This window comes from Suricata suricatta, chromosome 4, assembly GCF_006229205.1.
Source record: "Suricata suricatta isolate VVHF042 chromosome 4, meerkat_22Aug2017_6uvM2_HiC, whole genome shotgun sequence".
NCBI classification, from domain to species: domain Eukaryota; kingdom Metazoa; phylum Chordata; class Mammalia; order Carnivora; family Herpestidae; genus Suricata; species Suricata suricatta.
The window spans coordinates 56,893,402-56,965,490 of record NC_043703.1 but is presented as its reverse complement, the minus strand read 5'-3'; the positions used below and the strand labels follow the sequence as shown (position 1 = coordinate 56,965,490).

The 72,089-nt window shown below is 40.6% G+C and overlaps 1 protein-coding gene, 1 long non-coding RNA gene and 1 pseudogene across 8 annotated transcripts; 2 read left to right on the top strand and 1 right to left on the bottom strand.

The window, feature by feature from the left end:
* Positions 1-23,706: 23,706 nt before the first annotated feature.
* On the bottom strand, positions 23,707-63,200 carry CYSLTR2 (cysteinyl leukotriene receptor 2). Of its 6 annotated transcripts, none has more exons than XM_029936765.1 (6): positions 62,977-63,200; positions 61,590-61,709; positions 52,840-52,916; positions 38,140-38,331; positions 32,514-32,584; positions 23,707-27,293 (listed from the first exon to the last, which is right to left on the bottom strand). In XM_029936765.1, exon 6 carries the CDS (start codon positions 27,243-27,245, stop codon positions 26,256-26,258), a length of 990 nt encoding a protein of 329 aa, XP_029792625.1. In that variant the 5' UTR covers positions 27,246-27,293; positions 32,514-32,584; positions 38,140-38,331; positions 52,840-52,916; positions 61,590-61,709; positions 62,977-63,200; the 3' UTR covers positions 23,707-26,255. The 6 variants fall into 6 exon arrangements, with proteins under 6 accessions (XP_029792625.1, XP_029792626.1, XP_029792628.1 ...); XM_029936766.1 differs by lacking the exons at positions 61,590-61,709; positions 62,977-63,200 and adding exons at positions 46,718-46,822; positions 48,155-48,280 and having other exon boundaries at positions 52,840-53,128; XM_029936768.1 differs by lacking the exon at positions 61,590-61,709.
* Positions 56,094-56,403, top strand: LOC115289506 (annotated as a pseudogene).
* Positions 62,734-64,653, top strand: LOC115289507. Of its 2 annotated transcripts, XR_003907660.1 has the most exons (4): positions 62,734-62,823; positions 63,139-63,219; positions 64,089-64,232; positions 64,567-64,653. It is a non-coding gene; the product is annotated as an uncharacterized LOC115289507 (long non-coding RNA). The 2 variants fall into 2 exon arrangements; XR_003907659.1 differs by having other exon boundaries at positions 64,089-64,651.
* Positions 64,654-72,089: the final 7,436 nt, after the last annotated feature.

The following is a 72,089-nucleotide window of genomic DNA, read 5'->3' as shown; positions in this document are numbered from 1 at the left end:
TGCTGGGAAGCTCTGAGAAACCTGGCAATGATGCTCTCAACCCTGGACTTAACCATGGTGGAACTGGTGGACAGGCCAATGTTGTGTCGTCCAGACATGACAGTGCCATATGTTATATATACCATGGTGCAATCCCAAAGCCAAAATTGAGGAAGAGGAATCTTGTTTTCCTATTAAACATAACTGCAGAGAAGAAGGACACCTCTGTAATGGAATGACCGAAGAGAAGGCTCCCTGTTGTGTGCTGCTAGCACCTTCCACAGATGGTATGAAGGAATCATAGGCTCTTCTCTAAAGGTTGAGACCTTGGGAAGGCCACTCTTCCCTTTGTTTCTCCATGGAATTGCCCTCCTTATGATCTTCAGAACAACTATGTTAGTTGTATACTTATCAGGCAAAGCCATTTTACTAAGTTACTAGTAAACCATGAAGAAGGTAATTTATAGGCTTGTAAATGTATTTAGTCAATAGAGTTTGGCTTCACACAATGATTGGGCTGTTGTCTGGTCACTTCTGTCTCTTCTGTTTACTATCTGCATACTTGCATGGGCCCATGGTGACATTTTCCACTTTTTGTTAGACATTCCAGTCTTAACTCTTTGGTTCAGGTTGAAATGGTTGTTCCATAGCATCCTGAATCCCAGTCTGGTGTTTGTTTCACATTTTTCTGTGTCTCTTAATCCAATCTCCTCTCCCAGGCCCTTTCTTTCCTCATAGAGAAATTCTCCCTCAGAGATCACATTCCTTTATTAAATTCTTTTTAGCACCAATAGGGGGGTCTTCCATATCAGTGAAAATCAACTACAGAGGCCATATTGCAGGTCCAATATAGGGGAAACAGCTGTGGCACCTTGCTGTAGAACGTGGGAGGACCCAGCACCAACTTCCCTATTCCTGACTCATGTTTAGCCTCCTGCTGAACCACTCTCACGGTGTGATGGCTAACACCATGGACTCTAGTTCTGCCATTGTCTTAGTTCCTTAATAATCCTAGTTGCTTAGCCTTCTTTGTGCCTCATTTTCTTGATCTGTAAACTGGTATCCTTAATGGTACTTGGGTCTTGGGTGTGTTCTGAAAACTGGCGGGCTGTAACTGTACAGCTCTGAGGCAGTGCCTGGCCCAGAGTAAGCCCTGCTGAGGGTTTGCTTTCTTCTGGCCAACTACAGTTCTCTTGTCTGACTACTTCCTGTGGCTCCTTCGACCATGATCAAATCATCCTTTATGTCCTCCATGTTTTACTTAGATTATGTTTCTGTACAGAAATGATTGCCAAGGGGTTCATGGTGTTCATCTGGGAGGTGGCAGTCCTTCACATTGACTTCGCCATCACTCTAGAAAGTCTGTAGGACAGTAGGAAAGACCGTGTGTGTACCGGCTCCCAAATCACTCCACCTTCCTCACAAAGTTACCCGCCTGCTTTCTCTGGGGCTGCCTTCCAAAGACCCCACTGAAGACTGTTCTGGTTATTCTGTCTTTTCCTCTTTAGTGTTCGGTCTGAGCCCTCCTGAGTAAACTTGAGAAGTATCTAATTTATATTAGATAGCTTTCTATTAAAATGTGTAATTTATGCTCATGGAGACCAATATTCTATTATGCGCTATTTTAAACTTTTTGGTCTTGCAGTCTGCCGCATTCGTTTGTGGGTTTCTGAATTGAATGGGGGTAGATGTCTCTGTTGGTGCTTTCAATATATTCGATAAAACTGAACAAAAGCCTGACATGGCACTGTACACCCATCATTTCCTTCTCTTCAAGAATGACTGTTCAATAATAAAATGCTATTGTTTCTTAGTGATTTATTTGTGACAAAAGAGCCCCAAATTATAACCTGCTGGAGAAAGATCATATTTGCCTTTAAAAACATAATTCTATTTCTTTCAGATATAATATAGTTTCTTTGTCATTTTCTTTCTGGATATTACATTTTCATCTTTGTTTTTCTGAATTCTAATATTCTGGTTCTCTCTGTTTATCGTGGAGAAGGTGAGAATTTAAGGCAAAATCCTACAATACTTGAGCTCAGCTTTACTTCTATCTTTGCAAAAGTTTAAGAGATAAAATGGCTTGTTTCTGACGCTAGTGGCTTTGTCCTGTCCAAGGGACCACAATAGACTGAACTGGAATCCATGTTCTAGTAATTTTGCAGCTGAGAAATGGTAAGAGTACATAATGGCATCTTTGTTCACTGCCACATCTGTTTGGCAACAAGGAGAAACACTCCGAGCTGTTAAGAAGAGTCCATTAACCCCTAGATTTGACATCTGAGCAGGCTGCTCAGTGCACTTTCTAGAACTGAGTCCCCTCCTTGTGGGTGATTTCAGATTCATAATATTCTCTTTTCCATCACTGGGAAACTAGGGAATCTCATATAGGGCCTCCTCGGCAAAAGGGCTCATGTGTCTCCTGCTTGTGAGATGTGAAGTTCTTAGATGTGATACCAAAAAGCACAATTCATAAAAGAAAGAAGTCAATGCATCAGACTTCATCAAAATGAAAAACTTTTACACTGCAAAAGACTCTATTAAAATGATGAAAACAGAAGATCCAGACTGGAAGGAAATATTTGCAAACCACATATCTGACAAAAGATTTACATATAGAATACATAATCTCAAAACTCAAGAATTTTAAAAAATACAAAAAATCCAATTAGAAAATGAGCAAAAGGCGTGAACAGACATCTCACCAGAGAAGCTGTACAGATGGCAAACAAGAACATGAAAATATATTCACCATAATTAACCACAGGGTAATGTGAATTGGGTATCACTACACACCTGTTAGAACAGCTAAAAAGAAAAAATAGTGATAATATCAAATGTCGGCAAGGATGCCGAGTAATTGGACTACTTGTACCTTGCTGATAGGAATGCAAATGGTACAGTCACTCTGGAGACAAGTTTGACAGTTTCTTGTAAAATTAAACATATACTCACCTTATAACCCAGCAATCCCAAACCTGGGCATCAATCCCAGAGAAATGAAAAATTATGTCCATGCAAATGTTCACAGAAACTTCATTTGTGATAATCCTAAACTGGAAATGATCCATGTATCCTTCAATGGGCGAATGGTTAAACAAACGGTGGCTCATCCATGCCAGGGAATCCTACTCAGCACAAAAAAGGAATGAACCACTGGAACATGCAACACCTTGAATGAATCTTGAGGGTTTTGCTGAAGGAATAAAAGCCCGTCTCAAGAAGTTATATATCGTATGGTTCCATTTATATAACATTCTTGAAATGACAAAATTCTATAAAGTGGAGAACACATTACTGGTTGCCAGGTACCAAGCTATGGGAGGAGGGACAGGAAATGGGTGTGGCCATAAAGGGGTAGCATGAGGGATCTTTGTGGTGATGGGATTATGGTGTGAATTTATTTATTTTGAGAGAGAGCACACATGTGCACAAGCACTTGAGTGGGGAGAGGCAAAGAAGACAAAGAGAGAGAGAATCCTAAGCAGGCTCAGCATTGTTGGCTCATAAGGCTGGAACTCACCAACCAGGAGATCATGACCTGAGCCAAAATCAAGAGTTGGAAGCTTAACCAACTGAGTCATCCAGGTGCCCCTGGTATATCTTAATTGTGGTTGGTGATTACACAAATCTACACATGCGAGAAAATTGCATAGAACTATATATATATATATATATATATATGCACACACATATACACTAGTTTTATATATAAAACTAGTGAGAACTGAATATTGTTAAGGATTGTACCAGTGTCAATTTCCTGGCTTTGGTATTGTACTATCATTACAAAAGATGTTACTATAGGGGAAAGTAGATGAAGGGAACATAGGATTCTCTGTACTATTTTTTCAAATTCTGGTGAATCTATAGTTATTTTCAAATAAGTATAAAAGGAAAAATACTAGTTAAGAGTAACCACTTACACAATATAAAAGTATCTCTTTAAAAGGTGATAATTTACTACCTCCTTTCAATTCCAGCTTCTGAAGAAACCAAAGTCTATTGTGTAAAACTTTGTTATCCTTCATATCAACACAAACAAAAAGTATATGTTTCTGTTTCTTTGGATTTGAGGGGATAGGTGTTTTCTCTCTCTCTCTCTCTCTCTTTTTAATTTGTTTACAAGTATACATACCCTATTCATTATTCTGAAACTTGTTTCTAACCTTTAACAACATACCTCGGACATCACCCCGATGTTAGGTCAATTTATACACATAGGTCTAGCTGATGATGTTTAATGGCTACAGAGTTTCTGGCACAATAGCTGTGCCACCATTTATTCAATTGTTCTTTTGTTGATGGACTTGCATGTCATTTTAAGTGTTTTTGTCACTACTAATAGTAATGCCTCTGCTTTTATTTCTGGTAGGCCATATCCCCCACCAGTGATTTTCAAACTTTATTTTAGTAGTGGAACTTTTTTCAAATGAAATCCCATCATAAAACCCAAAAAAATAAAACACAGAGACCTGCTCAGGTTGAATGCCATTCACTCCATGCAAGTGCCACCTAAATCATGTTTGCAGCCTGGAGTTCCTTTCAGTAACTGGAGTTATCTTCAGTAACTTGCTGGCCATTTTCACCTTTCACTTGCTAGTTGTGTCATCAGACCTAAAATTTAACCAGGTTAAGGAGACAATATGTTGCCTGCAAAGAAGGTCCAGTTTTCTACCTTCACCCTATGATGCCATTGCTTCTCCTGTCGTCTCTTTAAGCCCATATCTCCTTGCCTTACAAGTTACATATAACTTGTCTTTTAATCCTCTTTGCCTCCACGGGTATCCTAGCTCAGGTTCTTACGATTTCGTATCAGCTCTTTGCAATAGTTCTCACATTACTCTCCCATCCAGGTCTCCTCTTTTGCTCCTAGATGACACCCCCTCCACATACCACCGCCAATATCACTTTCCCAAAACACCACTTTGCATATGCTACTTGTCTGCTGAACACTTTCAATGACTTCACTACCTAAAGTAATAAGCCCAAACTCCCCAGCTTAGAACTCAACTTCCTTTTCATTGACCCCAATTTACAAACTTGATTCCCACTGTTCTAAAAGATACGAAGCAAACGCATTGGTATACTCTCCATGTCCTAACACACTGGGAAAATCTCACTGATGTGCCTTCATGTGGCTCTTGCTTCCACCCAGAATGCTTCTCCATGTTGACGTGCGTTTTCTCAGGTCCTGTAATATCCCTCACTTAATCCTTAGTTTCTAGATACTGTCCAAGAACCTGTACCTGCGTTGGTTTATCTCTCATTGTCATACTGCAAACACTGATCCGATTTACCTTCTCTATTTCAGCATGCTATGTCTGTGTCCACACCTTATTATAGATTCCGAAGGGCAGGAGCCACACCATACAGATATGTATTCCAATTTGGCTCGCACAGCCCTCTGCATGTAACCAGAGCTCAGAACATAGCTCTGGCTCACTATGTGCCTGAATGATAGACATTATCTCAGGACAAATTGCTTCATCCTGTTTCATCTTTCCTTAACCTTGAGGCCAAAGTCATACAGGCTGTAATGAGACCACCGAAAATTGTATATGAAGTGATTAACACTCATGCAGCTTCCCAGAAATTACTTAAACACTGTTTCTCAAAAAGTGCCATGCCAAATGGGGTATATTATATGTCCATCCAGCCTGAGAAATGGCAGCCAGTGTTCACACAGCGTAGGCAAGGGGAAGCAAAGCCTTTTACAGAAATCAGTTCGATGAGCATGTAGGACTTAAACTACACTTTCAGCAATTTTGTAAACAAAGTCAGTATTACCAGCTTTGAAAGGGGAAGTAGACACTTCAAACATTTCCGCGGGGACCTCTCTATGGCCTCTGACACACCAGGGCAGTTCCCCAGTCCTGCGTATAAACTGGAGTTAGACACCAGAATCCAGTAGGGGCCGCTATACAGCTGTGTCTGAATATTGTTCTTTTTAGTACGGAGAGGGTCGTCCATTTTTGGCAAATCGCTTTGTCATCTTCATAAATTGTCCGGTCTGGGTGAAATATCTGAACAGAGTGGGCTCAGATGATTCTTCCAGAGTGGAGAGAGCCCAGGAGGGAGCCTCTCCCACAGCCCTTTTTCATCCATCCGCTGCATTCTTGCCCTTGAATCTGTTACAGATTACCCACGTGTAAATGTGGGGGTGAGGAAGAGAGGGTGGAAAGGGATTTTAGACAACGTTTACTGAATACCTATTATATACCAGGCTTTTTGTTAGGCAGTTCATTCACATTATTTGCAATCCCTACAGGGGTCCTGAAAGGTGACAACTGTTAACTTAATTATGTAAATAAGGACACTGAGACTTTCCAGAGGTGAAGCCAACAAGGCTGATATTCCAGCTGGGACACTCCTCCCACCTCTGAAGCTCACATGGTGGCCCCCTGTCCCTGGGGTCCTGAAAATCTACAGGCAGCCTGCCTTCTCCCTATCATTGGGGCCTGTAGAAACGGAACTGTCCCTGAAACTAGCAAAGTCATTTCTTAACACAAACAACAGCTATTTCATGTAAGGTAGCCTCTTGGTGAAGAGGTTTGGAAACTCCAGCGGGAAATGATGCATGTATTTCACAGCTCTCCAGAAAGCAGCATGAGAACGCTGCTCACTGTCTGGCTGCCAGCCTGTCATCACTGTGGCCTTCAGAGTGCTCACTCCCAGAGAGCAAAGGGAGTCATCAGGTTCCCTTTGGATTTCACTAGAAGGGAGTCATAACAATAGTTTCCCTTGCAACCTACTCCTCCCCCCCACCCCCGCCCGCCAACATTATCTAATTTAATCCCTGTTTTTCCAAGGAAGGGAACAGAGTTCCCATGAGGGTAAGGAGGGTGTCGAGGCCACACAGCTCCTAATGAACAGGGCCACTCCGACTCCTACTCTGTGGTTCTGCCTCTAGAACTCATGGTTTTCCTGCTACGGGAAAGATGTAACACTTTCCAGAAGAGCCTCTTCCTCCTCCCAGAGCTGCAGTTATGCCCCCAGCAGCCTCAGGCTGGCCAGCAATCTGGTGTGATTCAGAGACACTAAGGCAGCTGTCCACTGACCCCTAGACTCTCCATCCTACCTACATCCTGAGACTTGGAGGTGTTTTTTGGATTGGTTTTTTTTGTGTATGTGTGTGTGTTTTTAAAATAGGGAACAAGTCCTATCATTCCGTACCTAGACATGCTGCAAAATGCAAATACTGGTACAAAAGGTAGTATTTAAATTTGTCCTGACATGCAGATAGGTTACATAGTCAAAAGGGAAGAACATGAGCTTTGGAGTCAGAACAGAACTCAATTTTGGCTCTATTAGATGTGAGCTGTGTGGCCTCAGGCTTGTTGGTTCACTTCTCTGAGCCTGAGATGCCTCATCCATAAAGTGGGCAGGAAGATCACTTGGGAAGTGCACGGAAGTGCCCAGTGCAGAGCCTGGTGGATGGTATGTACTAAGTCAGTGATAATCATTCTCTTCATGGCCGTCGTAACCTCTTGATGGTTTAAAGTTCGCTAAAGGTGTAACCGTACAGAAGAAATAGCAAATGTTTTTGCTGACTTGAACTCCACCACTGGTATGTCTATAATCTCAGGCACATTACTTATCCCCTTACCCTTAGGTTCCTCACTTTAAAAGCAGACTATTGTGAGGATCAAATGAAACAATGCATATGAAAATGCCTTGTAATGTGGGAAAGCCTGCACCAATATGCAGCTGTGGAGGATATTCAAAAGTGCAGAGTGAATCCAGAGGTCATATGAGTTTACAGTTATAATGCTATTGATCAGAATACTAATCACAGGTTATAGAATGTGGGTGGCAGAATCTTGCTGGAGCTGTAAAGAAATTTCTCCTTAAATTCCCTGTATATCTATTAGTATGTATATCTGTAAAGAGACACATACATTGTATAGGTAAGTGTAATAATATGTAATATGATGATGTCAGTCTAATTATACATCGCGTAAATCCAGCGATGGCCTTGTCCTTTTGTTTTGAAGCACTTGCAAGCGCTACCTTCAGGCCAATCTGGGAATAAGTCCTGCTGTCTATGCTGATTTCACAAAAATAAAACATGATCCTGTAGGCTGGGTCACCAGACACCCAGATGGAGCCCGAGGTCAGAGCTAGCCTCAAAGGCAGCGTGCCCCTGAACAGATCTGAAATGGCCAGGATTGGTATAAAAGCATTCACAGGCATGAGCTTCCTCTGAGGTAACTGGAAAACAAATCTGAAAAAAACATTTGCAACTTCCCCAGGCAAATAAGGTCAGGAAAAGGCTCCTCTGCAGAGTGGAAAGCACCTTGGAAGTTGTTGGCAGCTGCTGGGGACTACTGTTTCTGCTCTGCTGTCCCGCAGCCTAGCTGCATCTGGGAAGCTCTCAGAGTCTCAAGGCGAAGCCACTGTCCCCTTCTGAAATGCCTTCTCTCTTCCACCCTTTTCCATCAGCCGGAACAGTGTTCTTACTGTTCATCTGCTTGCCACACGTTCTTGATCTGTGTTTTACTAGAGGATTCTTTTCCCACCAGAGAATTTGCCACTACGGCCCGGCACGCACAGCAGTTTTGCTCCAGAGAAGTAAATATAGCCTTTTAAGGGTGCAAACAAATGCAAGAAGGGAAAACGCAGATTGTTTTATGGAGCTATTGGCCCAGTGATGTAGTTAGCAGCTATCAGGCCCTTGAAATATGAAAATTAATTAAATTTAACGTGATGGATGACAATAATCACTTCAAATAGGATAATGTGATAAATAACCCCTTTCATATGGAAAGGAACCATTTTAGTGCTATAGAGGCCTTGTTTTGAGGATGGCTGAAATGCAAAAAATATGAGCTTATGGTGTGAATGGTATTTATGATAATAAAGTGCTGCCCTGTAGGCTCCACCAGCAAGATTCCTGCTTCTCTATACTTGGTTTGTTCTCACATTCCAGCCAACCAGGGTGTTCTGATCCCCAGAGGTAAATACTCCTCTGAGTATTCAATTCCTATTGCTGCTGTAACAAATTACCACAAACCTAGTGGTTTAAATAAAGTCCTGATATGGGTCTCACTGGGCTGACATGAAAGCAAGACTGTGTTCCTTTTGGAGACATTAAGGGAGAATTATTTCTTTGCCCTTTCCAGCTTCTTGAAGCCATCTACATTTCTGGCTCGTGGCCTCCTCCTCCTTCTTCAAAGCCACCAATGTAACGGCTTCAAATTTCTCTCTCACTCTGACCCCCACTTCCAGTTTAGTATACATTTGCATATAGTGCAAATGTGTACACACATTTGTCAAGACCCATAGAAAGTACAACAGTAAAAGTGAGCTTTAAGGTAAACTGTGGACTTCGGGTGATTGCGATGTAGGCCCATCAATAACAATTGTGCAGGATGTCGACAGTGGGGAAGCCATGCGAATCTGAGGGAAGGGAGTAAATGGGAAATCCTTGTACTTTCTGCTCAATTTTGCTGTGAACCTAATGATACTTTAGAAAAAATTAAGTCTTTTTAGGAAAGAATCATGTGAGCAATGTTCTTGTAAGGGTTTACTGCACTAGACTGTAAGCTCCTTGGGAGAGGAGACTTAACATTTCACCTTTATATCCTGAGCCCCACAAATGCCTGCTCATGTGGCAGCTAAATCTGTGAGTGAAGGCCGGAGGGTGATCAGGTTGTGGTGAAGTTGCATGCAGCCCTCGGCCACCCTCAGGGACAGCGACTCCTTTTGCAGAGTGATGGCTCTTCCTGCAGCCCAGAGCGGAAGTGGTGAACCAGAAACGAGCACCGATCATTCAGCCCTGGGCCAATACCTTTAATTGTCCCCCATCAGGCTCGAAATAACCCTACAAGCTAAATATGAATATGACTACCTTTAAAATGAAAAGAGTGGGGCTCCAAAAAACAAGTGTAGAGAAAGCAATCCTTTGTGTGTATTGAGCTCCAGATGTAGGGGAATGGTGCAGCAAAATGGATCTGCAAACCAGGAGAGGTTCCAAGGAAGGATTCACTGTTGAAGGCAGCTTCATTTAGTCACATAAAAGACTGGTTGCCATTGGAGGAACTCACAACACTTTTAAGATGACAGCAGTACCTGTGGGCTCCCCACTTTAGTGGGAACCAGACCAAGCAGTGCTGGAGCAGAGAGGGGCCAGCAGAGGGCGCTGTGCAGATGTGGTGGTCCAGGTCTTTCCTGGGCAGGTGCCCAGGGCTAAGCCAGGGAAGGAGAAATGTCTTTTTGAGCTAAGCTGGTTTCCTTCCCTTGAGACAAAGTAATCCAGAGAATATTTTTCAGAAAGCGTTGGAGAGTGAAGTTTGCCTCTTGCAGATAGTAATTGTGGTTTTCTTTCTCTGACGCAAAATGTCCTTTTGCTACAGTAGATGTCAGGAAGCAGTGCAGAAAAGTGAGTATAGCAGAGAGAGTGAGCATGTGCAGTCCCAGATCTGCCTCCTATTAGAGGTGTGGGTTCTGTTTTTTCTGAGGCTCCTTTTTGTTTTCTCTTTTAAAAATGTTTATTGGGGGAGCGCCTGGGTGGCTCAGTCGATTAAGCTTCCGACTTCGGCTCAGGTCATGATTTCACGGTTCGTGGGTTTGAGCCCCATATCAGGCTCTGTGCTGACAGCTAGCTCAGAGCCTGGAGCCTGTCTTTGGATTCTGTGTCTCCCTCTCTCTCTGACCCTCCCCTACTCATGCTATCTCTCTCTCTCTCTCTCTCTCTCAAATAAATAAAACTAGTAAAAAAAAAAAAAAGAAAAGTTTATTGACGCGCCAGGGTGGCTCAGTCTGTTAAGCGTCTGACTTCCGCTTAGGTCATGATCTCACAGTTTGTGAGTTTGAGACCCGCCTCGGGTTCTGTGCTGACAGCTCAGAGTTTAGAGCCTTCTTTGGATTCTGTGTCTCCTCTCTCTGCCCCTCCTCTACTCACACTCTGTGTCTCTCTTCCTCAAAATAAATAAACATTAAAAAAATAATTTAAAAAGTAAAAATATTTATTTATTTTGAGAGAGAGAGAGTGAGTGTGTGTGTGTGTGTGTGTGTGTGTGTGTGTATGAAAGAGGGCAGAGAGAAGGAGAGAGAGAATCCCAAGCAAGCTGGGTGCTGTCAACACAGCTGGACATGGGGCTTGAACCCACCAACTGTGAGATCATGACCTGAGCAGAAATGAAACCAAGAGTCCGATGCTTAACTGACTGAACCACCCAGGCTCCCCCTCCTTTTTGTCTTCTGTATGCTGGAAATCAAAAGCTTTAGCTGAGGGGTCTCTTTTTAAGACTAAAGATGATGTACAGAAAAGGTAGGCACATGATCTCATGTACTTTGCAATCATTTTGGTCTTACAATCTCTTTACACTCTTACAAGTTATTGAAGACTCAAAAAGCTTTTGTTTATGCACATTCTATCAATCACTATTTACCACATTAAAAACTAAAATTTACTTTTCAATTAAATTTCTTGTTAAAATATTTATTTCAGTGGAAAAATAACAGTAGTGAACCCATCACATGCTAACTTTAAAAGAACATGTTCTTATGAAAAATAACTATATTTTCAAAATAAAAAAACTAGAAGAGTGACAGTGTTCTCTGTTTTTGCAAATCTCTTTTAATACCTGGCATTCACATATATGTTCTCATTCAGACTGTTGTGATATCACACATTATGTAGCCTCTAGAAAACTCTTCTTTAAAAATTTTTTAAAATACTTATTTATTTTTGAGAGACAGAGAGACAGCACGAGCCAGAGAGAGACAGAGAGAGACACACCGAATTCAAAGCAGGCTCCAGGATCTGAGCTGTCGGCTTAGAGCCCGATGCTTAGCTTGAACCCATGAATAGTGAGATCATGACCTGAGCTGAAGTCAGACGCTTCACCAACTGAGTCACACAGGCACCCCTCTAGAAAACTCTTCTGTACAGTCACTGAAGAGAGTGAAGAATGCAAATAACATCTTCGTGTTCTATGAAAATAGTTTTGATGTAGGCACTCAATAAAGTGATAGTGAGTTCATTCCAAACTTCTGGGTAGCAACTCCTGAGCTCACAGATCTTCTAATGAGTGCCAAGGTGAAGTCTATCATGAACATACAAAATCAAGAAGTCACTCAGAGAGCAACTGGTTAACGAGACGCTTTATTTCAAATTTACATAAAATCTACCTTTCAGTGACTTCCAAAATGTTTTGTTTCCTTCCTGCTTTTGATGATGAGATGCATTTACTGTGTTTCCATCTCCTCCCCAGCAGGCATCCAAGCCTGATGAATCCTTGTTAACGAACTTCTGCTTCCTGCAGAGACCTTCGAGACTTCCGTAGGCCTTAATTGCCTTGCGTCTGCCCAGGTGAGCACAGGGCTTCCCCAGGCGCCTTCTGCAGGGGGAGGGCCACACCAGCCAGAGGGGTCAACACTTCAGCAACGAGGTGAAAGTTTCCTTTGTCCATCCTACCCAAATCCTTCCTCCTGACCCACTGCTCTCTCTTTCCGGTGCCACCTCTTCATTTAGCCCCTTCCTCTTCCCTCCTCTTTCCTCCAGGCATTGCAATAGAACACCTTCATGTGCCTGGGCCATGGTGGGCTCTGTTGCATGTAATTCAGATACAATCTACACAGTAAATGGCATTTGCACTCACTTTCCCAGGTGAGAAATACAAGACACAAGAAATTAAGTGGCCACCCGGGTTCCCATAGCTAGTTACTGCTCGGACCACAGAGTGACTGTGTGGCTGCCTGGCTTTCCATCTCATCACTGATGAATTTTTAAAGTAGCTTCTTCATTTGAAGCTGCCTGTGTTCACTGTCCATCTCACATGCCACCTTTGCTACGTCTCACCACACATATCCCTACAATGTGCCCTCTGGATGCAACTTCAAATAAACTACAAATTCACCAGTCACCTGTGATGCACCAGGAGCTGCTCTAGTCCACAGGGAGAGGGCAGTGAGCAGGACTTGTCTCATGGCACGTTCACTCTCTTCCTTTTTGCACTGGTGGTTGTGCCTGTTGAGGTTCCTTTGCTTCATCTGTCTTCTGCCATTAGCCTAGAAACACTTTTATCTCGGGCACAAAATTTTGCTTTGTGCTTTGGCTTTAGCAAACCCCTCCCAACCTTTCTTCTTGCAAGATCACTCTCATGCAATTTCCCATTTTGTTCCCAGCCTTTAAGGTGTTATCTGGCCCTGAGCAACTCTGCTCCTCTTCACCCGTACCCTCTGTACCATCTCAGGGTAGACGTCCTTCCTGAAACCTCTCATGTCCTCCTGGCAGCCTGCCCCCCCACCTCACTGTCTGCTGAAAGCTGAAAGCTGGCATGGCTATAGGATCTGCAGGGTAATGGCACTTTGGGGTCCACTGAGATAACAGTGCCCATGAGGCCAAGGACAGGACAGAGGCCTCTGAGGGCCAGGCTTGAGTAAGGAAGAACCAAGTTAGGGAAGCAAAAACTAAGGTTAAGTGCTCATTGATTCATAGTCATTCATTCAAAATCTATATTGAGTCGCTTCTTGGTTTCAGGGGCTAATTGTGGCATGGGCTGTAGCAGTGAATGAAACTAATGAACCTGCCCCAGTGGAATTTGCAGTATATCAGGAGAGACAAACCACAGACAAATAAATATACATAGTAATGTCAGATGATGATAAATATTAAAAAGAGAAATAAAGCAGGATCTAGGGGTAGACCTGATGGAAGAGAGGAGTAGGAGCCATTTTAGATAGTATGATCAGAGGAGAATTTTCTGGGAGGGGCAGAATTTAAGTAAAGTAATAAATGAAGTAAGAGGATGGGCCATGTCAATACCTGAGGGAGAGATTTCCAGACAGAGGAAACAGCTGCTGCAAAGGCCCTGAGGTGGAAGCATGCTTGTTGGTTTTGAGTAGAAGCAGGAAGTCAGTATTGCTGGAGGGAGTAAGAGAGAAGGGAGTAAGGGGTGAGGTGGGGAGAGCCAGAGCTTTAATCATGAGGCAGCTTATAGGTCGTGATAAGCTCTTGGGATTTGAACCCAGGACTTCTGATTCCAGCTAAAATGCTCTTTATGTTACACCACACTGCCTCTTGAAGGAGTTTTCTTAAGAAATAAGTCCAGTTTTATAGGTCAACAAAAGTGATGGTTTGGACTCCCTTGACATTTACTTTCCTTCAGTTCACTTGTAAGCCAACTAACAATCAGAGGGAATGTCGTATACAAGATCAAGAATACAAAGGACGAAGCTTCCTAACACCTCCCTTATTTTCCCCGGAGTGTACCCCAGCTCCTAAGTTCCTACAGTCTGTGAGGTGAGAGGAATCTACCCTAAGGAAGAGGCCAGAACCATTGGGGCCAGGAGGGTCATGCTGTCTCAGATGTATTGTATTCTTCTGTGAACCAGACTGGGTCACTCCCAACATTTATGTTGAGGCCCCAACCCCCATGAGACTATATTTGGAGATGGGGGCCTTTAGGAAGATAATTAAGGTGATAATTAGGTGATTAGGATCAGATTATCTTAATCTGATAGGACTGGTGCCTTAAGAAGAGGCACCAAAGAGAGTTCTCTGTCTCTGTTTCTGTCTCTTTGTCTCTCTCTTTGTGCTCACAGAGAAAAGGCAAGGTGAGGACACAGGGAGATGGTAGCTCCAAAACTGTAAGAAAATAAATATCTGTGTTTTAAGCTGCACAGTCTGTGGTATTTCGTTATGGCAGTCTGAGCAGACCAGTATACAGTCTAATGAGTTACTTCTGTTTTCTGTTCTTTATTGCATCACTGGGTCGCTAGCAGGCCTGGTCAGGGCCTGTGTCATTTGGAGAGAAACATTGCCTCTGACTTCTGGGAAACACAGTTTTGCTTGCAGAAGGGCTGGGAGGGGATAATTCAGAATCCAAGATGCCTTAACTTGTTTATGACTCTGTTTCTTCATCTGTAAAATGGAGAGGATCGTATGAGTGCTCTGGGGGAAATCTTAAGTATAAAGGTAAATTTAATAAATAGTTGCTGACATTAGCTATGCATAAGGCATTGTGCTGGCAAGGATATAAGGGCACGTGTGTGTGATCTCTCATGAGAAATTTTCCTCCATCATAATGTGCAAAGATAAAACAGTTGTGAAAGCATTTGGGGAGTGTCACATTTTGAGTATTTTTTAAAAACTTTTTACTGTTTATTTATTTTTGAGAGAGAGAGACAGACAGACAGAGTGAGCAAGGGAAAGGCAGAGAGAAAGGGAGAACAGAATCCAAAGCAGGATCCAGGCTCTGAGCTGTCAGCATAGAGCCCGAGTGGGGCTCGAACCCACATGAGATCATGATCTGAGCTGAAGTCAGAAAATAAAAACATCTGAGCCACTCAGTTGCCCTGGGAGTATCACATTTTTAAATAAGGAAGGTTATTTTCCTTATGTTAATAATCTTACTTGCTTAATGTAAATGCACTGATTTTTGTAATCATTATAATCTTCTAAGTATTGTCTCTTAAGGTATTAAAATAGTCACAAGACTCTAATGTATTTGGGAATTTAATTAAACATTTGGAAGTAGTGGATTCGGTTTGCAATGTTTAAATATTTAGAAAAAATAATTTAATTTACATATTTTGATTTATTAGTTATATACCTTGTCTAAGAATATCTGGAGGGTTGTTGATTATTTAATGTTCAAAGAAATGCTAATTATCTAATAAATGTATACATAAGATTACAGCACTATTATGCACCACTCCAAGGTAACAAAAAAATGGAGGACATAGGGGCTGTTAAGAATGCAGAGTAGGGTGATGTAGAGAGACTTGGGAGCTGCTGCCAGGTGTTTGAGAGATCATGACAAAGAGAAGGATTGGGTAGAGGGAATGGATTTCTGTATGCTAAGAAAACAAATCCTCTTGGGCATTTTCTAGAAAGGAAGTATTAAAGATTCTAATTGCTATAACTCCTTGGTTGCCAGGCTGTTTTTCTTTGAATATTCCTCCATGCTATAACTGGACCCCACAAGTACCTGACTTCACACAGATTACAGGAACATATGTGCAAGGTAAATGCACAGTATTATTAAAATGAAGCCATTTTCTCTGCAGTATCATTCAAATAGACCCAAAGTCTTCCCTCCTGGGAAGTCCAAACAGACAAGTGTAAACTTTCTATAAATTGACTTGTCCAAGTTGGCTTATGGATGAAAGATGGTGGTATTTAGGCGAGAGCATCTCAGGGAGGTCTACTCTACCCAGTACTTTGCTCGTTGCTTTTACATATGTTGTCATGTAATCTTCACAGCACTATGAGGTAGATCTTAATAGTTTCAGGCTTACTGATTAGAAGATTGAAATTTTGAGATTGCCTCTTTTGCCTGGGAATTCTAGAGCCAGAGTTCAGACACAGGACTCCCAGACTGTGAACCCATGGCTGTCCTGTTGCATGAAACTGCCTCCCAGAACCTTAGCCTTGAGTCTTGTATGTCACCTGTGGTCCAGTCCTCACCATGTTGTGAGTTTCTCTTTCTTGCAGCCTTGTGACAAAATGAAAACAAACCAATACAAAAGAAAACCCCTAACTTATAGTTTAAGCTTGTGAATTTCAACCATTTCTAAACGACAGGTGGTCAGGACTGAGCTCAACCAGGTTTGGGATAATCTTGATTTCTAGTACACATCTTTGATAGTTTATCCTTTAACTTTTGAGTTTATGGCTTTGTTCCCATATTTCTGGATAAAACAAAATATATTTATGTAAGGAGCTCTATGGATATCTCATTTTAGAGGTTAAGGAGACCCAGAGTTGCTTTGAGTCATGACGAGTTTGGCTTCCATGACATCAATGCTTAAGCAGAGGATTAAAGTCCTTTGTTCCAACAGCCACTAGGCAGTTACATAGAGCAGTTCCAGGGTGCTTGCTTTTCCCTCATCTCTGGTCTCCTCTCTGTCCAGCGCTACATTATGCTCAACATAATCACTGCAGTTTTTTAATTTTTTTAAAATGTTTATTTATTTTTGAGAGAGAGAGAGGATGCACATGCGAGTCGGGGAGGGGCAGAGAGATAGGGAGACACAGAATCCCAAGCAGGCTCCAGGCTCTGAGCTGTCAGCACAGAGCCTGATGTGGGGCTTGAACCCACAGACCATGAGATCATGACTTGAGCTGAAGTTGGACCCTCAAACTATCGAGGTGCCCCAATGCATTCTTGTAAGTAGTAATATGAGTATGTCATTTTCAGAAGACTCAAAATAGCAAGATTCAAACATAAAGAACAAATTACGGACCAACTCATAATTAACAAATACTAAATAATTAATAAAACTCCATTTAGACAAAATGGTAGTAGTATCTAGTAGCACATGATAGTTTGCATTTCTGTAGAGTTTTATAGATTCCAAAAGGATTGACATATGTTTTCATATTTTATTTTGTCCTCATGATTACTTTGCAAAATGTGACAAGTACATCATTTCCATTGTTACAGATGAGAAAAAACAGGGCAAAGACAGCTACATCCTTTGTCCAAGGTCACATACCTGGGAAGTGTTAAGAGCTGAGGCTAGGTCTCAGCTCATTTGACTCAGTGTTAAAACACTCTTTCCCTTATAAACATGCTTCTTTTTCAGATTTATGTTTTCCTTGCAATAGAACTCATATACTCAAGAGCTATTTTGACATTTATTCAAATCTGAAATGGAGAACTGTTTGTAAAAAATTATTTGACTTTTTCCAAAGAGGGTAGTGGGAGGTCTGAAATATTCTGAAAAGAATATCTGAAAATATGTACCATCAGAAGAACTAGTGAAGCTTTTAAAAAACACAGACAATCAAGCCTGACTAAAAATATATTCAATAAGAACTTCCAGGTCTGGGTTTGCTTGTTTGTTTGTTTGTTTGTTTGTTTGTTTGTTTGTTTTAAAAGCTAAAGAGTTGATTCAGCCCAAATTAAAGAGCACAAGCTCAAATGTGGCCAACATGAGGCAATATGAGGACTGGTGAAGAGTCACCAATATTCAAAGTGAATGGTTCCCGGGATCAAAGACTTATGCCATTTTATTGCAGGCAAACCTAATAAAATAATATGTACTTATTTCCTACACCAGAGAAGACAGAGTGAATCATGTGCAGTTGAAGATAATCAAGAGTAAATTCCATTTGGCTACAGGACATTGTTCTATGTTTATATTGAAGATCTAGTCTGCCTTTTCCTTCTAGAGTAATGTTCTTCAGACACAAATGACTCCAGTCATTATGTAGTCTTCTTCAGGAGTCTCTCATGACTTCCCAGTGCCTCTTGAATCATGATCACAATCCTCCATGATCTCACCCAACCTGCTTCCTCAGCCTTTATGCACTACGACCCCCTCCAGGGAACTGAATGCCCACCAGGCCACATCAGAGTGTCACTATTTTCAAAAAGCACTAGATTTGGTTGGGTCTTTATCCATATCCCTCAGCTGCAATGCTCTTCCCATTTTCCTTCCTCATTGTCTGTCTGCTAAACTCTGTTCTTTCTTTAAGGGTTAAGGTAAATGGCCCATTTTGCATAAAACCATCATTTGAACTAGAATTCTTTCTTCTTTGTGTTCTCTTGGTGGTTCATCTGTCTGTTCCTTTTTGTAACAACCATCAGTTTCTGACTTATGTTTTGGTGTTATGTGGCATAAAAAAATCAAGTAGTGAATTTAATTTAATGTAGTCTCAAGCTTGGAATGCATTCAAGAACCTGGCAGACATAAACATAAAACCTTTCTAGAGGAGAGCCAACATAAGCTTCAAAATATTCCCACTGATAAAGTTCCAAAAAACAAAGGTCCAGGGTCAAAAATCACAAAACATATCAAATCACCATGGATGAGAGGCAGCAAAGATGATATATATCACAGTAATATTTCAGAATACAAAAGATAGATGATCTCAAGACCAACCAGGAAGAAAATCAACTCATTTTGAAGCAGTATCACACTACAGTTTAGTGTATAGTACATAAGAAAATAAGGTATAAGTGGCAAGTGTAATAGCTAAGAGCATGAGCTCTGAAACCACATTGAGTGGTGGTTCTATCATTTGTAAGTACATTTTGGCAAGTGACTTTTCCTCTCTATGACTTAACTTTTCATCTGTAAAACACAATTAATAACATTTTCAATTTCTTCTATTTCATGAAAAATGCATATGTATTTTTTAGGAAAGTATCTAACATTAATAAATTGTTGCTATTTTTAAATTATTTATTTATTTATTTATTTATTTTTAATACTTGACAATAGTATTTTACCTTTATTTTTACAAATAACAGAAACTTTCTCCTGTTTCTTTGGAGAAAAGGAAATATATAAAATATAGGTTATACAGTTTACTTCATATATTCCATATTTATTTTTTTTGAAAGAGAGAGAGATCACAAGTGGGAGAGGGGCAGAGAGAGAGAGAGAGAGAGAGAGAGAGAGAGGGAGAGGGAGAATCTCAAACAGGCTCTATGATGTTAGTGCAGAGCCCAATTTGAGGTTCAAACTCAGGAACTGTGAGATCATGACCTGAGCCGAAACCAAGAGTCAGATGCTTAAATGATTGAGCCACCCTGGCGCCTCTGGTAGCTGTTATTAAAGGAACTAGACAGCTGACTTCTCATTAGCAACAACAAAAAGGAGAAGATAGTCAACCTAGCTATCAATCTAGAACTACTGATTTACCCATATATTTATCTACTTCTTTTTTCACTATTCCTTCTTGCATTTCAGAGTGTCCATCATTTATCATTTTTCTTTTGCCAAAGATAAAAATTTTAAGATTCCTTTTGTGAGGGTTGATTTCTTATTAACTCCTTAAGTGTAAATAATATATGAAAATCACAGTGAATATGAACACCACAGCGGAAGTCACTTGAAACTCACCAGGTTTCAACAGGTTAAAAATCTAACCATCTCAAATGCTTCCAAGGAGGTAGATACATGGAAGTTCTCATACCCTGCCAGGGGGCTGAACAGGAAAGCCGATTTGGAAGGAAGTTGGGTATTACATAGAATGGTTGATCATGAACACATTCCTAAGTATATTATCTAGAGAAGCTTTGACATGTGTGCACTGAAAGATACATATGAGAATATTTGTAGGAGTGTTCTTCCTGATAGCCAAAATCTGACATTAATCTAACTCTCCATTAACAGAAGTATAGATAATGAAATGTTACATTCATACCAGCAGCAGTATCATGATTGAAGTTCAAAAAGATAACGCTGAATGGTAAAAAAAATCGTTACTAGATTATTCCATTTATAGAAAGTACAAAATCATGCAAAACTAAATTTAGTTGACCCTTGAACAATGTTGAGTATTAAGGGTGCTGACCTCTCACACTGCTGAAAATTCACTTATAACTTTCGACTCCCTCAAAACCTTGCTAATAGCCTACTCTTGACCAGAAGTCTTACTGATAATATTAAACAGTTTATTAAAACATATTTTGTATGTTACATGTATTACATACTATATTCTCACAATAAGGTAAGCCAGAGAAAAGAAACTCTTATTAAGAAAATTTTAAGGAAGAGAAAATACATTTATGGTACTGTATTGTACATAGAAAAAAATCTGCATTTAAGTGGACGCATGGGATTCAAGCCTGTGTTGTTCAAGAGTTTACTATAATATTTTGCTTGGAAATACATTTATATGGTAAAAGAGTTATCAACACAAAATTCAGAATAATGGTTACCTTCAAGATCAAGGGTACATAAAGACATGTGGTGGTACTAATAAGATTCTATTTCTTAGGCTAGGTAAGGAGTAAGAAGAGAGGCAACAATTTTGTTCTTTAATTCAAACATTTTTATTTGTATGAAAGATCTTGTGAATAAAGAGTCATGCTTAGTTTTAAGAAAATTGATTTACATCAGACTCTAAGCACCTATCACACAAGGCTAATAGGAAATTCAGTCTTGGCCATTATAAGGGTTCTCTAATTTAAGAGTTACACAAGAGATCGTTTTTCATTAACTTGGGGGTTATGCAAAGGTTCTGATGTTCTACAGGAGACAACACATCAGGGAGGCCCCTCTGGACCAGTAACCCAGGCTCTAGCTTCCTTTTATGTCACATGGACCCTATTACAACCACTCCACACTTGGAATGCAGAAATTTTTGGGGACAAGAGCAGGAGAGCAGGGAGGGGCCAGAGATCCCTAGGCTTAGAATTCAGCCTCCTCAGGTGGCACCTGGGTGGCTCAGTTGGTTAAGCATCTGACTCTTGATTTTGGCTCAGGTCATGATCTCATCGTTTGTGGGTTTGAACCCCGTGTCCCACTATCTGCTTGGGATACTCTTTCTCTCTCTCCCTCTGTTCCTCCTCCACTTGTGCTCTCACTCTCTCTCTCAAAAACAAATAAACTTAAAAAAAAGAAAAGAGCAAAGAACTTAGCTTCCTCAGAATATCATACAGCCAATCCTGCTGAGACATTTCCAACTCCCATGTAAACTAGCTCCATTCTGAACTGTGTACCTTTGAACTCTCTGTGGATGCTTATATCAGTGCCATAGTCTTTATTTATTAAAGCTTTACATACACACTAATTTTTTTTTAGCAAGTTCTCCTTTGTTATAATTCTCCTTGTGGCTTTTATTAGCACTAAGTAGCTGCCTCTGTCTTCTTGAGGACAGAATGTTTCAGAGGAAACATCTCTTATCACCATATCCCCTGCATTACCCCCTCACCACCTCATCCCCATTCTCCCTGGACAGGATCTCTATTTTCAAGCTCTTTTCCAGGAAGAAAAATGAATTCTTTATAGAAAGCTCTTGTCAATCTCCCCGGCAACCTGTTTTTGGCCAGTTTGATATTATCTCTGCTTCAGAATAAACTGCAAGTCATCCTAATTAAATCCAAAACAGAAAATTGGTCATTTAAAATACTTACAAAATATAATGGCATTTGTTCTTAGGTCTTCACTGAAACAGCATGGTGTCAGTATCATAATTCCACTAAAGTTGACACAACAAAAATCCTTTCCCCAGTTGAACAATTTATGCACTTGCTTGAGGGGATATCTAATCTCTCAAACAAAAAAGAACTGTATCTAAAACCTCAGGACATTCTTGGCTTTCACTTTGGTAAATAGAGAGTTCCATTTTGTTTTCTTTCTCGAGGACAACATTCTTTAACAGATGAGATGCTTCACCCTGACTAGAAAAAGGATAACTCTTGGAAAAGAAAATGTAAGTCATTAAGCATGTGCGCACTCTCTCTCTCCCTCTTTCTCTCTCTCTCTCTCTCTCACACATGCACATCCACCAAAGATTCAAAGATACGAAGAACTCACAACCCTTCCATGACTGTTCATCCCAAGGACCTTGGGTGCTCTCAGTTATCACCGCTTGCTCTGGGCTAGCTTAACCTTGGAGAGTTGTTGAGATTTCCAATCACCGTTTTAAAATCCCTATGACTTTACAACATAAACTCCTATTTTAGCTTTCATTCTTCTTCACCAGCTTATCTTTCCATCATCCTCCTCAGCTGGTTGGGCTGCTGCCTAGGTACTGGCCACGCTGGGCTTGGATGGCTGGCAGTTCTTTTCCACTTCACTTGTAGTGCAGAATACGTGGGCTCTGCAAATCCCGTTCGATCTTCTCTCAGCTGAGATTTCAGTGGGTTTAACCCTACTGCAGGTGTAGACTCTGATCATCCTTGGTCCATCAGAGCAATCCCTTCTTTGGTGTAGTAAACTAGAGCTGGTGTGTAATCTGAGCATGTCTGATCAAAAGGAAGCCCTATGACTTTTGTTAACTGCTTTGAGCAGGAGATCCCCTGTTTCTTCCCCTGGATATAATAAGTAAGGAAACATAATAAGTAGCCTCAGGCTACTTGCAATCAGCTTATTTTCATGAGGGGATTCAGCCATGAGACCAAGCCAATAACTGTAGAAGAAGGCTCACAGAAGCCCCAGGTGAATAGGCCTGAAGTCCAACATCTCTTTGGATATAACAGTTATATGAGATAGTGATTGTTTAAGCCACTTGGATTTGGATTTTCTGTTACATGTGACTAAAAAAAATCCTGATATCCCAAATCATCTCTGACCCCAGGAAGTGACTCTATTCATTCCAAGAGGGGTCCCCTGTCCTGTGGCAGGGCTGGATGGGCCTCCCTCTGGGGCCCAAATCCAAGTCAAGCTATATCCTGCTTTCTTTTCTTTCTTTCTTTTTTTAAATAAAGTTTATTTATTTATTTATTTTGAGAGAGCAAGAGAGTGCAAGCGGGAGAGGAGTGAAGAGAGAGAAAGAGAGAGAGAGAGAGAGAGACAGAGAGAGAGAGACAGAGAGAATCCTAAGCAGGCTCCTTGCTGCTAGTGCAGAGCTGGACATAGGATTCAAACTCACCAAATGTGAGATCATGACCTGAGCCAAGATCAAGATACAGACACTTAACTGACTGAACCATCCAGGCACACCTCCTGCTTTCCTTTCTTCTGTCAGTATTTAGTGCCCATTTCCAATGGCCTTTTTTTTTTTTTTTGGTGTCTTGTTTCTTTTTTAATGTCTACTTTTCAATTTTTTTAATGTTTATTTTTGAGAGAGACAGAGCTCACGCAGGGCAGGGGAGAGACAGAGCGAGCGAGCGAGAGAGAGAGAGAGAGAGAGAGAGAATCCCACGGAGGCTCCATGCTGTCAGCACAGAGCCAAATGTGGGCCTTGAACCCATGAATCTTGAGATCATGACCTGAGCCGAAGTCATCGCTCAACTGACTGAGCCACCTAGGTGCCATTCTGTCTTTTTTCTTAAAAAACAAACAAATAAACAAACAAAACCCACAGAATTAATTTGAATTTTAAATTTAATTTTAACTTAATTTTTATTTCAGCAATACATATTTACAAGTTAGGTGATTAATTCTTAAAAGGAAAAGAGAAATCTCCACCCTTTTTCCTACTCCAAATTCCCCAGAGGGCATCATTGTCCATTCTTTTCATTGTTTCTTCTGGGCTGTAGCTCCTATTGCTAAGTAACATTTTTATACAGGTTTTATCATCCTTTAGCTCTAGTTATTATGCATTTTCTGTGATGGAAGATGGGGACCTAGATTTCTTATACCCCTCCCCCATATACATTTCCTCTCCCTTCATTTTCCAAAAAAAGTTATATCACAGTATTTTGTTATTTACATTATGCTGTGTAAACATGATTCACAGCTGAGCCATGTAGTGTAGTATGATTATATTTCCTTTCTTAAACAGCAGTTTCTTTTTGCTAACATTCAATGATTGCAGTGTCTTTTCTCTTGCTTACTTTTCTATGTACTCTCATTAGTTCATCCCAAGTTCTTTAAAAAAAATAATAAATCTCTCCAAATTGATTGTTCAAATCAATTAGTTTCTTGTTTTTCTGCCTCCACCAACACCCTGTGTTGTTCACCTTTCTCCTGTACTGGATTCCTTGTTTCCTGGATGTCATGTTTTCCTCTATCTTGGCTTAATCACTTATATTGGAGGGGCACATCCTCACAGTAGGTTTCTGGTAAAAAGTGCAAGGGTAATAAAAGTGTTGAGACCTTTCATACTGAAAATGTCTCTATCCTTTGATTTATTTGTTGGTATTTCTCATGTTTGGACCTTCCTCTCCTACCCATGTGTTGTGGTCATTGACTGTTCATAATTAAGAGTAAGCCTCTAACAGGTTGACTAGATGCTCTCTGAATAGATTAGTTGCAGTGTGGGCTTCCCTGTCAGGTAGGTAATAAGGCAGATTCTGGCTTTTGTGTTGGGGAATCCTCAACAGTCTGTATCTGTTCGTCTTTTTCTTGGGTTTCCCCATAGGAGAATTCTCCAGTCTACTGTTTTGACAGGGTATTGTTCTGTCAGCATTCTGACAGCAGAGTAAGGGAAGGGTTCTGGGGCTCTCATTTACAATGCAGACATCCACTTCTTCCCTGACTTTAGAACACCACCTCCCTCCCACACTCCATTCTACCTGGGGTCAACAACTCCAAGAAGAAAATCTCATGAGAGTGGGGAGAGGTAGGTGCCTGGTGGGGGAAGGGAACCCTTATTCAGATTTTCAACCAGTCTGAAGGTTTTTAGGAAAAGCAGTAGATTAAGCATCCAGCCAACCCTTCTGCATGGAGATTTTTAAAACTCATACAAGCTGTGTGAACTTGAACAAGTTTCTTGATTTCTCTGAGCTTCTGTCTCTTCATCCATAGAGTGGAAACCCATGGCTTTAGTATGAGGGTTAAATGGGGTTCCTGAATGTCAAGTGCCTGGCACAAGTCTGCTCTGCATGGAGAGGGCATTCAGTTGTTGGTGGTACAAAGGTCAGGGAGGTAGTAGTTGGTAGTCTCCCTAGCTTTGTTTCAGTGGACAGAAAGGACCCCTTCCCACTATCTAGTTATTTTCTATACTCCCTCAAAAGGAAAGCCACTCCACTTACATTCTGCCAAAATATTAAAAGAATTTCATGGGTACGACAACCTTTACAACTTACCCTCTACCCCACCCTCTCTTTCAGTGCCCAAACAAACCTTAGAATAACCTCCTCCATTCTGGCTCCTAGCCCAATGGATTAGTGTGCAGGACTTTAGAACTGCAGTGAATTCAGTCCAAACCGAAATCCCATGAGTAAAATTGACCCCCTCTTCTCTGCTATTTCATACATAATACTTCCACCCCCTAGGGTAATGCCCCAGTTCCTCCTCCTAGTCTTCCTATTCTTTATAGCCCCTTGGCAAGAGAGAGGCAAAGGGAGCCTTCTTGCATTCAGCCCAGTGCAAAATAAAATTTGTCTTTCTCCCTACGTCTTACCAGCTCTTTCTTGCCCTAATCCTTCTCTCTCTTTTTCTCTCACTGTTCTTTTTTGGGACCCTGACTCTGCCTTGTTAAGGGCAGCCTCTTCATAGTCAGTCTTTTCACTGAATTTTTAGGATGCTTTTCTTATCTGCTCTGGTACCTCCTTTAGTTCTGGAACCTGGCTATATCTTAGGGGATTGAAGATGGAAGAGGAGCTGGAAAAGCTGAGGAAGTTGAGGTTGTCTTAAAGTTAATTTAGAATGGCTGGTGGAATGGAGGTCTGGTACAGAATCTGATGAAAAGAAGCACCCAGGGTGCTCAGCATTTTTTCCTGGTGTAGCATTTTAGGTTGCAAGACTAGTAGAGGTTTTGCCTGCTACATTCCCATTTAGACCTAACCACTGAAAACATACCTAATAAAATGTTTGAAGTAGGACAGTAGGACTTATTAACAGCAGTCATGGTCAATTAAATTTTTAGAATTGATCTTTGTTGGAAATAATGTAAATACATGGTCATTTGGGACTAAATGTGAATGAAGGTAGACACAAGGATACAAGAACAGGCCTCATCTAATAACCCCTTAAACTTGTGTTTCCTTTTTCAACCACGTGCAGACAGGAATGCTGCACTTTGTCTTCCATGGATGATCTTTTCTGAGTGCAGATCTTAGTCTGTCCTTAAAATTTTCCCCAGCAAAATAATAGAGGAAAGGATTGAGGCAGCTGTTGGATGCTGCCAAGGTCAGTGTGACGACCACAGCTTTATGCAGATTGTCTCCACATGTATCCACTTTCCACATGATCAGATGGAGGGTTCTCAGTATGTGATAGGGCAGGAAACATAGAAGGAAGATGATCAAGGCAATGATGATGGTAATAAGTGCTTTCTTGTGAGAAACCCGCAGCCCAGATTCTGGGACCTCTACCTTTAACAGGGCTCGAATGATAAGCAGGTAACAGATGCTGAGCATGCAGAATGGCAGCAGGAAGCCTATCACCAAGGCAATGTAGTTCATGGTCTTCAGTTTAACAATTTTAGTGATATTCAGCTCTAAGCATAATGTGACATTGCCCTTCTGCTCAGAGCCATTTTTCAGAAGCACTGCTGAAGAAGTCATGATAAGGATCCATATGATCCCACACAGAATCCAGGCACTCCTGATGCTAGTCACATGGAGGAGCCGGAAGGGATGAACAGTTGCCAGGAAACGCACAATGCTCAGCACAGTCAGGAAATAAATGCTGCTGTACATGTTGACATACATGGAATAAGACATAATCCTGCAGGCCACATCCCCAAATATCCAATTGGAGCGTCTGATGTAATAGTCAACTCTGAAGGGCAGTGTACTTCCAAATAAGAAATCTGAAATGGCCAGGTTTAGCATGAAAACATTCACAGGCGTGGACTTCTTATAAGGCTGCAGGAAAACATATATGGAAAAGCCATTTCCCAAGGTTCCCCAGACAAATATTATTGGGTACACAATGGGGTAAAAATCCCTTTTGAAGTTTTCAATTGAACAGTTACTGTTGCTGTCGTTACTGCTGAAGGTGCCACTGGGTTCCATTTATGATATGGAGATGTACAGAGGCAAGGGCATAAGTTTTCTCTCCACCTGGATTAAAAATAAAGAGACGCAAAAAGTTACTTCCTGCTTACTACTTACATCTTTCCAGGTCTTAATGATACATGAAGAAATACTAGCTTTTCTTTGAAACTTGAGTCAGCAAAGCCTTTACCATGTACTCCATTATATTTCACAATAAATTTCTAGAATACGAAACAAACATTAATTTATTTTGTTGAAACTGAAGCCTCAAACTTGAGAGACATTTGGCCCAGTGCTTACACTGATACTGCAGTCCAAATCTACCAGACAGCAGATGTCTCATCAAAATATATGGAAGATGAAAGGAAGAGGCATAACATTTTCAAGTGCTGAAAGAAAAGTCTACCAATCCAGAGTTCAATATACAGCAAAAATATCCTTCAAATATGAAGGAAAGTCAAGACATTCTCAGATGATGGAAAACTAAGAGAATTTGTTGCCAGCAGACCTACCCTAAAAGAATGACTAAAAGAAGTTCTTATATCAGAAAGGAATCAATAAAAGAAAGAACCTAGGAACATCAGGAAGTAAGAACATGATAAGCAAAAATATGGGTAAGTATAATAGGATCTTTTCTCTTTTTGAGTCCAAGTTATGTTTGATGATTGAAACATTGTCTGATGTCATGAGCTTTGATGTAGGGGAATTTTTAAAGATAATTATAATTATATTATAAGTGGGGAAAGGTGAAAAGATACATAGGAGGTAAGATTTCCACATTTCTCTTGAGTTGGTAAAATGATGATGCCAATAGACTGTGATAAGTGACGTGTGTGTAACGTAACACCTAGAGCACCCATTAAAAAGCTATACAAAGAGATAAGCTCAAAAACACTAGAGATAAATCAAACCAGAATTCTGATAAGTGTTCAAGTAACCAACAGGAAGATAGGAAAAAGAAAATAGATAATACAAATAGAAAAAAAATAAAATGGCAGACATCCCTAAAAAATAATTACAATAAATATAAATAGTATAAATATACCAATTAAAATACAAATTGGCAGACTGGTATATGTACATCTATATAAATTATATGCTATATATAAGAAATTCACTTCAAATAACAGTATTGGCAGGTTGAAAGTAAAAGAGTGAAAACATATATATCATGAAAACATTAATCAAAAGAAATCAGGAGTGGCTCTTAATAGCAGATAAAGTAAACTTTAGAACAGAGAAAATTATGAGGGGGACATTATATAATAATAAAAGAGTTTATCTACAAAAAGACACACCAATTCTAAATGTGTATGCAGCTAACAACAGTTGCAAACTATGTGAAGCAAAAACTGATAGAATTCAAAAGAGAAATTGACAAGTTCATAGTTATAGTTGGTAATTTCAAAACCCTCTCTCAGTAAGTGATAGAACAACTATACAAAAATGCCTAAGAATACAGAAGAACCCAAATACAACATCAACCAACAGGAACCAATTGACATTTATAAAAAACTTCATTCAATCACAGCAAAACACACATTCTTTTCAAATGCCCACAGAACATATACCCAAATAAACCATATCCTGGGCCATAAAACAAACCTCAACAGATTTAAAAAAATTGAAACCATACACAGTGTGCTGTATAACTACAATGGAATCAAACTAGAAATCAACAACAGAGAGATAATAGGAAAATCTCCAAATGCTTGGGCACTAAACAACACACTTCTAAATATTCTCTGGGTCAAAGAAGTCTCAAGGAAAATGAAATAATATATTGAACTGAATAAAAATGAAAATGTAGTAATCAAAACTTGTGGGGTATATCAAAAGCATTACTAAGAGAGAACTGTATAACACTAAATGCATACATTACAAAATAGTTTTAAATCAATCATCTAAGCTCCCATCTCAAGAAGCTAAATTTTTTTGAAAGAAATAACCCAAATCAAACAAAAGGGGGCAAGTAATAAAGGTAAAAGCAGAAATCAAGGAAATTGAAAACAAAACAAAACAAAAATCAAGGACAATCAATGAAAGAAAGAATTAGTTATTTGAAAAGATCAATACAACTGACAAACCCCAAGCAAGATAGAGAAAAGTAAAAATAGAGCAGACACAAATTACCATTAAAAATAATGTGAAACAGGGGACATCATTATAGATACTGTGGACATCAAAAGTATACTAAAGGAATACCATGAGTACCTCTACAAGCATAAATTTCATAACTTAAGGGAAATGGATTAATTCCTTAAAAAAAAAAACTACCCTAACTCACCAAATACAGAATGATAATTTGAATTACTGAGAAAATTAAATTCTTAATTTGAAGCTATAAAAGGAATCTCCAAGTCCAGGTGGTATCACTGGAGAATTCTTCCAAAATCTACCATATTTAAATAAAAATTAGCACCAACTCCATGCAATCTCTTCCAGAAAAGAGAAAAGGAGGATACATATCCCAATTTATTTTACGAAGCTAGTATTACCTTGATATCAAAACTAGACACAATATAAAACAAAAGACTACAGACCAATATTCCTTATGAATATAGACACAAAATCTCTTAGCAAAATATTAGCAAGTAAAATTTAGCAATATACAAAAAGAATTATATGCCATGACCAAGTAGGGTTTATTTCATGCATTCAAGCCTGGTTCAGTATTTAAAAAACAGTCAGTGTAAGTCACGTAAAGAGGCTAATGAGAAAAATCATGTGATCATATCAATCAATGCAGAGAAAGCATGTGAACAAAATCCAATACTCATTCATGATCAAAACTCTTAGAAACAGAGGAATAGAGGAGAACTTTCTCAACTTGATTATTATCAACAACATAACAAAAAACCCCGCTTAGCTAACATACTTAAGGGTGAAAGACTGAATACCTTCTCCTTAAAATTGGGACCAATGCAAGGATGTCCACTCTTAACTTCTCTTATTTAACATAATGCTGTAAATTCTAGCCAATGAAATAAGGCAAGAAAGGAAATCAACATCTTAATGATCAGAAAGGAAGAAAGAAAAGACTCCCCATTTGTGACATGATTGTTTACACAGAAAATCCCAAGGAATCTGCACCAAAAAGTCCTAGAAGTAACAAGTAAATTCAACAAAGTCACAGGATACAACACATAAAAATAAATTGTATTTTTATATACTAGCAATGAACATATGAACACATTGAAATAAAAAATACAGTACCATTTGCAATCATTCAAAAATAAAATGAAATATTTAAGTGCAACTCTAGCAAGACATTACAGAATTTATATGCTGAAAACTACAAAATGCTGATGAAAGAAATAAAAGTTCTAAGTAAATGAAGACACCTATCATGTTCATGGATTGGAAGGCTCAACAGAAAAAGATGTCAATCCTTCCCAAATTGATTTATAGGATTAATGCAATTCCCAATAAAATTCCTGCAAGACTTTTTTTGTTGTTGAAATAGATTATTTTAAAATTTATGTGGAAAGGGAAAGGAATCAGAAGTGTTCCAGACTGTATGATACTGAAGGGATAAACGCATAAATTAGTGGAACAAAACAGAGCACCTGAAAAAAAGAGTTAAACAAATATACTTAATTAGTTTTTGACAAAAGGCAAAAGAGATTCAACAGAAGAAAAATGGTCTTTTTGTAGGTGCTGGAGCAAGTGGACATTCATAGGCAAAAGAACAAACCATGACCTAAACCGTATACCTTACACAAAACTTAACTAAAATGGATCATGGACTAAATGTAAAATGTGAAACTATGACTTTTTTAAGAGAAAAAAAAATAGGATAAAATCTTTGGGATTTAAGGCTAGGCAGAGAGTTCCTGGACATTACATCAAAAACATGATCCATGAAAGGAAAAATTGATAAGTTGGACTTCATCAAGATGGAAAACTTTTGCACCGCAAAATGTTCTGTTAAGAGGACGAAAAGATGAGCTACAGACTAGGAGAGAATATTTGCAAACCACAGATTTGACAAAGGACCAGCATCTACAATGTATAAAGAACTCTCAAAACTCAACAATAAAAACCAAACCAGCCAAACAAAACAATCCGATTAGAAAATAGTCAAAAGACATGAAGAGATATTTCAGAAGGTGTGTAGATAACATCTAGGTACATAAAAAGTTGTCCAGTAGCACTAGCCATTAAGAGCATGCAAACTATAACTACAATGGGATAGAACTACACATCTATTAGAATGGCTAAAATAAAAAATAGTGATAACCCCAAGACATTCTAGCTACCAATCAGACTTGTAAATGCAGTAAATTGTGACAATTGTTTCCTAAACTTCTAATATCCATTGTATAGTCTGTCTATTGTCTTGAGTTGTTTGCCCCTCAGAGGAAAAAGTCTGTAAAGAAAAGACAAGGAAAGGCCCCACAAGTCCATCATCCAGTTGCCCCAGGGACTGACATTCTTTGGACAAATTTTGTCCTTTGCATAAACTTTGTGTAAAGTCATCATTTCAAATATTGGAATGACTTCCTCTGTCACATCTTTGTGACCCTGAGATCTGCTTTGCTGTTTATTCAACCCTAACTTGAGACAAATTTCTGCCCAAATTTCAGAGGCAGAAGTGTGGACAAGCACCATCCTTACACCACCACGGTTCTCCTGGGGTCCATTCAATTTCAAACTGCACATCTCCCAGGGCCAAGAGGTTTCCTTCAGTTTGTCCTTCTTGTAAAGCACATGAGCAACTGCACAATATCACCAGGGACAATTCAGAACTGTAATGGCCACTTTGGGGAACTTTCAACCTAAACAAGATTGTTTACTCGAGAGGCACTCTAGAAAAAAAGTGAGGCAACTTTCAAGAGGAAGTTGTCTAAAAGAAAGATTATTGTTGTGATACCCCTTCCTTTACTTCCATCTGTTGGGGATTAATAAATTCTGGCTTCTTTTTTTTTTTTTTGATCAGTCATTGACAGAATTGGCAAGGACTTAAGCCAATTTTGATGTCACTCTTTTTCATGTATATATTTCAAAATGTTTTTTGTTTTTGTTTTTAGATTTTAAGTTATCTCCACACCCAACGTGGGGCTTGAACTCACAATCCTGAAGTTAAGAGTTGCATGCTCCTTTGACTAAGCCAGCCAGGCACTCCAAAAATCTGTTTTTCAATATACAAACTTTCTTCTCAGAGGGAACATAATTGTCTTTTTTTAATGTTAATGTCAAATTCATCTAAAAAGCTTCCTCTTCCTTTTTTTTTTTTTCATTTCCTCTTTCTCATTTTCCTTCTCTTAAGAAATGAATGATTACCTGATCAAGAGTTCTTCACTCTTTATGTGCACATTCTGGGAATGTATAGGCCAGATAAGCAGGCGAAATGACTGAAATAAAAAAAGACAAAGTTGTATTTCTCTTGTGGACCCTAAAAATGTATTTACATAATAGCTTTTATTATTACATTTGTGAAAAAAGAAAGGGAATTACTTTCAAGTTAAAAGAAGATAACATTTTTAGCATGACACAGATTCTTTAAAAAATTAGTTTAACATATAAAAACTAGTGTCAGCACAGTATTTTGATTTGTACAAGGCCAGGGTTAAATTTCTTCTGATTAAACTGAATTTCCTACATTGTTTATGAATTAAGCAATATTCCACTAATTCCATAACTTGTTTAAAATTTAAAATTATATATATAAAACCATATTTAACTAAAATGAGTGATAACAATGAATATCTTTTTAAAGGCTTAATTTTATGATATTTTAGTTTTGGGACAAAGCATAAGAATTTAATGTTTTAACTAAAATTATAATTTCCTAAAATTATGATTATAATTTATAATTAGAATTAGAAATCCTTAACTAACTTTAAGCTCTTAGACAAATAGTTAACTAATAAATAATCTTTGGATGCCTAAAGAGTTTCTAAATATGAAACATATAAAATGGTGATCATTAAATATAATTTTTACTTTATATTTTACAAGGGCAGTAGATGAACAAAATATGTAAATGCCTTTGAATTATACTTTTTAATTATGTTATACTTTAAAATTATCTAAATTGTATGACATAAGTGCTAGTAGACAGAAAAATGTCTGAATTATTCTTTATTTTCTCTCCTCTAACTTTTCTTATGCTTGATAAAAAGGAAGGTTGATTATTTTGGTTAAAGATGATAATATAAATAGTTAATACAGAGAAATACAAATATGTATAGAAGATAATGAATATGATTTTCTGTTTGTTTATTAAGAAAACTGAAATAAATTTATTCAGAGGGTAAATTTAATTTGATACACACTTTGTTTTAATAGATTTAATTTTAAAGCTATAGTTCAATACTTTATTTTTTTTAATAGTTTCTTGTCAGATTGGTTTCCATATAACACCCAGTGCTTCTCCCCACAAGTGCCTCCCTTAACACCACCTCCCTTCCCCCTCCCCCTTATAGTTCAATACTTTAAATTCATTACTATTTGTGTATTTATACATTTGTGAATGCCTAAATGCATGCATATGAGGGAATATTAATACATCCTTTATTATAGATTGTTTTGTGAATAATGTACAAAAAATAAAATTAGAATTAGTCTCTTGAATATAAAATAATTAGGGTATTTTATACTCATTAATAAAAATTTTTGTCAATAAAATATCGTGTTCTACTTATATACTTTTATATACTTATATACTTATAATACTTATTATAATTTATAATACTTATTATAACACACTTATGAGTGTTTTTATTTACCAAATTTAGTAATAAAAAAGCTCATAAATTTTTTAAAAAGTTGATGTCCCTAAGTTAATTATACTTAGGTAAAGTGTGCTAATATAAATATCTTTCAGGGATTACATACTTTTTAAGTTAAAAGAAGCATGCTCATGTTTAAATACAAAGATTTCCATAGCTGAGTATAAAAAGATTTTCTCCAGGGTTCTAGATTTACAAACCCTTTTTCCTTTTTTGCCATGACAAATCTGAATAAGCACTAGACTTTTTGACTCAGTTACATGGAAATCATCAGAGACCAACCTGATTTCAAGGTGATTTTAGTCTTTCATTAAATCTCATTAAATCATCTTGTTTAAGAGCTATAGCAGTTCCAATAAGGCTTATAGAAGCCTTAAGGACACTTAGTCAATGTATTTCTATGATCTCCACTAAACTTTAATAGTCTCCCTGTTGGTGGTGTCTGGCTGGCTCAGTCAGAAGAATATGTGGCTTTTGATGTCTGGATCATGAGTTTGAGCCCCACATTAGTTGTAGAGATTACTTAAAATAAATAAATAGTTTTCCTGTTATATATACTCTCCTATTGATAGAAAAAACCTGGGACTTCTCAGCCAATCACATAACTTCCTATATAATTTTGCTGGTTTCCCGTAAAACATCACCATCTGTTGCTTTAACACTAAACCCAGCTACACTCCTTTACTCATCTATAAAAAAATAAATAAATAAATAAAAAGCCCATGATTGGTTACCTCAGTAATGGAGGTATCAATACTTTGCATGGACCTTCTAGGTTCTCCCTGGATATCCCTGATTTAATTTTGTTTGTTGGTTGGTTCCTACTTAGGAAGAAAAACTAAAATTTCCAAGCAGGCCATGTTATCACTGACTTGGATTTACCCTTGAAATATAAGCTTTACCTTGAAATAAAATCAATTCATATAACTAAATTAATTGCCTTTACCCAGACTTGCTGACAAAAGGATAAAAGAACCAATATTTATACTTATACATAGAATATGATTTTGGAATCATCCATGAATTCAAAATACTTTAGAAATAGAGATTTCCTGACACTACAAGACTCCCTATAAAGCAGACAATGAATGAGATGCCTTGCTATTACCCAAAGAGAAAGCCATAATAAAAGTAGACTTTAGCAAATCTGTTTAATGACATTACCTACAGTAACAGAAATAAACTGGCAATGATATTAACCAACACGGGCAGGGAATTCGAAGGCTATTGCTAAGGATTCCAGTGCATACCCTACCTGCCATCAACAGAACTCTAGCAAGTCTGTAAAGGCAGAACATGGAAAACAACAGCCTCAAGTCTCCTTTGAACGTCCCCAGAAAGTCTGTCAATATGTTCTGGTTATTGTTTATTCTCAGAGTGTGTTAAGGCTTTTCTTTGCTAGAGAGCTCTGGGTGTATGGTAGAAAAAAAATTGCTTAATTTGGGAATCTTAACTTGTCTCCTCAAGAAATAGACACACATTTCACTGACATTGTCATCCAAGAACTGTAAAGATTTACCTTTTACTTAGAAACCTCACTGAGATCTAATGTGGTGACTATAGGAAAGCTGCATTTCCAAAATATTCTCCAGAGCAGTCTCTGTCTGATTGGAAACCTAGATATTTGGTTTTCTGGAAAAGACTTCAGAGAAATATTTCTCTTGATTCCAGATGGAAAAAAATCCTATTGCTATCTTTAACAACTGACATTGCGTTAACATTCCAATATTTTAATTTTTGGACTCATATGTCCCAACTAAAAAGACATTCAGAGCTTCCCCCCAACTACAGGAAGTCCATTCCTTTGAAAGACCTCAAACTGAAGATTTTTAGAAATTCTCTAGAAGTTGTTGATTTACAGATGTGGGCAACTTCTGCCCAAAATAGTGAAACAAACTATTGACTGCAGAAGCAGATGGCCTTCACACAAGACAGAACAAAATTTTCTAATTCTCTAGCTCCCTCTTCTTTCACTTTACTAGTCCTTTTGTTCATCATTGTACTTTTACCCTGCCTATTAATGAATATGATCTCCTTTATCTTCATCCTGTGACCTATTATGGTCTTTGCCACTTAAGAGAAAACAAAATTCTCTGGGCTGTTTTTTCGTAGACCATAACCACTGTTCTGAATTTAACTGATTACTGACAAAATTTAATAACTAAAAACTGGCAAACAATGGTGCCTGAGTGGCTCAGTCCATTAGGCTTCTGACTCTCGGTCTTGGCTCAGGGAATGATCTCACAGTTCTTGAGATGGAGCCCCAGGTCAATGTCTCTGCTGACAGTGCAGAACCTGCTTGGGATTCCCTCTCTCCCTCTTTCTGTCTCTCCCTGCTAATGTGACCTCTTGTGGCGTACACTCTTTCTCTCTCAAAATAAATAAATAAACTTTTTAAAAAGCAACAAAAACAAACAAAAAACACTTCAAGAGGTCAATTTTTTCCTATATATCTCTTCTGATATTTAAGTCTCCCTTGCATAATTAACCCTGAATTTCAGGCTTATAAGAATTGTACATTGGTCCCTTATCAAAAAATGTGTTTGCTGATAGAGTTACTATCAGCAAAACCTAACACTTTGGGAGTAAGAACAAAAATTGGGTCTAACCTGGATAGAAATTGCTACTTTGTTTTCTTTCACAACCCTCCGGCCTGCTGCGCAGCACTTGGTTGACTACCGAAGGAATCTGTCCACCCCAAGTGACTTGCTACCACAGATGCTCAAATAAAGAAAAAGACTCATTCCTGTTTTGATAAATGATTCTTACATTCCCAATACCACCAAGTTTACGTCTTACGTGGGCATCAGGCTTACACACACCTGGCACACACTGTCCTGTGTATTCAAGATCATCATTAGAGAATGTCAGATGATTAAAACTATGACCCCTGCAGGAATCATGTTTCCCTAAAGAGAATACACAGAGACATCTGAAAGAGGCAGGCACAGGCTTACTGAGAGAACTGTCAGGAGAAATTACTGAGTCCCTGGCATACATACTGTGCAGGCAACAACTATCAGAGATGGAATAATCCAGCTGGAAAGAATCACTCATAACTTGTCTCTGACCTTGGCAAGACTCTTAAAGTGTCCAACTTCTGCTCTGGAAGCTGACAAAGACTCTCTTCTTGATCAAACTCTAGCCAGGCTCCTCGGAGCCCTCTTCTTCTTAACTCAGCTCCTACCTTGATCTGGAAGAACTTGAATAAAGTACTAACAGTGTTTTTTTTTTAACAGCACAGGGCCATATCTCTAGGATGACCATAACCTTCCCTTATTATAGAGCCTGAAAAAACTCAAGGATGTCAACAGAATTTACTATTTGTTCCAGCCAGCCTGAAGATAATGCTCCTGTCCCCCAGCCTCTGTGGGAGGGTGGAATCCTAAACTTTATAAGTGTCAGCAAACACAGATGCAGTTCCCGTTTTTTGCAATTTTTTACTTCCCTGACTCTGCTGAGCTCCTGTTTACTCCCTCTCTATTCCTTCATTCTTTCTTAAAAACATCCACTCGTCTCTGTAAAAACTGAAGCTGAGTTCAGTTCATGTTGGAGTCTTTTCTCTACTGCAACAGTAGAAAAATCTGTCCTTACTTTAGTGTCTGGCTTTGGTTTATATCTGACAAATCCTAGGTTTAAATGTAAATTCATCAGGCGGAGCTGTCACAGATAATAACATAGTCCCTAATTTCTTCTTAACTAGCGAAAGAGAAATTTATGCTAGAGTAAACACTACTGCACCTGTAAATATTACATAACAGCCTGTGACTGGAGGTGTGAGTGTAGAGAAGCTTCCTGGATGGCTAGAAAAGAACAGGTGGATTTGGGAAGGGGAAATATGTTTTTATTGTCTGAGTATGATAGTGTGGGTTTCTGTTTTTCAGAGTCTGTTATAAGAACTAATAAGCATTGCTGTTCCTACAAAGTCTGCTTCCTTGAATCTTATTCCCAAATTATCTAATGCAAGCTTAATTCCTATTATAATCTCTAACATCCTCTTTCTGAGATTCCCCAGTTTCCCTTTATGTGAATTCTCCTTTAACACAACAAGTCAATAAACCCAACTTTGTTCAGTTACAGGTGTGTTCCCAATTGCCTTTGACTAGAAGACACTGACTCTGAGAATCCACATAATGATCTAAAGGTATGGCAAAACATTAGTTAAATTAACATACCCAAAGAGCTGGTTGGTAAATATATTTCTGATGCAGCAAAGATGTTTTTCAGTTCTCCTTCAGACACTTATATGAAGGTGTAACTCAGAAAACATGGTTGGCATGTAAATGGTGTTGAAAAAGAAAAGCTTTTTTCTTTAATTCAGCACTTCCCAAAGTATCTTCCACAGAATATGAATTCCATGAGATGCTCTGTAAAAGACAAGACTTCTATGTTAAATCAGTTAGAGAAATGCGGCAAGCTCCAATATTCCTCTTTTGGGGATCCATAATGCAGTTAAAGGTTCTATGGGGTCCTGCACAAAGAAAGAAAGAAAGAAAGAAAGAAAGGATAAAAGAAAGAAATTCTAAAAAGGCATTCTGCACAGAAATACTGATAACTCTTAGATTATTCTGAGATGTTTTCAATGAAAATCTCTCAGTTCCACTCCATTCATTTGCTTTCAGTCTATTCCTACCAGAGAACCTTCTAATAACCCATCTGTTTCATCAGGCCTCTCTGAAAGAATGGACTTTGAATTGGAACTGGAAGATTACAATAAATTTAAAGTAGAATTCCTTATTATAAATAGCCAAACCAGAACAACCAGAATTCTGGGTTAAAAATTATTTCTCTGTGAATTTGGCTTGTGTTAATTGATTTCTTGAAGCCTAAGAATAGACTGACAAGATGAGATTTCTCATATGCAGAGCTGAGGGCCACATCTTATTTCTGAGATGACAGTAGGGCCTTAATTACGATTGCATGGATTATGGCTCTCTGCTTTTGATTTGTCTCCACAGCAAGTCTGAGGTTTCTAGCTTAGGTTAGAGGGAGAATTGTGAGGCCATTAGCTAGGATGAAGAGCACACACTCTAGAGTTCAGGGACAGGTCGAGTCCCCAGATACAGTTCAGAAAGATCATCCCACAGAGGCTGGAAGTCTGTAAGCCTGATGTGAAAGAGGGAATACAGCAAAATGAGGAACTGGAGATAGTGTCTTAATTCAATCTTATAGAGAATTAAAGTTTCTACTGGTTTGCAAGGATCAAACCTTGATTAGGAAATGCTAGAGGTAGTACAGTCAACACAAATCAAGCCTTCAGGCAAGCCTTGGAAAGCCTTCAGGGACATTGTCAGCTATGGATGCTGAGAAAAGGCTCATCCAATAGGCAGAGCATGGGAGCCAGCAAGTACAACCACAGACAAGAGATCATTTAAAAAGATAGTAATATGTGTTATACCACTTATGAGATGAGAGATTTGGGGAGACAAAAACAAAATGCTAGCAACAGGGACTCCTTGAGCAATGGGGGAGCAAGATAGAATTTATGGGAAAGTTCATCTGTAAGCTGTAAGACCCTTTACAGCCAAGCCACAGTGCAAGGACAGGGTTTGGGGACTGACAGGAGGCCTGACCAGTGCAGGCAGGCTCTGAATCCTGGAGGCCCTGAGTCCTTGAGAGCCCTAGGTCTCAGAGGCCCTGGAGTTTGAAGGCGTTGAGTCCTGGAGGCCCAAAGTCTGGAGGCCTTGTGTCCTGGAGAGCCCTGAGTCTGGAGACCCTGAGTCCTGGAGGTCTTGGGTCTTGGAGAGCCCAAGGGCTGAACAAAGCCTTGGACACAGAGACTCAGGCCAGGGATGCCAAGACAGGGGTCCATTTTCCCTAATGAGATGGAGACCAAATTTCAGGGACAGGAGATGTCCAACTTTAGAGTCATGGCACAAAGTCAGGATGAGATCAACCCAAGGGTAACACTGAGTTCCAGAATTGCTTCCATTCCTCTGCCAGAGGCTGGGATTGGTTCAGGACCCTGTAGTGGCCTAGAAGGGAGTGGGAGTGGTCAATGGCTGGCAAGCAGCTTTTGCTGCAGGGAGACAATAGCTACAGAAGCTGGAACCTTGAGTCCAAGGGCAGCTTAATCCCTGGAAAGCTAAAGAAAGAGAATACACTAATACCCTTCCTAGAAGCCTCGTTTAGCTAACAGCCACAGGCTAAATCCAGGACCAGCTCAGATCCAAAATTCCATTTAGCTCAACACTTTCTCTTGAGAATCCTTTAAAACATTTTGATTGTTCTTTTCTGCCCATATAAAATATACTTGACCACCTTTCACTAGATTGTAAAAAAAAAAAAAAAAGAAAGAAAGAAAGAAAAGGAAAATGAAAAAAAATTGCCTGCTATATGTGGCTGTAAAATCAGCCAGACCAATTAAGTACATGACAGGAAGCTGAGAAGTACATGGAGAGGTAAATTCAAGGAAAATTAAGAAATAAATTGACAGCCTAATTCCCACTGTCTTGGCGGGAGCGGAGAAAGAGCATGTGCACAGCTTCCTGTACTGAGAGCGGGCTCAGAACAAGGAAAGAATTAGGGCTTTGTCTCCTGCAGCTTTACTGGTGATCCAACAACAAAGAAGAAACAGTGAGAAGCGCCAGCAGATGGGGATTCCATATTTCAGTTCCGAAGAAAACCAAATATGCTGCATGACCAGACAAATCTGATGAGGATAAATAGCTTCCATTGATGCTTAGAATGTTTTCATGGTCACAGCAAAGCTGCAACTGTCCAAAATGCCACAGGAATTATTTTCATCTAAATTTTGAAAAATACAGGGCTTTTTTAAGAAAAAAAATATTTTTGACACATTCACAGGGATCATTAGCCTCTGTCACAGAGTGCCTCTCCGCCTCTGTCAGCACTACTGTGTGTCACAGGTGTGCTCACCTTCAGTTCTGCGATCTGGGCTTGTGACCTGTCTCAGAACCTGATGCCTGAGGCACTCTGATACACTGACGTAGGTATGCCCCGCAGAGCAGCAAGGCATGCACATTGCACAACGCGATGCTGTGAGATTGTGGTAAACTGCTAAGGAACAGAGAATGTTCTGGAGAATAAAGGTCAGTGCAGTCGGCTTGCATCATCGTTACAAGGAACTTATGATGGGATTTTGAGCAATACCTAATCTGCCAGCATCATGTCAGGAGAGCTAGACCCGCCTGCCAGCAGCCTCCCAGATTGCCACTAGGTGATGTTCTGGGTCCTCTGTTTGGCCACTGTCTCAGGGACTTCTAATTCCCACACTGAGAATACTTCTGGCAAGTTAACATTGGGCCCTTGGCTGTCTGATTTCAGCAGGCACCTTCACTTCCCTCACTTCAAGCTACCCGCCTTGGCCAAACCTGCCTAAGGGATCTGGGAAAGCACACATCCTCTTTCAGCCACCCCCACCTCAAGCCACAGATGTTTGTTCATTCAAAATAAGTAACAGCCAACCTGTATTGTGTTTACTCTGTGGTAGGCACTCTGCAAATCTCCATAAGTATATTAACTCAATTAGTCCTCAAACAGCCCCTAGGTACTCTGCATCTGCTATGAATGACAACAATCAGAGGGCAAAGGCATAGAAAAGTGTGTGTGCCCAAGGTCACTTGTCATTTAGCGGTGGGATGGGGCTGAAACCTCGTTCCCAGCTTTCTGTTACAAAGCCGTTCTGCCTCTACCTGAGCCACAATTACTGGGTCCTGTGTGTCTTACAAGGAAGAAAATATAATCTCAGACCTACAGGAACCTCCACAGTGGTGAATAAATCAGATAAGTTAATAGATAAAGCAAGGTGAGAAGGGCCATCCAAATAAAATGCCATAGGCATGACCTTGGAGAACAAGGGAGTCTTTAAGGTACTGAGGGGAAAGATTGACCAGGGAAAGGAGGCAGGGGCTCCAGACAAGGGAGCAGCATATATGAAGACTGTTGCTGAGAGCACATGGCAAGTTTGGGGGACACAGTATAAGAGAAGCATGAAAGGGAGAATGAGGTGAGCAGAGGGTGATTTGACAGTGACCTACATCCACACTAAGGAATTTGAGTTTTACTCTGAGGGCAATGAGAGCCCTCGAATTATGAAAAGCAGATCTGTGTTTTAGACGAGTGACTCTGGCAGCAGATGGGGAGGGCAGTTGGGAAGGAGGCAAGCTTAGGTTCAGAGATGGCAAGGGACACTCCTGTGATTGTCCACGGCAGATGGGGTGGACATAGTTGGATGGGACCAAGAGATATAAAAAAAAGTGAGAGTTGGCCAGAGTTACAGATGGATCAGTTATAGAAGGGGGGACCAATCAAGGGAAGGGGGGATGTTCTCAAGTATTTGCGAGGAGAATGTTGCCTTATACTAATAAAAAGAATATAAGAGGAAGATGCTGTTTGGAGAAAAATGAGTTCAATTTGGGACATTTTGATTTTGAAGCTTTTGTGACACATACAAATGGAACTGTCCCCTTGCAGTCTAGAGCAGGGGCAGAGGGACTAAGGGAACTTAATGAATTTAGGGGCCAGCAGTGCTTGATGCTAACTGAAGCCAAAAAAGTAGATGACCTCACAGGAGTGTGAGAACAGAGAAGAAAAGAGGGTCAAAGACAGGACCTTGTGGGGACATCCACATTTAAGGGACAGGCAGAGAATAGGAGCCTGGAAAGATGATTGACAAAGGCTGGCCAAACCATAAGAGACCAATCAAGAATGAAACGTCAAGGAGGCCAAAAGAAAGACTGGTTGAAAGAGCAGGTAGTCGGTGGGGATAAAAAGTCTCCAGGTTATCAGTGACCAGAGGGGTGGGGTGGAAGTCCAAGGATAGGAAGCTGATAGAGGTGCAGCAGTCGAGAAAGTGACTGCTAAGATGGGAGAGGACACTCTGGAGCTCTGTAGTTGTGAAGGGCACATCACCAGAGGAAGATTTTGAGTCAGGGAGGGAAGATGTATGTCATCTTTTCTTTGGAAACATCTTGGTTGTTACTCTTAGACAACCTCCCTCCAGTGACTTCAGTCTCTTCCTCTCTTTGTTTCTCCTTCTTCAAACTTCATCCACTTAAACCTCTAGACTAGAATGTACACTGTGCCTGAAGTGTAGCAGACCTGTTCTGACTCCCAACCCTCCCACTTTCTAGCTGTAGCACTCATACTCTTTGAGCCTCAGCCTCTTCACCTTCAAAATGAGGCTAGGAAAGAAGCCATAGGACTGTTCTGAGTTGCAAGTGAAACAATGTGTTCACTATACCTAGCAGGTGGTCAATCAAATGCCAGTTCTCTCTTCTACTAATTCTGTGACCTATTCAAATTTTTGCTTTTGCTTGTCCACTTACACCTTAACTCCCTGTACTACTGGGCTCGCTGTTGTCATTTCTTCCTCATCGTCCTTTTTTAAATTTACTGCAAGAGCTGCTCTGCTCCATCCCCACCACCTCCTGAGAACCCCCTCTGAATCATACATGATTAAGATAAGATCTTTTGCTCCTGCTCAATATCTCGTACGACCGCTGCCTCTCAAACTTCCCTCTCAGTCACTCTAGAATTTGTTCCTCATGTCTTGTCTGTGAAACAACCACTTCTCTGTCTTCTGTGGTCCTGGGTACTGGTGGTTTTGCACTTCATGATTGTTCGGTAATCCACTGTTAGTTCTTTACCCGACTGTGGACAACTACTAGAGCCCTGCCACCACCCTCAGCTCACCTCTCTCTAATCCCCTGAGAACTCACTCACAATGAAGACTTTACTCCACCTCTCTGCTTCTGACTCCCAGATGTCTTTTACATATGAAAATATCATATTTTCAGCTTATAATTTGCAAAAAAATTAGTTCTCAGTTATCTCATTTGCTTCCCTTGGACTATCTTGTGAAGATAGGCTGAGTTGGTATTATTATCTCAAGTTTATAACTAAAGAAAAAAAGCTCTGAGACTAGAAAATTTTTAAGTGAATTTTTTTCCTGACTTCTAACCTAAGCCATACTCCTACATTTCTAGTTGTCTACAGGATAGTCTTATTTGGAGGTCTGTCTCTATTCAAATCTTACTTGGGTTTCTCCTCCCTCTCAAAACAATCCCATTCAGCTGGTGTTATTGGATTGAATGTTCATGTGCTCCCAAAATTTTTATGTGGAAGCCCCAGCCTCAAATGTGACTATATGTGAGATAGCGCTTTTGTGGAGTTAATTAAGGTTAAATAAGGGTAGGGTTCTGATCCAATAGGACTAGTGTCCTTAAGAGAAGGAGCACTCTCTGCCATGTGAGGACACAGTCAGATGGCAGCCACGTACAAGCCAAGAAAGGCCTCAGAATAAAATCAACCTTGTCAGCTCCTGGATCTTGGACTTCCAGCCCCTAGAACTGTGAGAAATAAACCACCCAGTCTGTGGTATTTGGTTATGGCGGCTTGTGCAGACCAATTTGGGTGGTGGCCATTTGGGGCATGTTTTCTTTCATTTTTCTTTTTTGTAGATCTCACATCCATAACAGAGTTATCTCTACTATTTTTGTATTATAGGGCTTGAATTCTATCCTTACTCTTCATGTACAAAGTCACCAAGGAACCTTGGATTTTGTTAGCTGATGCTTAGAAACAGCATCTCCTGACCTGTATCCCACTGTGAGATTAAACCATTGCAGAACCATGGGATTTGATGGTCCAGGTGGATTCACAGCCCATCAGACCGCTCCCTCTCCTCCTCACATACCTCCACATCCTCACACTACATCACTGTGGGTTTGTAGTTCTCTGTGGCATGAAGCTTCTACTTTATTAGCCACCCTGCCATTCACCACTCCCCCCACAATAATGCCCTTCGTTTTCTCTGCTAACTTTAGAGTGTAATTTGGATTTTAGCTCCCAGAGCTACTGCATATAGTGGAATGGCAAATAGGACATTTTTTTTATAGTTCATGGAAATGTTAAGAGGAGGGAGGTATAAGATCATGGAGCCAAATCTGCCACTTACAAGCTTGGGGATCTTGTACAAGTGATTTATGTTTTCTGGGCCTCAGTTTTCTCATCTGTAAATGACACAGTGAGTGTGAAGTATCTCACACCGTAAAAGCACTCAACAATGTTAACTATTATATTAAACTTTAGAGTTGGGGCCCAGAGAAATGATTTAAAAGGTGAAAAGGCCCTCGGGGCATGAGTCAAACTAGAAAAGCAAGGCTGAGAGATGATTTAATGATTAAAAAAAAAAAAATTGGTGCCCCTGCAGGGAGGAAGCAGTGGCAGAGAACTGGTTCTTTCATCACTGGCTTTGTGACCCTGGCAAGGAGACATCTCCCTGTTCCTTGGTTCCTCCTCAGTAAAATGGGGGCAGTGATAACACTAGTCATTCCTCCACAGGGCTGCTGTGAGGAGGAAGTGGGATGATGCCCAATGGCACACGGGCCAGGGCTGGGATGAGGGAAAGCACAGGGTGAGAGTTGTTGTTACTGCAAAGGATCACAGACTGAGCCCCTCCCCGCCAGAGGGACGCCACCCTCTGGATCAGAAGATTTTACAAGTTTGTCTCTTGAAATCCCAGAGGCCCCCTGAGTGCTGACAAGATATGTCTCCATGACTCCCAAACAGGGAAGTATCATTGAGTGCCTGATTCTTGAAATCCAAGACTGGTAACTTAATCACTTAGTTGAAACTGGGCCCCAATGTCATTCCAGGGCATGTAAAGCTTCGTATACTTTCTGGCCTCCTGCAAATAGTCTTGTACTTTCAGATTTTTTCCAAAGGGATACAACAAATTCAGTTCTTGGAGACCAAAACAGAAATATGGACAAAAATAATGGGGATAACAACGTCTTCTGAATGAGGAACTGAGCTGGTCCCCAGGTTTCCAGAATAAATGGGGGAAGGAAGTTCCCCTTTCCTTGGAGTCAACACTTCTTTTTTTCTTTCAAGTGTTCTGCTGCTCCAATCTCTCCTCTTCCCTTCTCCCTGCAAAATGCCTCAAAGTGCTTACTTCACAAACAACCAGGCTAATGCCCTTTTGCTTTCCAAATGCCATTTATTTCCCCATGCCTCGTAGCTGACAATTTAGCACCTTGACCCAGATCTGCTGTAAAGCAGTAAATGTTGAACAGTATTTATGGGTCTGGAAGTTTCCTGAGAATGAAATTCTCTAATTCACTTTCTCTATACTCTAGAGATTCTCCTTAACAGCTCTGGGGCCAGAGGGACTTTTCAGCCAGAGTCTTGGGGCCTGATAATTCACCCTGAAGGATAATCGGAGTTTCCGCTCCCTGGCCTATGCAGAGTTTTACTGTCTAATTATTGTCCTCTGGCTAGGTAGGACTCCACATTTGGAAATGGCAAAGCTCAGAGAGCCCTGTCCTCCCAGGTCCCACCAACCTGTGCCTGATTCACCCTGGAACTAAGCAGGCAGAAAATTCAATGTGCTGTTCATAGGATTGCTGTGGGTTTCTGGAGTAGCCTGAAACCTCTGAGGAAGGGTATTTGGATCTGGCCTGTTTTCCTTCTGGAGAAGACCTGAGTGAGCCCTTGCAGCAAGGGTGGGGAGGCTTTCACAAGCAATTGTCACAACAGGTAGAGGATCTCTGTGAGTGACCGAATGCACTGAAGATTTTCACCCTTGTTATTACCTAAACCGAGTGGCTTATTTTAATTTCATTTTTTTATTTGAGAGAGAGAGAGAGGACATGAGCATGAGAGGGGCAGAGGGAAAGGGAGAAAGAATCCCAAGCAGGCTCCATGCCATCATGGAATGTGATGCAGGGCTTGATTCCAAGAACCTGAGATCATGATCTGAGTTGAAATCAAGAGTCAGTCACTCACCCAACTGAGCCACCCAGGCACCTCCTAAGTGGCTTCTTTTATAACCATACTCTCTGGCCCTCCATCACCATCTCTGCTCAGATTCTTCAGGAACCCACCAGGATACTGAAGGAGGATACTGAGAATTAGTCAGTCTCCCTGACCTGCCTGCTGACTAAATTCCAGAATGGTCAGAGAAAGTTCAAAAACCCCCAAAATAAATTCTGAATTTCATTAATTTGATTTCCCGTTTTAGCTCTAAAGACGAGGCACCTTATGGTATCAAATTTCCTAATTAAAGTATTTACTTAAAATCATAGCAGTTGGATTGTCAACTTTTCAATGATTTTGGCCAACTGCTGATCCACATGTGCCCTTCAGTTTGCTTCTGCCTTCCTCTCCTTTTAGCACCTTCCCTGACTCCTCAGAGCTCAATGGAGCCACCAGAGTCCTCCTGGCCTGGGCTCTTCCTAAAACTGCTGGGCCTTCTTGAAATATTGACTGTTAGGCCCAGTTTGGGAGTGGGGCTGGACATGCAGCACACACTGGCTGTTGCCTCTTCCACTGAAAGGGGAACTTTGCTCAGACCACAGAATGTATGGTAAAATGACATCCACCATTGCAAATGCACAGGGATGGAAGGAAGAGGCATCATACGAAAATGTGTATTGCAGGAGCTTCCAGTAGGGCTAAGATCTGTAGGGATGAATAGTGACCATTTGGAAAGTGCTAGTGTGGCCAAGATGTCAGATGTCAGATATCAGCATCAGACTTACAGATGAGCAATAGTTGCTTTTTTTTCTACCCTTTGCTGATAAGCTTTTCTCCTCTATTTGCTTTTCTCCTCTTGTTTATACATTCTCCTGTGAAGTTTCACTCTGGATAATTTTCCTGTACAAAAAGATGGCTATGAATTTTGGACACATTTGGGGATAATTGCCCCTTAAAATTGGACTTTTTTCATAATTTCATTCTTTCTTGTGTATTTGGAGGGTATAAATGCTTCCCGAGAATAATTTACCCCCAGGGACATAGCAGGAGCTGAAGCCTAGCAGAAGGTCGGCATCTGAGCATGTGAAGGGGCCTCTCTCTGTCCACAAGAGTGAGATGCATGGCATTATATCTGGCATCCTCCTTCCCACCTCTGCCTTTGCTTAATTTCCTTCTTTCATTCTCTACTATTCTCTCAAAGCTAGCTTTTCTTCCATGCTCTTCCTAACCAGTAACACTCTGCTGCTACAACAAACAAAGACAAATTGAATACAAAGAAAACCGAACACGTAGGGACCACTCCAATCTCCTTGAAGATATAACTTTATTTTTTTTAAGCATTATTTTGGCAAAGTGCTGTCTTTTCTCTGGCTCTTGTAACTTTTCTCAGCTCTTCTTTGTTAATAACAATGTTAATAATGTAATAATCCTATGACACAGATTATGGATTTAATTTTATAAAAATACCTCAACAAATTTTTGTCCCCAAATGCCCTTCACCAGTATGTGCAGGAAGATTGGTGGTCTCCATGATTAGCCCAATTCCTGGCCTCAGGAAGGCCGCAGGGCCACTTTGCATCTGTCTCTGATTCTCTAGTCAGACAGAAAAAAGACAAAAGGACAACAAGTGTCATCTCAGAAGCCATTGCTCAACTCAGTCTAATAATTTCCTCAGACCGTGTCAGCATTAGGAACTCCCTTGCCTATGATGAAAGTGACTAAGGGCCATGACTCAGGGGCTCCCTCAAGGCCCAGTGGCTCAAAATTAAAACCCCCTCCCTTTCTTTTCCCTCCTACAGAGGTACCTCATATTCCACCATTAAATTCACTTCTTAGAGCCAAGAAATTATTTACAAAGGGAGCTTGTAAATATCCTTTATTTCCTGGAATGATATAGAAGCATTCTGATATCACAGAAAAACTTTAAATTGCAACAGGATCCAAATCCTGGTTCTACCCGCTGATAACTGTGTGAGCATTAGCAAGTACTCAACCTCTTGGAATTATCCGGACGACCAAGGAGGCAACATAGGTAAGCATCTCCAACATAAAGCTGCACTGAACCTGGCACTTGTACACAGTCAATGCATTATCATGCCTAATTCAACTCTGTTGCCAAGGGAAGAAAAGCCCGAGAACTTTTTAGTATGCTGGGTGTAGTATACTTGTATAGGGCAGTAACAAACAAATAGATAAGGAGAGAGTGTTTTGATATGTATGGAAAAATGGGAAACCAAGGTAATTGCCCAGGAAAATGCCCTAGGAAGCTGCCAGTAGCATGGGGGGCAGTGGGCATCTGTAACCTAAGGAGAAGAGGACATGGTACAAAGGCAAACCACGGGCTTTCCTCCTCCCCCGGCCTGTCCAGCTGTCCAGTGTCTTCTCCAAGGCAGGCCTGGCCTCATTACCTCCCATCTCCACCAGCACCTTTGTCATCACAGAGGAGCAGATGGCAGTCCCAGTACAGGTCGTCATCTCTCACCTGCACAAAGGACACAGTCTCCTGAATGGCTCCCTGCCTCCACTCTCACTATTCTCAGTTCATTCTCCACACAGTGGCCAGAGTGACCTTTCCAAAAAGCACATCTGACCACATTACTCTTCTGTTTACCACCATCACATCAGAATGAAGTTCAACTCCAGGCACATCACCCTATGAATCCTGTCATCTAGCATATTCTCTCCACTCCTCTGCCCTCAGTAAAGTCCATTCCAGCCTCATGGAACTTATTTCAATGCCCCCAACACACCTGGCTCTCTTTGGCCTGTTCACTCTGAGCTCCAGCTCATCACCTGGCCATCTTTTACCCAACCTCAGGTTTCTTTAAGACAGCGTTTCTTCCAGGAAAAGCCTTCTCTGCCTTTCCAGGTCTTGACTGGCTGCTGCCCTGCCTGCCCTGCTGCCCCAGGGGCTTCCTGTCCCAGTACTTACCCCATGGAGCAGTCATAGCTCCCATCTACCCCCACCCACCACCAGACCGGTCACCACTAATGGCAGGATGAAGTCTCACTGCTGTACCTCAGGCCCTAACATGGCTTGTGGCACATAAACATGCTCAAATAACTGATCATTGAATGGGCTAATGAAGGTAATATCCACCTCACACATTTTATGTCTCACAATAAATATCTTCTAAAGAAAAGAATTCCCAGTGGTCTTTTGCAACAAAATGACATTTGCACATTTTTCCTCACCAACTTGCCGCTTCTAAAATTCAGATCTAGGCTCTCGGGACAGGGATACAGAGTCAGTGTCATGGGGGTAGAAGGGTATTGACAGAAAAGACCCAAATAGTGCTCTGTTCTAAACACTGTAGAAAGGGGCATCATATCTCTGAGGCTTGACAGTTGTTTTTCTCACTTTGTGCCACGTTCCTGGTGGGGATTTGTGCCTGCCAGGAAAACTGCCTTTAAATCTCTCAGAGAATTTATAAGAGAACAAAGTTATCATTGAGGTAAAACTCAAAATACAACAAAACCAACATCCTTTAAAGAATCTGCGATGCTCCCACTTACTATGTAGACTGTCATGTTCTGTACTAGACGTGCAAACGGAGTAAAATGTCGTCTCTACAGCCTCACAGGAGGACACTTACATGGGAAATTGTTTTTCTTTTATGATAAAAGAAACTCTTGTTTTTATAGTGTACAATAAAGGTATGTGTACTGGATCCTTTTAAATTCTTCCAGCTTAATTAATCTTTAAACCCCTGGAGCGAATAGGTTGTGCTTTCCCTGCTTTCCCTCCACTTGATTCTTCTGTCTATTCCCCACCCCCACCCCTGGCCTGTCCTCCCTCCCTTCCCCTCTCTTTTTCCTTCTATTTCTTCTCCAAATCTCCTCCTTTTTCTCCAAACCTCACTTCAAAACACCAGAGATTCAAAAAGCTTTCTTTCCTGACCCTGGCTCTTCTCAAGGACCCTTCCAACTTTTGGGATGCTTTGGTTCCCACTCACTACTCCAACTTCTATTACTTCCCTTGTCAAAGGCATCAGCCCACACTGCCACCAAGTCATCTATCCGATAGGAGAAGTTTTCCTTTAAATACTCTCAAACATTGTACCATTTTCTCCATGGGTCAGTTAATATAAAGAGGTTAATAGATTCAACAGAGATAAACATAAGCTGTTAGCTAAATTCCACAGTCATTGAGGAATTAATTTATTTATGCCTTCCCATCTATTTTTTAATTTTTTAATGTTCATTTATTTTTGAGAGCTCGAGTAGGGGAGGGGTAGAGAAAGGGAGACAGAATGAGAAGCAAACCAGGCACTGTTAGTGCAAAGCCTGATGTGGGGCTTGAACTCACCAACCAACTGTAACTCCAGTACCAAGGAGACAGTGGTCAATGCCCCCAGAAAGTCACAGATACAGTGCTGGAGGTTCTGACATCAATTTGATAAGGCGCAATAGCAAAGCTGAGCAACCCAGACAAATGTTTGCCTTTCTCTCTTTGGCTGCTACATTAAGGAGAACCCACTGGGTAACTGTACAAGCTCTTGCTAGGCTTTTATCTTCCAGGCTTGGCGTTGGAGGACTAGTGTGCCTCCCAAGTCTGGTGTGTAAGACAAACTTGAGAAATGGGAGTTCCTGAGTCTCGAATACACATGAGATACTAAAAATGCCCAGGGTGATTCTGACACAGAGCAATATGTACATTGCAAAAATATGTTATTTTTCTTCCAGAACAGGTGTTATTTATGTTGTTTTGTACCCCTTATGACTCCAGGAGGGTAGGAAGGCAGAATACTAACAGATGCTGGGTTTAATTTTGATTCAGTTAGAAATTCTGGAGCCCCAACTTCTCTAACATTTAACCAATGCACTGGAAACAAATCCATCTCTTTAAAACATTAGTAAATTGAAATTCATAAATGGATTCTCATCTCAAGAGTGTATGTGGGTGAGGAGGATGATAGAAATTTCTAGAGGTTTTGCTCATTTTATGTTTCCCAATTACTTCTGCATTATTAATATAGTATTAAAAGAAAGATCTGGGTGTCTTGCCTGAAATTGTACTTCTCTTTCCCTTAATACATATTGACTTCAGGCATGGGTCAGAGACAGGAAAATATTTCAAATGACCGATGTCAGCTATGATTATGCTGGGCACTCATTAGAACAACCTGGGAAGTTTTTGAAAAACAAAACAAAAGACTACTACAGATGACTGGCTTAAGCTAAATTTCAGTTATTCTAGGGATACTTTTTAATTTCCTCAGAATCTGGTGATTCCGGCTGAATGTGCAGCTAAACCACTGACTCAGTCCCCAAAGAGGTATACACACACGCTCACACACACACACACACACACACACACACACACACACACACACACACTTCTATCACTCTCTCATTCTACCTCCAAGTAAAACCACTGACACATACATGCTCCAATTTAACTTCCTCGCCGCCAATATATTGCCTCGCCCCTGAATGGGAAAAAAATACATTTCATATAATAAAATAACCCAGTCACAGAGTGCCTGCATGGCTCAACTGGTTAAGCATCCAACTTCAGCTCAGATCATGATTTCATGGTTTGTGAGTTCAAGCCCCACATGGGCTCTCTGCTATCAGCTCAGAGGCCACTTTGGATCCAGTGTCTCCCGGTCTCTCTGTCTCTGTCTCTCTCTCTGTCTCTCTCTCTCTCTCTCTCTTTCTCTCTTTCAAAAAATAAACATTAAAAAATATTCCAGTCTATGAAAAATAAGAAAGATGCTATATGGCCAAAAGCAGGGGAATGCTTGAGTGAGATGTGGTAAATTGCCTCAATGCAACAATATCCAGCAATTTAAAATTACCATTATGAAGGATTTACAGCAACGTAGAAACAATTTATGCTCTAATGAAAAAAATGATCATCAAGTAATCCATACTGTATGGGCACAACTGTGGAGATCAAACTAAAACTATATGCAGACATGCAAAAAAAGAATGAAAAGAAATATCCCCCAAAATGTCAATAGAGTCTAGCTTCTACTTTTCTGTACTTTCCCAACATGTTTTAAACTGCTATGTATATGGTCGGGAAAAAATTACACTAGAACAAAATTAACATATTGTTCAAAAGTCATTCTTCTGACTATGAAGTGGTAAGCAAGGTCTAATTCTCAATAACGAATTAACAAGGCAAAGATAAAAATGCTCACCCAAAGGTTTCTCTGCTTCAACTGGCTTTGCTTCTGTCTTCTCTATTCCTCTCGCCTTCCTCCTCCAAGTAATCCAGCTTGTTTAAAGGAAAAGTGAAAGAGCAAATTTGGTTTATAAACAGTTTCAGCTCACAGCAAGAGGATAAGGAACTTTGGTCAGCTTCTCTATCTATGCTTTATAGAACTTGTTATGGGTGTTGGTCTGGCTTCCTTCTCAAGAAGAGGGAAATATTTCCGTTAGGGACTATCTCTAAAAGGAAGAAACCTTAGCCCTGTCCCTCTAACACTGGTTTTATCAGCATCTTTCCCAACAGATTCTGGGAATGTGATGAGTTAGAGTCACAAGAATTAGGTGGCTATTTGTTCTCCTAAGTGGTTTTTGTTTCCGTGACAACACTAACATCAATGTGACCTCATATGCCTTATAGGTATAGCACTTTATAGTTGTTTAGAGCAGTTCCCATCACCCACTTGCTTGTCCAACTTATTTGCACAGTTGCAATGAGGCCTTCCCCATTCTGCAGCAAATGCTATGTTGGAGGTCCCCAGTGACCTCATTGCTCCTGTAAAAGGTCTTTGCTCAGTCCTCATCTTCCTTTCCCAATTCATTGCAAAATTAACCAAGGCCACTTTCTTCCAACTTTCTCCTTTTTTGTTTCTCTGTCTCTCCTTGTTCTTTTTCTAATTTTTAAAAAATGTTCTATTTCTTTTTGAGAGAGAGAGAGTGTGTGTGTGTGTGAGCAGGGGACGGTCAGAGAGAGAGGGAGACACAGAATCCAAAGACAGTCTCTAGGCTCTGAGCTAGGTGTCAGCACAGATCCTGACATGGGGCTCAAACCCACGAACTAGGATATCATGACCTGAGCTGAAGTCAGACGCTTAACTGATTCAGCCACCCAGGCACCCTTTCTTGTTCTTTTTCTACCCCTAGCGTTGCTTCTTCATTTCTGATGCCTTTTCTTTTATCCCTTTTCCAAATGTGAGCTTGCCTCAAAAGTCTGTCTTCTGACCTCTTCCAATCATATTCTCTTGCTTTTATCTATGTTGTCCACATCCATGGCCACATTTAATATGGTCTCTCCTGAGCATACATTCCTCCAACTACCCCGTCTAATACATGGCACCACAATGGTTCAGCCAGGTTTCCATCTGTAAACCTAGAAATCATTCTTAACTCCTCTCTTTCTCACCAACCATATCCAAGCCAAACAATTCTATTTGCTGTAGCTGCTAAATGCATCCCAAATCCAACCTTTCCCAGCCCCCATTAAAATCCTATCATTTCTTGGGTAGAATGTTGCAGTAATATTAGGCAAGAAATCAAAGAGATCCAAATTGGAAAGAAAGAAGTAAAACTATGTCTGCTTGCAGATGATGTAAAATTATATGTAAAAAAAAAACCCCTAAAGATTCTACACACAAAATAAAATCTGTTAGAACTAATAAACAATTCAGCAAAGTTTCAGTATACAAAGTTAACACACAAAAATCAGTTGCATTTCCATATGTTAACAATGAATAATACAAAAGGAAATTAAAGAAAAATTCCAATTACAATGACATCAAAAAGAATAAATAGGGGTGCCTGGGTGGCTCAGTTGGTTAAGTGTCCAACTTAAGCATCCTTGGCTCAGGTCATGATCTTGCAGCTCATGGGTTCAAGCCCTGCATCAGGCCATGCACCACTAATGCAGATTATAAATAAATAAGAAATAAGTATAAAAACTTTAAAAAAAACAAATAAACTTTTAGAAAAAGCATAAATAAGTAAGATATTTAGGAATTAACTAAGGAGAAAGGACTACAAAACAGTGCTGAAAGAAATTGAAGAAGACATAATAAATGAAAAGATATCCCATGTTCATGGATTAAAAGATTTAATATTATTAAGACATCAATACTATCCAAATCAATCTACAGATTCAATACAATCCCTATTAAAATCCCAATGATATTTTTTCTCAGACATTAGAAAAATCTTTTCTAAGATTCATATGGAATGTAAAGGGACTCCAAAATAACCAAAACAATCTTGAAAAAGAACAAAGTTGGAGGACTGATACGTCCTGATTTCAAAACTTACTGCAACACTACAGTAATGAAAACAGTATAGTCTTGGCATAAATACAGATAATGGCCTAATGAAGTAGAACAGAGATTTTAGAAACAAACTCACATATAGGATCTAATAACTTTTGATAAGGGTACCAAGACCATTTATAGGAAGACAGTGTTTTCAGCAAATAGTTCTGAGAAATTGGATATTCACATGTAAAAGAATGGACTTGGATCATATACAAAAAATTAACTCAAAATGGTTTATAGATCTAAGCATAAGAGCTAGAATTAGAAAAATCTTAGAAGAAAACATAGAGGAAAGCATCAAAAATTTTGCAATGATTTCTTGAATATAATATAAGTTTTAAAAGAAAAAAATAGACAAATTTGTCTTAATCAAAATTTAAAAATTTTGTGGATCAAAGGACACATCAAAGGGTAATAAGTCAATCCACAAAATGGGAGAAAATATTTGCAAATCACATATCTGATAAAGGATTTATATCCAGAATAAAAATAGAACTCCTAAACTCAACAGCAACAAAAACTAACAACCCACTTTAAAAAAGGGCAAAGGACTTGAATATTTTTCCAAAGAAAATATACAAATGGCCAATAAGCACATGTAAAGATACTTGACATCACTAACCATTATAAAAATGCAACTCAAAACCACAATGAGATGCCACTTCATACCCATTAAGATGACTATTACCATAAAAAGAAAATAACAAGTGTTGAAAAGGATGTGAAGAAAACAGACTCTTGTGCTTTGTTGGTAAGATGTGTGTGGTTTCTCAAAAAATTAAAAATAGAATTACACTCCATATGATCTGGCAATTCCACGTCTGAGTACATGCCCCAAAGAATTGAAAACAGCTATTGCATAATGAAGTACATTTGAAGAGCCATTTGCACACTCATGTTCATAGTAGCATTATTCACAATAACCAAAAGGTGGAAGCAACCCAAGTACCCATTGAAGGATAAATGGATATACAAAATATAATATATACATACAATGGAATATTATTTACCCTTAACAAGGGAGGAAATTCTGACACATACCACAACATGGATGAACTTTGAAGACATTGTGCTAAGTGAACTAAGCCAGTCAAAAAAAGACAAATACTGTATGATTACACTTTTATGAGGTATCTAAATAGTCAGATTCAGGAGCCTGGCCCAGCAAGATGGCACCAGCTACATATTTGTGCCCCTTCTCCAAGCTGCTGTCTCCAGCCAGTCTCCCAAGCAGCTCTGCAGTGCAACCAAAGTTCTACATTTGGGAACCACCACATGACATACCTGACTGGCTGCAAGTTGGACTAACCTTGGGCACCTCCATCTTCTTGTGGATCTATCTCATCAAACAACATAATGAAGATGTTTTAGCGTATCAAAGAAGAAATGGGTTGGGATAAACTTTTGAAATACGAATACAGTATGCTCTGTTTTGTGATTATACCAGTTTCTTTGGATTCACCAATCTGTTGAGTTGTAAATATGGGAGAAAAAGTTACATGTGACTGCATGTCAAATCAGCATTTGTGTTTTGCATCATTAAATGAAAAAATAAAATACTTTTGTATTCTTAAATAAAATAAAATAAAGTGAGTCAAGTTCATAAAGATAGAAACTACAAGGATGGTTGCCAGATGCTGAAGGAAGGAGGAAACAAGGAGTTATTGTTTAACATGTATAAAATTTCAGTCTTAAAAGATAAGAAAAGGTTTGGAGATGGATAGTAACTGCATAACAGTGTGAATGTACTCAATGCCACTGAACTGTAACTTAAAAATGGTCAGTTTTATGTTATATAGATTTTACCACAATTTTTAAAAATAAGTTTTAAAATAAATTAGAAAGAGTCTTAAAAAAAAAGAATGCTGTATAACATCCTACTTAGCTGTGTTCCTGTTTCCATCCTTGTTATTCCACAGTCAAGTTTTTCAAGAGTAAATCAAATTATGTCAGTCTCCTGCTCAGAACTCTGCAATGGCTTCCCAATATTCTCAGAATAAAAATCCTTATAGACAAACAAACAAACAAACAAACAAAATCCTTATAGTGCACAGAGGCCTGACCCATCAGCCCGTCCTACATGTCTATACAACTTCATCTCTGTCCCTGAGAACTTTCCTACTGCTATTCCAGGCACCGGTGCCAGAACGTCCCTGTCCCTTACTTCCTCACTTCATTTGGGTCTCTGCTCAAATGCCACCACCCCACAGATGACTTTCTTGACCTCCCTTCCTAAAAGGGCTCCCCCCCCCACACTCTACCCCCTTAACCTGCTTTATTTTGCTTTATAGTGTTCATCACCATCACTACTTCTTAAAACATCATATATTTGTTTGTAAATTGTTGGACTCCTATAATTTGTTGTATACACTTCTTTAACTCCTTGGGGTTCTGGTCACCTAAGACGTCTGCAGTTGCCCATGTTCTCATCCCACCCTTGGCTCTCTCATATGTTATCAGGAGCCCCACACGTAGGCCTGTGGATACTCCAGCTTTCTTGTCCATACCATGCCCCTGAAAACAGTAGCCCTTGACCACCGATAGGACAGACAGCTCCACAAATTATATGCTCTGACACGTCTGAGGAGGTGGCCACAGAGGAACCCATGGGGACATTTAGGTGGTGAATTCTCAAGTATCCTGAGCACACTATAGACAGTTAAGTTGGAGGAGGTTAGCTCCACAGACTGCTTGTGACCTTGGGACAGGAAGTACTGAAGAAGGACCAGAGAGGAATCCTCCAAAGCATGGAACTGAGGCTAGTGGTTCCTCATGCCGATATCTATGAGCAGTCTGCATTCATGAACCCATTTCAGCCTCCCTTTCAGGTCATGTTTCTTGTTGGTAACTCTCTTGCTTTCTTCCCATACTCTGGTCAAACTGAACTATTTGTTCATCTCCTAAAATAAAAGGCACTATTTTAGGGCCTAAGAGTAGCATGAAACAGTAAGTTGTACTGGATAGAAAACACCAACTGGTTCTTTGAATATTAAACAGGGAAGACTTTGTTTGTTTTGCTTGTTTATAGTTTCTTCCTTGGACCTGGAACAGACCTTAAAAATCATCATGATTCTTCCAAAGAAGTGCAGGCTCAGACCTGCTCAGGCTTTCAGTCCTGGCAGGCGGCTACATGGCTAGTGCCACACCAGGCCTAGAACCTGGGGCAGGGGTTTGAAAAGCTGCTAACAGTCCTCAGGGCCTGAGCACCTGACCCCACTCCACTACTGGTCTCTGTCAGTCCAAAGGCCACAGGGAAGACAGGCTGGCTCTGGACACACCCTCACCCTAGGTCTCCTACAACCCTGGAAACCACTGATTCTAGTACCCTGCCCCATCCGTCCCAGCCTTGACCCTGGCCAGGTGAAAGGAGCAGAACTGCAAATCCTTCCTCATCTCATCTCTTGGTTCCACAAGTGACAAAAATCTTGAAACCTGGAGAAAAAAAAAAAAGTCTTTCTCAAAAGTTCTGGGCTGCTACTGCTCTGAAGATGAAGAGGAAAGAGTCTCCTGGAACCACTGTACAAATGTCCCACAGCTCTCCCGCAATGACCGTGGCCAGGACAGTGTGGTGACGTGACCTTCACACTGCAAAAATGGGAGTATACCAGGTGCTTAGATGTACCAGTTCTTCATGGAGCTCTGGAGAAGAGGCTGGAATCAAGGCGGCTGCTTGGAGAACAAGGTTCTTCCTGGGCCTGGAACTCTGTTTCTAATATTTGATTGACCCAAGTGGAAGTTAACAGTGGACAAATATCACAACATTACTATACTCACCCTGAGAAAAAAAAGAGCTTGAGAAACAAAGTCTACCAGCAATCATGATAGGTTTTTCATTCTGTTCCTCCAAAAGTCCAGCAAACTGACTAGTGTCCAACTCATTAAAACAAAAGCAGTGGAAAAAAATTTCAAGCTACACACCCAGAACTAACTTTAGCATATCAGGTTTACAAGGAGCAGAATAAGACTCCTTTCGATGGTTAGAAAGGTGAGTGAGGAAGGAAAAACCCCTTTTCCCCCCTCTACCTCTGAATCTGTAAACCTCAGGGAGAGGAGAAATCTTTTAAGACTTTCTTTTATTTTTAGAACAGTCTGGAATTTCAAAGCATTCCAGAGGCAGGCAGTTACATCACTGAGAAGGACCCATTAAAAAGTGTTTTTTTGTACAATTTGGCCTTATAACATAAAGAGCTGAAATCTTACTGTAATCCAACTTTCCGGGATGGCAAAATGAAGGTATTTGTTTAGTGTAGAAACAGAAAGGGTCCATGACTTTAAACAAAAAGATAAACCTAAAAGATCAGAGAAATAAATCAACATATTTTTTTAATTTGTTTTTCCTGACAACCTTGAGAAAAAACAAAAATAGTGTTAGCCTATTTTATGTGTAGCATGCTTCAAGGGACAGAGAAGTTCTCTGGAACTCGTAAATTTTCGTTTTTTAAGTTTATTTATTTTGAAGGTGGAAGAAGTGTGAGTGGGGGAGGGGGAGAGAGAGGGAGAGACAGGCTTCATGCTGTCAGTGCACAGCCCCACATGAGGTTCAATCCCACAAACCATGAGATCATGACTTAAACCAAAATCAAGAGTCAGATGCTCAACCAACAGAGCCACCCAGGTGCCCCAAGAACTTCTCTGAAACTCTTAAAGACCTGCAGAAATCTTTGAATGATGAGAATCAGCTTTGATTTTGAAGGAAGTCTCAGTTGGTCCTAGATAAAGTGAATTAGAGAAAACTGGGGCCAATTTCTTGCTGATTTTATTAATGCACCAGTCACAGAAGCTTTTACTCAGACTTTTAGGGACACTGGCTTAAATCTAGCAAGTATATTCTTGAAAACACAAATCTGGGATTCTTAAAAAGTCAGAACTGCTGTTAAGGGCATCAGTAAAAGTGCTTATTTTCGTAATGCAAGATTAAACACCAAGGAAAAAGTTTGAGTTATGTTTCTATTTAGGTTATCAACAAAGGGAAAGACTGCAAGCAAAACTCAAAAACTCAGGGAATTTAGAAAGCAACAGAGTTTATGCATGGGAGGCTCATTCTGTGATAAGACAAACAGATAAAAGAATTACCCGGTGTAGTGGGCTGAATGGTGGTACCAAACATATGTCCACATCCTAATCCCAGAGTCTGTAAATTTTTTAAGATGTTATGAATCTATTCTGAATCAGAGTAAATTGTGTTCACTGTGGCTCAATTCCTTCCAAATCATAATCCTTGGATAAATGTTAACACAGTTAAGCAGTTTTAATGTTTATTCCTTACTTATACTGGATACACAGCAGGTTAACTATATAAAAGGCAAAGCCAGCCTGGTTTGGTGGAACTGAAATGTGGTGAGGGGCTTCTGCCGCAGCCAGCTAGCTAGGGGTGAGTCCGCCTATGCCACTCCACTCCACCAGATGGCTTCCTTCTGAGCCATCACTTGAACACTCTCTGCCCAGGCATTCCTTGATGTTGAGTGAAAACAAAAACCTAACCTGCAGTTTACTACTGCAATTACTGGGCTTCTCCCTAGCATTCGTGTTTCAAAGTTTAAACCAGTACCCCCTTCAAAAACAACAACAACAACAACAACAACCCATATGCATTCACAAAGCACACTTGACAGTTAAAGTACCTCCCCTCCCAGTGTGGACTCTCTGGTGTTTGGAAAGATTACCAAATATTACCTTATATGGCAAAAGCCGTGACTAAGTTAAGAATCTTAAGGAGAAGAGTCTATCCTGGATTACCCAGGCCAGTCCAAAATGCAGTCACAGGTATGCTTGTAAGAGAGGCTGAAGGCCTTTTGACAGAGCCACACAGTACAAGGCCAGGGAAAGTGGTTATGGAGATGCAGCCGCAAGCCAAGGAATACTTGAAGCCACCCAAAGCTGGAAAAGGCAAGAAAGAATTTCCCCAGAGCCTCCAGACAGAGCACCTTGATTTCAGACTTCTGGCCTCCACAACTGTGCGAGAGTGAATTTCTGATGTTTTAAATCACCAAGATTACAGTAATTTGTTACAGCAGCCCTGGGGGACTCCTAAGTCTACCTTCTCCAACCATGAAGACCTGAAATTCAGGGAGAAAGTGATAGGTTGTTGACCAATTGGCTTAACTAATTCATAGCGGATTTTTTTTTTTTACTAAAATAAAAATCCTATGGTAATATTTTGATTTTCAGCCTCTCATGTTTAGTTCTCCCTTCAAAAGAACAACTTAGTTTCTCAAGCAGGATCAGCTCCTTGGAGAGGCAATGGGGCTGGAGTGCAATTAATAGCCACTCCAGTCCAGTTTAATCAGAGGGGCAAGGAAGAGATGGAGAGAAATGTGCTGTATGTTAGTCACATGACACACACCTTTCAACAATCACACTTACCCCTTGGCAAAATCTCTTGCTGCCTCTCCTAGGTCTTTCAGAGGAAACAAATAGTCCAGTCACTTAGGATAAATTGGTGCCTAACAATATGGCATCCAGGAAACAAACAAACAAATGGAATTAGAACCTCAACAAAATGCATGGTACAAAAGAGAGTTTAAACTCATTAGTTTTAAATCTATAATTGCTCATCAGCCCCTTCTGGTTTCTTCCAAATCCCACCACTGGTGTCATGAACCCTGCGTAACTGGATCTCTCCCTACTCTCCATGGCCTCAGTTTAGACAGTGAGTGCTTTCTTACCTCCCACCTTTGCCTCAGGTGGCAAGTGGCCAGTAAGAATCCTGAACAGAGTCAAGAAACGGTCTGCTCCGATCTTGGCAGCCTAGTTGCATGGTCTTAGGAACATACTGGGACCCTTGCCTTGGTGGAAAGGAAGGAAGAATGACACAAAGATAAGCAATATAAGGAATTTCTGGGATAAACTTAGTTCCTTTGCACAAAAATCAATCATACTGCCATCCCTTAAAGGACAACATTGTAATGCATTCCCTTCTAGACATTTTTCTGTGCTCTTATTTGCTCATTTGTTGTTTCCTTTTTTTGACATAAATTTGCATCCTGCTTTTTCCCCACTAACACCTTAAAACAAACAATTTCTCACTTCAGAATATTTTTTTTATTTGTAAATGTTTATTCATTTATTTTGAGAGAGGGGGGGGAAGGAGAGGGAGAATCCCAAGAAGGCTCCATATTTAGCACAGAGTTTGATGTAAGGCTAGATTCCAGCACTGCAAGATCATGACCTGAGCAGGAATTAAAAGTTGGATGCTTAACCAACTGAACCACCCAGGCACCCCCAGAAAAAATATTTTAATGATTGAACTCAATTCTGTCAGTAGGATGCAGTTGAGAGAACCAACTCCTTTCAGGGTTATTTTTGTTTCCCTGATGCATAAAACTTTTCCTAAATTTGGACTAATAGACCACTATGGATTCTCTTGGTTAATTTCAGTAATAGAATGTAAGGGGGCAGTTTATAAACATGAAGTTTAACATGGTAGATGATGGAAAAATACTCTTGAGAAAAATAGCAAATGAGCTACCAGAAAACCCTAAGGAATATTCTATTCTTTGCTTTCCCTGAGTTGAGTCTGAGTCTGAAGCGGAGCTTTAAGAATTAATGTAGGGGGCTGTGGGGTAGGGGACTCTCCTGATCTCCAACCTCATGGCCAGGCTCTGTGCCAGAGCACCTGGGCCTCCCTGAGAGACCCTGTGAGCGATTTCCACTTAGTCCTGGGCAGAGTGGCAGGAGTGGTGGTGTTACCCTGATTTCCCTCTGCCCTTGGCCCGCCCAGGCACTGCTTGTGCTCAGGAATTTAAACAGCAGTCACAATGGCAGCAAGCTGAAGGTCTGTGTCTCCTCCTTTCATATCTATACACAGAAAGATGATCCATCTGGAGCAGAAAACCTCAGGGGCATTTGGGAAATAGAGAGGCATAGGGAAGGCTGGGGACAAGGACAAGACAGGAGGAGGTAATCGGAAATGGACTATCACCCCAGATGAAGACCACCAAGCCAGACCATTCATTCGGGTCCCTTTACCACTGAGGCGGGATCCGAGGCCCACCAGGCAGCCTGGGGCTTGGGCTTGCTTACCCTCAGTTCTAATCCTCACCACCACCCTACCTTCTCCTCTGCTTTCTCTGGAGTGGGGCAGCAGGTTCACCCCTAAAGGCTGCATAGCTCAGACTCCCAGGTCAGCCCGGCTTCTGGCTGGATTTGGAGTGTGGAATAAGGCAGTGAGGAGGCAGGGTATTTCTTCTCACTGTCTCTTCATTCTGATGGCAGCTGTGTCTCCTCTGAGGCTCCAGCTCCCGCCTGCCTGGCCCACCATGGCCCCACCTTCTGCAAAGCAACCCCTGAGCTTGGGTAAGTCCGTGTCCTCCCTTTGTCCCTGCAGCCACCATGGTAATCACCTCCCATTGTGCTCATCTCTGTGTTACCTCATGCCCCTCAGTCAGCTCCTCTATCGCAGCATAAACCTTCCCTGTTCTAAGTACTCAGAATGAGCTCTGTGTTCCTGATTGGTCTCTGGCAACTACATCAGTGAGCTGATGGATGGGCTTCTCTGACAAGCCCCTGGCTCTATGAGGGGGCATATGTTGATCACACTCAGATGCTCCCACAATCAGCTACTGGGCATCCTCTGTGTGCCCAGCCCATGCAAGCACTGCCACACAGATATCTTAGGTAGTCTCATGTAGATATTGTCGGGTGAGACATAACCTAAATAATAAGGTGGCCACATTTAAGAGATGCTGAGTAATTATGCATCCTCCTACCATTAGCAATGCCTGGGATACAAAATGTAGATCCCTTTGACATGATAAACCTGTCTATCCATGTTAAGTGATTTCTATTTACTAACAGAAAAGATGGGCTCCTTTTAGTATTGCTGAGCTTTTCCATGGCACTCACATTTATTTGGCACTGTAGTTTTCTTAGCTTATCAGGCTTCTCTCCATCTCAACAGCCCTAAAAATGGGGGCAGAATGTTCTTCAACTGGGCATGCTGAGTAGAATGAGCACAAGCTGATGAGCCAAGAAAACAGTAACACAAAATGCATCATGCATTCAAGTATCTACAGAGTACTTTACAATTGCTTTAATAGCTGGAGACCTCAGAATTCCACAGAGCCCAGGAAATAGTATTATTTCATCTGAGTCATTAGGGAGGTCCCATGCACCAAGCCACTTAGGAACCTTCCAGACAAACCAATTCACTTTGCATTCCACAGATGAGCCAAGAAGCTCCTGTTGATGACTTCCCAGGGCTGAATTAGCACTACCCTCTGCTCCAGTGGGGAGAGAGAGATGCCCCAGAAGGAAACGAGCTTTGCCTGGCAGTCCACCCTGGGCTCTCTCGTGGTGGAGTGGAGGAGGTGGGTTTGGCAAAGGAGTAGATGCTGTAGAAAAAGCAAACAGATGGGAAACATGCAGTGAAGAAGGCATTCTGACATCTGAATTTTCCACACTCCAGGAATGTCAGTGTTTATAAATTCCTTCCCCTGGCCTACATAAAAAGACTCTTCTGTTTTGAACATGTTAGGTAATTAGGAGCCTGGAAGGATAAAACCCCAGGAAGCCTAGTAGGGTACATTAGGGGACCAGCTTGCTGTATGGCTGTTGTTTTTCCTCTTTCTATAAAAGAGTAGGAAAGAATAAATGAGTTTCTCCTATGGGCCAGAATTAGAAAAATCTCATATGTCTTTGTAGCACCACTGTCTCTACTGCCACTGACACATAGTAGATGCCTCGCAAATAAATGTGTATGGATGAAGAAAGAAATGAAATAACCTTGCCAGCTTCAAAAAATAAATCTTCATTTATTCATTTAAAAAATTTTTTTACGGTTTATTTACTTTTGAGAGCAAGAGAGACAGAGCCAAAGTGGGGGAGGGGCACAGAGAGACAGGGAGAGACACAGAATCTGAAGCAGGCTCCAGGCTCTGAGCTGTCAACACAGAGCCCGATGCGGGGCTCAAACTCACAGAGCTGCGAGATCATGACCTGAGCCGAAGTCGTATGCCCAACCGACTGAGCCACCCAGGCGCCCCCGCATTTGTTCTTTTTTTTTTTTTTTAATCCATTTGTCCAACAAACATTAGGCAGAGCTGTGTCAGTCCCTGTGCTGGATGAAGGAATACAATAACACCTTAAACATGGGTCCTGCCATCAAGAGGGTCACTGCAGGAAAAGGAATATTCCTGAGTATAGTGCCAGTGGCGGCCAGTCCTAGGGCCCAGCTAACATTACAGGTACCTCTTTTTTTATATATATTTCTTTCTTTATTTTTGAGAGAAAGAGAGATCACAAGATGGGGGTAGGGGTGGGCAGAGAGACAGAGAGACAGAGAGAGAGACAGAATCCAAAGCAGGCTCCAGGCTCTGAGCTGTGAGCACAGAGCCCAATGCGGGGCTTGAACTCACGAACCATGAGATCATGACCTGAGCCAAAGTCAGACTCAACTGACTGAGCCACCCAGGCGCCCCTCTACTATAGGTGCCTCTTGTGCAAATGACAGCCCTTCTGTATGAAGATTATGATAAGGTGTAGCTTCATCAGTTCCTTACAATAGGTACTCCCTGGTGTTCCCCCCTGGTGTTCCCCCTGGTGTCCTGATGAAGTAGAGACCCCCTCAATCCAGAGCACATTCTGGAACATCCAACAGGCTTTGGTCAGCTCTTCTTCCTAAGGAAGAGCACAGCAGAAAAGGCCTCTCAGAGGAGGTGGGGCAGGAGCTGGCTCTGGAGAGAAGTGACTGCCCCAGATGGAAGGCAGGGTCTTCATGGCAGAGGGAATCTTGGAGAAATGCTGGGTACTCTGCAGGGAACAGCCAGCTTGAGCCCCACCTTGCCTCAGCATTTCCAGCTGTGTGTGTATGTTTGTGTGTGTATGTGTGTGTATTACCCTTTCTGAGTGTGCTCCCTGTGAAATGATAACAATGCTGTAGCAGCCCAACAGGGTTATCCTGCTCTGCAGGATAACGAAGTTAATGCATGTGAAGTGCTCAGCACAGGACCTGATAATACACCAGTATACAATACAAGCTAAGTTTGGGGAGAGGATGGAAAGAGGAATGGAAAATAGAGCCTACTAGCTGGGAGCTCAAAGAATAATAGTTCAGATAAGACATTTTCATAAAAATTATATATTTGATAAACTATAAACATTGCACAGGAAAAAAACAGATGATCAAATTCCTTTAGTGTTGGTTATCTTCTAGGCTGATGTGATGGTCAATTTTATGTGTCACCTTGGCAAGGCTTTGGTGGTTTGTTCAAACACCTGTCTAGAGGCTGCTGTATTTTTTAGATGAGATATATACCTAAATTACTAGACTTTCAGTAAAGCAGAGGGTCACTGTCATTCCTCTGTCATGTAGGGGGGCCTCATCCTGTCAGATGAAGGCCTTAGGAGAAAGACTAAGGTTTCCCAAAGTAAAAGAAATTCTCAAAACTGCAAAATAGAAACTCTGCATGAGTTTCTGACCTGCTGCCCTGTGGAATTTGGACTCCAGACATCATCTCTTAAAAGGACTTAAAGCCTACCAGTCTATCCCATGGGGTTCATTTGCATGAACCAATTGCTTAAAATAAATTTGTGTACGTGCATGCGTTTGTGTATCCTATTGCTTCTGTTTCTTTGGAAAACATTCCCTAATGTAGAGGGAAATATGACATAATTTTATGAGGAATCAGTAGAATTATACTCTAGGGGAAAGACTGTGTTAGTAACAGTTCTATTTGGGGAATACAGATTGACAGCCTTTGGGGGAAACTGAAAACTAGCAAACAGATCATCTGTCTCTATTTGCAAGTTTCTGTTTGGGGCCCTCTTGGTCTCAGCTCCACATTGTATTAAAGCAGGCCTTCTTGAGACTCTATAATTTCAAACAGACCTCTTCAGGAATTCACTTCCCTGAAAAGACGAGGCAAGGCAATGTATCCATTCACTGTTTGGCACTTAGCAGGAGCTGCCTGGCATTTTAATGAATGGTTTATGTCCTCTTTCCAACTCGATTATAACCTTTCCTAGGTACTCTAGGTTTGGAGCCTGCCATTCTAAACATACAAGATTCTCAATAAACATTTCTCAGATTGAACTGAGTCAAATATGTCTTCCCACGGACCTCAGATTACTCCATTAGAATATATTAAACTCCAATAAATGGCAGCATTCTAGGCAGACCCAAAGGGATAGGTGATCATGTAGAGACTACTCTTACCTCTCTTACTTCCTCTCCCTCCATCCTGCACAAACAATTCCTGCTCCTTGTTTACCTGTAGCTGGCCTCATGCCCAACATTTAGTCAACTATTACCATGGACCAATGGGACTCAGAGCCTGTGCTTGATGCCTGGTGGGAAAGGAAAGGAGAACTCTAGCCTCCGGTTTCTTGGCCTCTGACTCCAGTGGCGATTTTCTCCACCCCACCTTGACCATCTGCCCCCTCTGGCATAGGCTCGGCTCTGTCTTCACCATTATGCACACCATCTCCAAAGTCTCTATTTCAACACCCTGTTCATTCTTGGCCACCACCTCCTTACCTCCTGATTCACTCATTTGAGTTTTCCCACTCCAGCTATGCTTCAAAACCATGCGGTCCTCTAATCCCCAGGACACATGTGCATGAACTCATGCATGCATGTATACACACACCAAACATGTCCCTGGGCTCAGAGTCCGTGGTCCAGCATGCCAGCCTCACTGCTACAAACACCCTGGGCCCCCTACCTCTCCTGCCATTGAATGCACCTGGCAACACCCTGCCCGTCACTGAACCCAACTATCTGCTGCTACATGACTGCATTCTAGGTGCAGAAACTGGGAGAAGAAAATCTAACAATCCTGCTGCATGGTTTATTTTTTTCCATTAAAAATGCATAAGATAGCTTTTAAATGGTCACATTTCCCTGGCAAATCAAGTCCCCTCTTCTCAAGAAGACTATGTGGCAACTTCTCCTCCCTCCTCCAACCTACAGGAAACTTTTTCTTCACTTTCAGCTTGCAACCTCATTTTATACTTCACTGAAAAAATACACAGAGTTAGATGAGAACTACCTCATCCTCCCACCACCGAACTCAGAACCTGTGTGGAGACCCACAGCTGAGAGATTGCCTTCTCAGTCTGCTCTTCTCCAAAGCCAGGCCTCTCCTGTGCTCCCCAGCCAACCATTTCTCCCTGCTCAAGAGCTTGCTCCCATGGTGTAAATTTGTTCCTTGCTGGATCATTCCAATCAACATATTAATTTGCCTCAATATGATCCATTTAAATACATTCCTCGGTTCTGTGCCCCTCTAGCTATTTTTCCATTTCTTTGTTTTCCTTTAGAGCAAAGAAATTGTCTTTTTCATTCTATTCCCTCATCCTCCATTCTCTACACAACTTCTCCTCCCAGCCAGGCTTTTGTCTTTATCAACCTACTGAATGACTCTTTGTTTTTAAGTTTATTTATCTTAGAGTGAGAGTGAGAGCAAGTGGGGGTGGGACAGGGAGAGAGAGAAAATCCCAAGTAGGCCTCATGCTGTCAGTGAGGAGCCCAATGTGGGGCTCAAACTCATGAATCATAAGATCATGTCCATGATTACCGAGGAGCCCCACCCACTGAATAATTCTTAATGAGACCCTGAGTGACAACTATTTTGTCAGCTCCAGGGGTCAGCTCTCTGTCCACATCTTCTCTGTCCTCAGAAGCACTGGCCATTGCCCACCATTTTCATAAAGCATGTTTTTTCCTAGGTTTCTTGACACCACAATATCCTGGTTGTCGTCCTACTTGAGTGGCCACTCCTTTTTTTCCTTTTCTAATATGGAAAGTTTTAAATATGTACAAAAGTCAATGGGATAATATAATGATGTTCTTATCACTCAGTGTCAACTCATGGCCAATCTTGTTTCATTTATCTCCTACCTCCTTCCCGCTCCCAAATTACTTGGAAGGCCCACTCATATTATTTCATCCATAAATATTTTTTATGTTTTTCCACATAAGGACCCTTTTTATAAAAAACATAACCACTCCATCATTGTCACACCTAAAAATTAACAATCTTTGATATCAGTGACTGCTTCCTTTTAGCCTCCTTTACTGGCTTCCCTTCTGTACCTGACCTCTAAATGCTGGAGTCGTAGGCTGTGTCCCTTGTTCTCTTTTTATTCCACTTCCCTCGGCAATCTCATCCAATCATAGAGTTTTGAATGTCATCTATATGTTTATGACTCCCTTGAGTTCCAGTTTTCTGTGGTCAATGGCTTAACAAATTTCTAATGAGAACATCAATTTTGGTGTGACAAAAGAGTATCTTTGATTCTTTCTCTATCCACCCTTAGCTGCAAACCTTTCAACTTCCAGCTCTACCCATCCTAATAAGCGACACTACCATCTATAGTTTGCTCAGCTAAAAATTGGGCAGTTATCTTTGACTTCTTGATTTTACTTCTAACTCACATAGTAGGGGCTACTATTTGGCTCCAATGTTTGCTCTTCTTCCATAGTAAGAGAACTTTTACCAGGCACATGTGCACCTGAAATAAAGAGGGCGCTTCTCAGCTTTCCTTGCACATAGTTCTGGCCAACTGGATGTAAATGGAAGTTTCAAAGGACCACTTTTTGTCTCTCCCTTAACATTTTCTCTATCCTGACATCTTGAATCCAGAGACTGCCTTGGACCATGAGGGTGAGGGTCATACCCTAAGATGCCCTAATAGTGAGCCATTAGTATGTAAGTCATTCAGGGTCCAGTCTGGAGATAGAATTTAAATAGACAAAGTTATAAAGAATTACTAATTTAGGGGATTGGGTACTGAAAGGGGATAAAAGAAATCTCTAAAAGATACCTGAAGGCTAAGAGTAGCCAAGGAAGGAACAAATCTGAAAGGGGACAGAGACTTAGAACATGTTGGAAAGGGTATGGCTGCAGCCCACTAGAGGTGGAGAAGTTTGCTAGGTTACCTTAGGCCAGTTACCTTAGAGGAGATTCACAGCCAGTGGGCTAGCTGATGGGTGGGAAACTGGGTCAAAGCTGGACAGTAATGGACTTGGCAGGTCCATATGCATGCCACTGGAAGTCACTTCATAGGAGCAAGAGGAAGAGAAAGAAAATCATAACTAAGAGGAGAAGCTTCTTTTTTCTGCTCTATCTATATAGCACCATCTCTTGACAAAGCTAACATCATGCCAACCACCAAAGGAAAAATCTTTACAGAGTCCAGCCTTGATGCCAAAACAATGTAGTGAAGAATCGATTTGGAGTTAAGAAGCAAAGTCTGTATTAGTTTGCTAGGCTGCCATAACACAGACCAGGAAGGCACTCTTTTAAGTAAGAAGATCTTCTTGCTGCAGATGAGAGAGAGTGGGTCCACATGCCTCAGTGCTCTGGCTGCATCCTGATGCAGAAAAGGTACACAGTGGCAATAGGCCTTCTGCCTTAGGGCCTGGCCAGTGGCTGGAGAAACCCCACCATCACAAAGGTAGCAGGACTCTCTCAAGTCTTTTTCCTGACTTGGGAGGGTAAATTTAATAATATTTTGACACTTAGGTTTAAATTTTTGTAGTGGACTCAGAGGGGTGGGGATGGGGAGGTGGTTCAAGTTTTCTGGCTCTGTGTTCTCACCTGAAGGTAGGGATGATAGTATGTCTCCTGAGGTTGTGTGAAGATTGAATGGGTCCATCTTCACAGAGTGTGAGAACATGGCTGGCACAAAGTAAGTTGGATATAACGATTATTATCATTTCAGAAGAGGTAAAAGAGGTCCTATGACCACCTTTTTGGCTTTATTTTATCCGTAGAAGGAGTTAACATTCAATCAGAGAATTTATTCCCTGTTCTCTATTTGCATACCTAAAATTGCCAGAATTTAAATTATTCACACAAGTATTTTCAAACTCTACACGCTTCTCTGGCTTTAGGGCCAGTTTCTGAAGCTGTTACAGTCTGACTGGTGAATAAATTTACATGTGAAAAAAAAGAAAGTTGAGTTATTGGAATCAAATAGACAGCTCCTAGCCTGAGGAAGAGGAGACACACAGTCTTACTCTTTCCACAAAGGAGAGCACAAACGGAGTCCAATTTGACCAGGGAAAGAGAATGTGGTGCATTTTATACTTCCCTTGCAGAGAGATATTTTGTGTCTTCCTTAACAGAAAGACAAAAAGAATGAGAGACCCTATAACAGGAAGTCAAAGGAAAAAGACACACATTTTTGCTACATAAACATACCAAACGCAAATAATTAGCCCATGTTTGCTGGTGTGGAAGCTGCCAGTCAGCCTTTCCCTGAGAACGAAGGAAACCTGAAGACTACAAAAACCAACTAAAGTTGGTCCAGGAGAGACCTGCACACCCTGCCTACAGCCTGGAGAGGTCACTGGGGGGAAGCCAGCAAGCCCTGGCACCCTGGTCTCCACCACATGGCAGAAAGAACTGTTGACATTCAAGGCTGAAGTGCATGGCATAGGAGAAATGTGTTTGGTAGGGGTTTGGTTTGGTGTTGTGTTTCCCTGAACACATTAAAATGGACTAAGGCCAATCCATGGCCAGGAATGTTCCAAGAAAGAGGCTCTGGGGAATCACGGAGGCGGCAGTGAAGGGTAGGGTGAGCAGGTTCATCTTCTCAGCAAGGATGGGTCTGGATCTGGATGACTCCTCACTGTGAGAATAGGTTCTGCCTCTTTAAAAATAGGTTGGGTCGTTACATATCCGGTATAATTTTTAATTATAGACTGCCAAGGAAATGATTAAGTGAATACTCAAGGTCTCAATCCTCTTCTCTGGAACTTTTGCAGTGTGTCTTTTCTTTCCATTGCTTTCCTTAGAAACTTGCCTTGGTGTCCAACGTGGGAAGTGGACAAAATTCCCTATTTCGGAACCTAGCTGACTAGCTTTGGACTAGAAATAGGTTCAGAACTTAATGTCACAACTTTGGTTCCAGCCATTATTCCTTTTGTTGTTGTTATTATTAATGACTGTAATGGCAGGTGATGGAAGACATATCGAACTTTAGAGAAGGTGATGCTGAGGCCAGTATAATCTGCCTGGAATGTTCTTCTCACTGCACACTTTTTTTTTTTTTTCCTCCTTTAGACCTCAGTTTAAATATCACGTGCCCAGATAGTCTTTCCAATCACCTATCTACTGTGGGTGCCCTCTGTGACAGTTAATGGGTAGGCCATGGTCCCCCGATGTGAACAAATGCTATTCCAAATATTCTTGTGAGGGTTTTTTGAATGAGATTTA

Bases quoted from the DNA above. Each gene is read 5' to 3' on its own strand.
- CYSLTR2 (XM_029936765.1), bottom strand. From the start codon at position 27,245: ATGGAACCCAGTGGCACCTTCAGCAGTAACGACAGCAACAGTAACTGT.